At 34.9% G+C, this 60,980-nt stretch overlaps 5 protein-coding genes across 6 annotated transcripts; 1 reads left to right on the top strand and 4 right to left on the bottom strand.

Moving 5' to 3' along the window:
* Positions 1–18,912: 18,912 nt before the first annotated feature.
* LOC112056738 (WD repeat-containing protein 36) lies at positions 18,913–25,675 on the bottom strand. Its single transcript, XM_024097215.2, has 8 exons — positions 24,586–25,675; positions 23,566–23,735; positions 22,809–23,045; positions 22,491–22,673; positions 21,672–21,867; positions 21,446–21,524; positions 20,099–20,261; positions 18,913–19,675 (listed from the first exon to the last, which is right to left on the bottom strand). Exons 1-8 carry the CDS (start codon positions 25,530–25,532, stop codon positions 18,975–18,977), a joined length of 2,676 nt encoding a protein of 891 aa, XP_023952983.2. The 5' UTR covers positions 25,533–25,675; the 3' UTR covers positions 18,913–18,974.
* A 489-nt stretch (positions 25,676–26,164) lies between these two features.
* On the bottom strand, positions 26,165–39,107 carry LOC112056739 (splicing factor 3A subunit 3). Its single transcript, XM_024097216.2, has 11 exons — positions 38,832–39,107; positions 38,682–38,729; positions 38,113–38,271; positions 37,749–37,821; positions 37,176–37,267; positions 36,409–36,630; positions 34,264–34,424; positions 31,114–31,242; positions 28,197–28,389; positions 27,160–27,361; positions 26,165–26,386 (listed from the first exon to the last, which is right to left on the bottom strand). Exons 1-11 carry the CDS (start codon positions 38,925–38,927, stop codon positions 26,253–26,255), a joined length of 1,509 nt encoding a protein of 502 aa, XP_023952984.1. The 5' UTR covers positions 38,928–39,107; the 3' UTR covers positions 26,165–26,252.
* A 735-nt stretch (positions 39,108–39,842) lies between these two features.
* LOC112056742 (glucosidase 2 subunit beta) lies at positions 39,843–41,987 on the bottom strand. Its single transcript, XM_024097218.2, has one exon. The coding sequence runs from the start codon at positions 41,870–41,872 to the stop codon at positions 40,295–40,297; it is 1,578 nt and encodes a 525-aa protein (XP_023952986.2). The 5' UTR covers positions 41,873–41,987; the 3' UTR covers positions 39,843–40,294.
* Positions 41,988–42,219: 232 nt separating this feature from the next.
* On the top strand, positions 42,220–48,098 carry LOC112056743 (ATP-dependent RNA helicase DDX18). Of its 2 annotated transcripts, none has more exons than XM_052883946.1 (9): positions 42,220–42,606; positions 43,238–43,387; positions 43,737–43,901; positions 44,562–44,721; positions 44,927–45,089; positions 45,298–45,450; positions 45,897–46,064; positions 46,629–46,806; positions 47,747–48,098. In XM_052883946.1, exons 1-9 carry the CDS (start codon positions 42,357–42,359, stop codon positions 47,797–47,799), a joined length of 1,440 nt encoding a protein of 479 aa, XP_052739906.1. In that variant the 5' UTR covers positions 42,220–42,356; the 3' UTR covers positions 47,800–48,098. The 2 variants fall into 2 exon arrangements, with proteins under 2 accessions (XP_052739906.1, XP_023952987.2); XM_024097219.2 differs by having other exon boundaries at positions 44,583–44,721.
* LOC112056741 (probable ATP-dependent RNA helicase pitchoune) lies at positions 48,095–55,274 on the bottom strand. The gene is made up of 11 exons (XM_024097217.2): positions 55,110–55,274; positions 54,223–54,321; positions 53,997–54,140; positions 53,352–53,612; positions 52,434–52,583; positions 52,091–52,255; positions 51,607–51,748; positions 51,107–51,266; positions 50,724–50,876; positions 49,578–49,748; positions 48,095–48,909 (listed from the first exon to the last, which is right to left on the bottom strand). Exons 1-11 carry the CDS (start codon positions 55,216–55,218, stop codon positions 48,586–48,588), a joined length of 1,878 nt encoding a protein of 625 aa, XP_023952985.2. The 5' UTR covers positions 55,219–55,274; the 3' UTR covers positions 48,095–48,585.
* Positions 55,275–60,980: the final 5,706 nt, after the last annotated feature.

Consider the following 60,980-nt stretch of genomic DNA (forward strand, 5'->3'; position numbering starts at 1 on the left):
GGACAAATGTGGAAAATTGACTTTATTTCGTTTAGTCGCTTATTAAACAACTAACGTTATTTAAACAAATAATACCTAAATGTCGTCTACAATGTCGAGTTGTGGGTTCATGAAGCGTAAAAACTATATATACATAAATATGTAATAAAATTAATACAAAATTGTGCATGCTAAGTGGTGTAGCTAAATTTGGATCACTTTTTGCGGTGATTTTGTAGGGACGTAACCAACTCGCAAGTGCGAATTTCGAATTCACCGCTATCTTTCTCATTCTGTAGTATCGTGTTAGAGAGAGATAGAGGTGAATTCGAGACTCGCATTTGCGAGTTATAAAAATATCGTTACCGAATAGCCAAGCTGGTCTGTTTTACATTTATTTCCTGAACGAGCATTCGCCTGAACGTGCTTGGGAGTTCAGAGAATCCTCTATATCTGGAATTATACCAAAATACTAGAGCTCATAAACTCACGTCTATTTGGGTCACCAATTACAACCTATTCCGCCCCACGTTGACATATCCAGCCAAACTGAGCCATAATTAAAGCAATAGGCACTACGGGAAGCAATACAACCTGATCGAATGTGCATCGCTTTGGATCGCAGCCATCTTTACTACAAGCAATATCATTTTAATTTGTAATAAGTAGTATGTATATGTGCCTAAATATCTAATTACACGAAATATTCAACACTACTTCTAAGGCTTGCAAATCTGAAATTTCTGTAAATTTTAAATTTATAAACCACCACAAAAAATGTAAACAAACAATATAACAAAAAATCGGTTGTCTATAAAGTTGGTTTACTGACGATAGTTGAACGTAACAACGTTATAAGAAAATACTGATTAATAGTCTTCATAGACCAGAATATACTTTATTTCTTGTAAACAAAGTTGGCAACCCTAGAGCGAGGGAACGACGATCATGATCAGGCATGACGTCATCTTTTTTCGAGTATGCAGCCGGGGCCATCGAATTTTAAGACGTTGTCAAGTCAAAAATCGGCTCTCTGTAAAGTCGGTTTCCTGACGATGGTTGAACGTGACTACGTTATAAGAAAATACTGATGGAATGGTTGCATTTTTCAAAAGAAAATGTTCGTTCTTCTAAAATACTGTTTAATAATCTTCATAGACCAGAATGTACTTTATTTATTGTAAACAAAGTTGGCAACTCTAGAGCGAGGGAACGACGCATGAGATCATCTTTTTTCGAGTGTGCAGCCGGCTCCATCGAATTATAAGACGTTGTTGCGTTGAAAAATTTAAAAAAAAACAAGGAATAATGATACAAAGGGGCGGTCTTATAGCAATGTCTTCCAGGCAACCTTAACTTCTTAAATATTGGAGTGAAATATTGAGATTTTATATTTTTCATAGGAAAATCTAGAACATCTATATAAAAGTCGGCAAAGCTGTGGGTATCGTCGAGCACATAAGTATTAACCTTTACACATAAGTAAGAGGATTTTTTTTAATTTCTTCTTTTTTTATTTTTCAAAAGAAAATGTTCGTTCTTAAAGTACTGTTTAATAATCTTCATAGACCAGAATATACTTTCTTTATTGTAAACAAAGTTGGCAACCCTAAAGCGAGGGAACGACGCATGAGATCGCCTTTTTTCGAGTGTGCAGCCGGCTCCATCGAATTATAAGACGTTGTCACGTCAAAAAATAAGAAAAAAAATAACAAGAAATAAGGATACAAAAGGTCTTATAGCGATATCTTCCAGGCAACCTTAAGTTCAGGAAAATATTTAAGTAAAAATATTGAGATTTTATATTTTTCATAGGAAATTCTAGAACATCTATATAAAAGTCGGCAAAGCTGTGGATATCGTCGAGCACATAAGTATTAACCTTCACACATAAGTAAGAGGATTTTTTTTAATTTTTTCTTTTTTTGTTTGACACTCTTATACCGACTACTACAGTGGAATGTCATTTATGTTGATACTACAGTAAGTACCTAAACGTTAGTATTACTTTAAGATAATTTTACCTTTCAGCAGCAACATTTAAGCAGAGACCTTCATTGTACTCTGTAGACTATCAAAGTTAATAAGCAAATGGCGACATTTAGCTTTGAAGATGTTCTGAAATTATTCAAAGACGAATACTGTAGACAGAGAATTCTAAATAAGAGCAGTCATAAAATATTCCCTGAAACCCTTTGCTGTTACGACAAAATTAATCAAAGTACTTACTCCTAATTTTTTTTAATATTTTTTACAGATATCGCCTCATTTTGCCTCAGATAAAACATATAGACTGATACACCTCAGGGACTTTTCCAAACGAAACAAATTAGTTTTAGACAATTAGGTGGTGCGTTTTTTTTTATTATTCAATACAAGGTAGCCCTTGACTACAATCTCACCTGATGATAAGTGAAAATGCAAGATGGAAGCGGACTAACTTGTTAGGAGGAGGATGAAAATCCACACTCTTTCGGTTTCTACACGGCATCGTACCGGAACGCTAAATCGCTTGGCGGTACGTCTTTTGCCGGTAGGATGGTAACTAGCCACGGCCGAAGCCTCCCACCAGCCAGACCTGGACCAATTAAGAAAACCTCAATTGGCGCAGCCGGGGATCGAACTCAGGACCTCCGTCTTGTAAATCCACCGCGCATATCATGGGTTCGAATCCGGTCCGGGACATGCACCTCCAACTTTTCAGTTGTGTGCATTTTATAAGAAATTAAATATCACGTGTCTCAAACGGTGAAGGAAAACATCGTGAGAAAACCTGCACACCAGATAATTTCTTAATTCTCTGCGTGTGTGAAGTCTGCCAATCCGCATTGGGCCAACGTGGTGGACTATCGGCCTAACCCCTCTCATTCTGAGAGGAGACTCGAGCTTAGCAGTGAGCCGTTTATGGATTGATAATGAATGTTTTTTTCGTTGGAAACGAGATAATTGAGTTCCTGGAACTTTAAAAATCAGCTGCCTTCCAAAGCCAAACATTGGCTACCTTTAATTCAAACGTATGGTAGAATAAGTGACAAACTTTCAGCCCTTATACAATGAGGTATGTCTGGCTATTGCAGACTCTTAGTCCATACAATATATCGGCTTGAAAATGCGAACAGTGGAAATATCCTACAGGATACGGAACATGAACAGGCGGAAATGTTATCCTCTTGGGAATTTCCGGCGTGGCACATAAAAGTCAATTGTCAATTAATTTATTTTTAACTAGCGTAAACCCGCGACTTCGTTCACTTGAAAAACATTGTCCACAAATCCCGCGGGAACCTTGGATTTTTTCGGGATAATAAGTGAAAGTCAAAGTCCCGTTAAAATCGGTTCAGCCGTTTCAAACATTATCCCGGTCAAACGGAAAGACAGACAGACTGACGAAAATTTTAAAAAGCTTGTTTATATTTTGGTATCGTGTAAATAACTATAAGCACTTGAGAAAACACAGTTATCTTGAAATCACAGACAAATACTTTAATGTTATAAATATATTATATATTGTAGTGATGATGATAAAGAGGTATAAAAATCTATTGGTTTTATCTAATAGACTTCAAGTAGTGAGTATAATTCCTCTCACTAAGTAAACTGAAGACTTAATTAGCTACTCCTATCTAATTAATGTGCCGCAAATGAACAGCGAAGCACTGAATAGGCTTTTCGTAATAATACTAGTTTAGACAAGCTGAATGATTGGCTCAAATAATGATTGTCGGATTATTATTATCACTGTAGTTTACTAATTTCAAAGTTCCCGTTCGTTCGTTATCAACCCATATTCGGCTCACTGCTGAGCTCGAGTCTCCTCTCAGAATGAGGGTTAGGCCAATAGTCCACCACGCTGGCCCAATGCGGATTGACAGACTTCACACACGCAGAGAATTAAGAAATTCTCTGATGTGCAGGTTTCCTCACGATGTTTTCCTTCATCGTTTGAGACACATGATATTTAAATTCTTAAAATGCACACAACTGAAAAGTTGGAGGTGCATGCCCCGGACCGAATTCAAACCCATATCCTCCGGAATCGGAGGCAGAGGTCATATCCACTGGGCTATCACGGATATACTATATATATATATATTATAGACTACAATTATAACTATATTTCCTATATGGAAATGTTTCCGCACATATTACGCGGAAGCTACGTCGCTCGTAAATCGCAGCTTTTCCGTTAGAGGCTCGCGTGCAGCCGATTACTGGCCGTGTGAACAAAATGATATGTTAATTACAATTAATTGCATACCAATTGTAATTTTAAGACTGCCTATAACTTTGAGGCTTGAAACAGTTAGAGTATCACTTTGTCATTGATCTCGTGGGACCTACGTTATGTGGCACAGTAGAAAGAAAGAAGTAAAAAAGAAAATGTGTTTATTTCAACACTAGCGGACGCCCGCAACTTCGTCCGCGTGGAATTTAGTTTTTCACAAATCCCTCGGGAACCATGGATTAAAAGTAGTATATGCGTTAATCCAGGCTATAATATACCTTAATACCAAATTTCAGCTAATTCAGTAGTTGAGGCGTGAAAGAGTAACAAACATTCATATCATCAAAATCATCAGTTTTCGCAAATCTCGGGAAACCATGGATTTTTTCGGGATAAAAAGTAGCCTATGTTAATCCAGAGTAAAATCTATTTCCATTCCAAATTTCAGCTAAATCGCTTCAGTAGTAGGTAGCGGCGTTATAGAGTAACAAACATCCAAACATACATCCAAACATCCATACAAACTTTCGCGTTTATAATATTAGTAGGATAGTAGGATTATGCCATACATCACCATATCTCCAATACACTCAGGACAATGCCCTGCGATGTGTGGCATAATCCAGAAAATGTGCCATCGTTACTCGTCCTGCCGCTCGTCCTGCCCACCGCTCCTTATTTTATCGGTTTTGAGCGCGAGACGGACTAAAACGCGTCGCGATTAATTGCTTGAGTAGAGCAGTATGTGGGAAGACAGGACAACATCGCGGCAGCGCGAGAAGCATAATGTGGGTGTGGAATAATTGTCGCAAGCAACGTGTGAAGGGTATGTTAATTAAAAAATATTAAAGCGTGTTAAAGATTGAAGGTAACCAGGGTATGGTTGCCGGTGAAATTGCACTTAAAGCTTCATATGCTTCTGGTTGACGGCTAACGACAGTAAGGCCTAGTTCGAACTACTTTAGCATTTTAGTCGAGTACCTACTTAACTTTTTAACTACTTGCTACTGCCCAAAAATCGTTCGTACTCGACTAAAATACTAAACTAGTCCGAACTAGGCATAAGGCGGCGCTATATAAGTCGTGTTATTTATTTGACGCCTGCAAAATTGTACAGATGCGAGTATACCTAATTCCGTAGACTTTATAAAAAAAATCGTATAAATAATTTTACTATAGATATTTTTTTATAGATTTTCATGCTGTTTATTTTTTGTAAATATTTACTTTTACTTTTTATTTTTATATTGTTGTAATATGTATTGTATTTATGTTTTAAAGGCTATAGCATTACTACTACCTACTTAAACTTTCTAATACTATACGATTTCTAGTGCAAATATTAGTGATGCAAATTAAATGATTTACGCAATGACGCATAATAACAATTACCGAAATAGTACTGCAAAATAATATTCCACATTTACTAACTTTTAACGATTAATTTCTATGTACAATTATAGTCAGTGACTTAGTGGGCAAAAACTAAACTAGACATTTTTACTTACTTTTTTTTTGTGTTTTACCAAAATTTCGGTAAAATTTCGGAGCTGCAACGTATCGGGAAAACGCAAAAAGCGTATTGAAAATGCAACGTGTATATGGTTCAGTCGTTTGAACTGAGAAAATGTTACGAAAATTTTTAATAAAAAGTTTTTTTGAAAAATGTGTGGCTAAAAATTATAAAATCAGATAGCAAAATGAATTCTGTTAAATGCCAGTGAAAGGTGTAGGTATGTTCTTTAATTGGGCTTTTGTACTAAGTACTGAAAGTTCATAATGCTATCAAATTTTAGAATTTAAACTATCATATGTGAACTATCAAAGTACCTACTTTATATATCTATCTATGCATACTTAGACCAGTGGACCATTAGAGGACCACTTTATTGATAATTGTAATTGTATAACTATGTTTAAGCTTTTACCTAGAAAGTGCCTATTCGCATTCTAATTATTTAAATTTAAATACCAAAATTAAATTCTTCCGCTAGCTCTTACACCATTAAAACTACGTCATACCGCCATTTGACAGCGCTATCACGACGATGCAAACTAGTATGAATAACCTAATATTCAAAGGATTATGTTTTAATGGGAAATTCATTCAAGCACCTAATTAAACTAGGTAAATATTATACTGTAAAACTTTATATCGCTTACTATGAACACTGGATAGGTATAATACAACTTACTTACTAAAAACTGAAGGGTTCGTTTCTTTTATCATTAATAATGAAATTAATGGTAATAAAAATTCAACCGAATTGAAAAAAGACAAAAGTGTACCCACTGAATTAAAGAAGCGAAAAATAACATTTGTACTACCTTTTGGCCAGTTTGAAGGCGGTGCTCCTCCTCGTTTGGTTAAAAATTGCTTACACCTAATTATTTCTGTTACAATGTTATGAGACTCTCAAAGAAGACTCCTTTGCAAAGCCGAGACATCTCATCTTAACGATATAATTAGGAAATGCATGAGTGAATCTCATATATCCTCTGGGCTATCACGGCTCCGTGATAGCCCAGAGGATATGACCTCTGCCTCCGATTCCGGAGGGTGTGGGTTCGAATCCGGTCCGGGGCATGCACCTCCAACTTTTCAGTTGTGTGCATTTTAAGAAGTTAAATATCACGTGTCTCAATCGGTGAAGGAAAACATCGTGAGGAAACCTGCATACCAGAGAATTATGTTAATTCTCTGCGTGTGTGAAGTCTGCCAATCCGCATTGGGCCAGCGTGGTGGACTATTGGCCTAACCCCTCTCGTTCTGAGAGGAGACTCGAGCTCAGCAGTGAGCCGAATATGGTTGATGACGAATCTCATATCTTCTTCAGGTCTGGAAGTTAATCATCAAATGCAAGCTCCCCTTGAAGGAGGCGGTAATGCTTTTACTTCGTAATACAAGTACGGAAAGCAAGTGAAAGGATTGAAAAGGCCATTTTAATCACTGTATAGCTATGCCACATCAAAAGCGAGAAATCAAGCACATTTCACTCTTATTCATTGAGTTATGAGTACACGGATAGGAGAAGACATAGTGCGTACTTGCATTATGCCCAAATTTTGCCATGCCCTTATGGAAGAGGTACTTGTATATTATGTGAATAGCCCCGGAAATCAGAGTGTTGGTCGACCCCCCACTATACAGCACTGTTGATTTAATGTAAAATATATAATTCAAAGAGAATCAAATGACAAATCGGAAAAGTTTTAAGACCGCACCTAAACTCAGCAGTTTTCATGATATTGTTGTCCTGACCGAACATGGGCTTACAATTATTCATGGTTTTTTAATTAAAAAAAATATATTCGGCGTCATTTATTAAGCTCATGTCTATTATAATATATCATACCTGTTAAACAAAATTTGTAAAATATATTTCGTAGAACTCGATAGCAACCACCTACAAAATCCAATAATGAATTTACTAATTGTGAATTTGGACACACAAATAGTTTCATCAATACCAAATGTTCTGAAGAGAAGTACAATATCCGAGGATATTGAGATACCTAGTAAAATAATTTGGATATAACTTCAATAACTTCAGATTGTAAATATAACTGGTCCAGTACTTTGTTAATAGTACAAAGTGTATTTCTTCAAGTGAAAGTCTGCGTTACTTTTTGACGTCCATCATATCAAGATGAAAACGTTATTACATTCGTCCATTATACTATACCAGATTGCGTCTATTAAGTAATAGACGAAATAAGAAATATTAATGAGAAGCCTATACACATTTTGAGTATGTTGATGACAGCTCTATTTCTATTAATAGAAATGTATTAATAGAAATAGAAAAGGTGAAACAACCTATCTACCTACCTTGTTGTTACGTTATAATGTTGCTAATTAATAATTTAATACATTTAGGACGAAAGCATATGGCAGTAATAACATCTGAAGTAAACAAGAACACAAGACGCTTGCCTTGAAGGTGCCTATCCTCTTTTTATTTGAATCATCATCATCATTATCAACCCATATTCGGCTCACTGCTGAGCTCGAGTATCCTCTCAGAATGAGAGGGTTAGACCAAAAGTCCACCACGCTTTCCCAATGCGGATTGACAGACTTCACACACGCAGAGAATTAAGGAAATTCTCAGTTATGCTTAAGGTTACTTAAGGTTTCCTCACGATGATTTTCCTTCACAGTTTGAGACACGAGATATTTAATTTCCTAAAATGCACTCAACTGAAAAGTTGGAGATGCACGCCCCGGACCGGATTCGAACCTACACTCTCCGGAGGCAAAGGTAATATCCACTGGACTATCACAGCTCTCGGTTCTTTGAATTGAATAAGACCACGTTATACTTCTAAAACAGAAACTGAAGCTGGAAGGTGAAAACTGTTTCATGAAATTTTTCGTTTTTTTGGCTCGATAAACATTTCTTCATTTCATTCATTTCTTCGATGCTAGAAGGGTTTTACAGGTTTGCCGCATGTATGTATTTAGGTCTTTGTCTGAGGACTTGAAACTCGCAGATTCATAAAACGATTTGAAGGGGGTTATTTTGTAAAAGAAAGCGGACTTTTGTGGGGGTCTTACCTGCATACGATAATAATCGGATAAGCCAATCCGATATCAATAGTTTATTCCGTTGTTATAAAATGTTTTTTTTTGAGTTGAATTTTCCTTTCTAGCTAAATTATCGACTTTTAAAATCATTTATTTATAGCACCGAATGCGTTTTACAATCATCTGAAGTGTATGTTTAAGATTGATGAATTGTCAATTTGTATTTGTCCTACTTTTAAATGTGTAAATTTGCCAAAATAAATCGAATAAAGTAGCTTTTCCAACTTTCTACAAAATAATATAAGTTGACGCAATAATTTTCATTAAGTATATGTATGTATATATTCACCAATTTATCAGCTCTTTGCTCATCAATTGAACAAAAATATAAGATTATGTTTTATGATTTTGTTCATCACAAAATCTTTAGAAAACATCAAGATTCAATTCGTTGAATATGAAAAGAAAGAAAGAAAAACTTTTTCAATTGATAATAAGTTTATTATAATGCAATACAAAGAGCAATGAGCTAAAGAAAAGTGTGAAGTTGTGAAATAAATTCTTAATTTAAGACCCGAGTTAACGGAACATAATGGGAAAGTTCTATTCAGCCAACGCAACCTCATCCTACTATTTTATGTTTTTATGTTTACCCTGAAATACCCTAGGTAGTACCTGGGTAATTCTTTTTTTTTATTATTTACAAGTTAGCCCTTGACTACAATCTCACCTGATGATAAGTGATGATGCAACCTAAGATGGAATCGGGCTAACTTGTTAGGAGGAGGATGAAATCGAACGAAAGCGAAGTGTTGGTCGACCCACACAGACCGAGGACATCAAGCGGGTTGCAGGGTCTTGTTGGATGCTAGCGGCTCGAGACCGTTGAGTATACAGAAGTCCATGCAAGAGGCCAAGAATCTCCAGCAGTGATCGTCCATCGGCTGATAATGATGATGATGATGAGGTAAAAATCATTATATCTATTTTTATTCTTGAGTAGAATAGCCGTGATATAAGAATACTATATTCATCATTAATAACCCATATTCGGCTCACTGTTGAACACGAGTCTCCTCTCAGAAGGAGAGGGTTAGGCCTTAGTCCACCACGCTGGGCCAATGCGAATCGGCAGACTTTATACACGTAGAGAATTAAGAAAATTATCAGGTATACAGGTTTCCTCACGAAGTTTATGACACGTGATATTTAATTTTTAAAACGCAACATAACTGAAAAGTTGGAGGTGCATGCCCCGGACCGGAGGTAATAGGTATCTCTACATAACATTAGAATTTTAGATTTCTTTCCAATCGAGTTCAAAGTCGGAGGTACTTATTAGGTATACAATAAACATTTAAATTTTGGACCATACCATAATTAATATGATTTTCAAAATAATTTTATTGATTTCCTATAATATGTCTTGCAGCTGCCTAAATATGCATTAAATACATGAAGGAACGCTTAGGTGAGGTACATAAGAGTATATGGGGACAACAAATTCGTTGTTCAAATCTCAGCCGCTTTGACTGCCGGAAATTATTCAAAGGCGAGTGCTGCACGCTTGGGAATTGAAAACACGGGTTAATGTAACCGGGGCTCCGTCATAAATATTCCATATGAAACCCTTTTTTGTCATTACATACGTATCGTACCTTCTTAATATTCCCATTGCTAATTGTACAGACATGTTGTAAATGTATAAAATTTAAAAAAAAGCTAACCGTTGCATTGATACTTATATTATTTACCTTCTTTATGTGGTCGTGGTTTTATGTCTAGGGGTGGTGGCAAGCTTTACGATCCGTCACCATTCCTCCGTAATCTTTTAGCTCATTCGTGGAGCAAACCATGTTGAGTGGTTTTGATCTGGTCAGTCCAGCGCATTGGTGATGATGATGAATCGCGGACTGAGACGGTAAGAGGGGTTCAATGATATGGGGCCCCCGGACTACAAGGGCCCCTTACGTGAAACTAAGAATTAGTAACTACAATATTGCTTAATCCGGTGGTGCTTCCTGAAGAAAAAACATAAAAACCTGCAGAAATTACAGAAGTAAAAAAGCTTTGTAACAGAGTTGGGAAAAAAATCTAATAGATTTTTCGGGAATTGCCGCTTGTTTATTGGGCCCCCTAACTAATTTTGATACATGGCCCCTCTAAAGCACGCTACGCTACTGTGAGTTTTAAAACAACGATTAAAGGAGTGCATGCTTTAGGCGAAGGTCCCAAAAATAAGACATATCATATTATGTATATAGTATAGTGTGCCCCCTGTGCAATATATACCTATTGTTTATGTATATGTATTTTATTTATCAAAATTATTATGCCCGACAAATAAATAAATTCCGTTGGCGATTCTTAAATATAATTCTACAAAATTTCAATTTATCTGTGTATGTATGGTAGGTCGTTGACTTAAGTAGACTACAAATAAAGAAAAAAAGAAAATTTTGGAGTAACAAGATGAGTAAATCCAGACTTTAGCTATTTAATCCTGTTAATATTTTGTCTTGAGGTTTCTAGACGAAAAGTGGGTATTTAAAAGCTCTGAAAAGCTTCTAGCTTAGAATGGTACACCTATAAATAAGTTATTTAGGTACAACTGTAGTTTTTTGGTTTGGTTTGTGATGTCACATTACTACCTCAACTACCTATATCCTAAGACAAACCCTGTTCCAAAAATAGAATAACAAGGTACAGCTATTATTGTAAAGGAGAATGCCAGATCCTGACCCAGTCCTCACTCGGAATTTTGCGGAAAATGTAGATGTACTAAATATATTAAATTTTTAAATAATTGTTTTTTAATAAACCATTTTTACTGTTAAACTCCGGAATAAAAATCTGCCAAAAAAAGTAATTATATCCATTACGTTATTTCCTCATAGCTGACATTGTTTACTTATTTTTTAAAAACCTTATTTCGACTTTGGGTTCGAGCCCTTTAGAGCGTTTTTAGTGCATTCTAATTATTTTATGTTCAAAATGTCTAGAATCCAGAACTGCGAAGTCAGATCAAAATGTAAAAATAAACTGTTATAACACTGACAAACTATCAAAACTCGTAATAGACACCTCGGAGTAATTTGAAAATAATAAAATCACGTTTTTTTTAATGTATTGCATGTTCTAAGTGCTTCTGTATTTACAAAAAACCAATCACGACGCTTTATCGTTATCTACTTCATAATAAACTGCACATATACTTAACCTTGAAATCAAACTTCAACTTGGATTTATTTTCATACCCCTAGTTATAAAGGGTTAAAAGGTAATATTTGTTTAATAGTACAAAAAATCCAATAAAATGATATATAATATATTGTTGCAAATTATTTTTTTTAGTGGGTCAAACTTCTATACATTGTCTGGCATTGTCCTTTATTCGATACGTAGATACCTATCTAAGTAGGTACTATGATCTATGATATCGTATCGATTGTAGCTATACGAATGCTACGATCGATTACGTAGCATACGTATGCTACGATCGATGACGTAGCATACGCATACGTAGCAGTAGCACCTATGTATCACGTAGGCATCTGCCTAGCTAGCTTTTTTTTAGCTAGCTAGCTGGTCACCGCGTAAAAACCGCCAGAGGTATAGGTAGAATAAACTTGTACATCTTCCAAGAAAGCTCGCTTCCATAAACAACTTCGTCAGATCGCAGTCAAGGGCTAACTTGTCTATGAGTAAAAAAGTACATTTTTTATTATGCTAGGATTATTCTGAGGGTAATCAACGGAATGAAAACAACCGTTTCGTAGTATGATACACAACTAGAGATACTTGATGTTTGGTTTTAATTAATGTACCTATCTATGGCCAACAACGCTGCGCGCACTTTTGATGAAAGTGTACCTAACTAGCATGGGCGGAAGTTTGCCTGCAAACATTAATTTCTAGTTCCTAACCGTCACAATAGAAATATAATAAGTACGTTGACGTAGCTTGATGAGTTTGAATATATTTTTTAATACGTACACTCTTTCAGAGAGACTTTAGAAAAAAAAGTAGGATATTCCCTGGAACTTCTTTTTTATATACCTTATATATAAATGGATATACCCCAAGGAATACCTAAAATGTCGACAAACACGATGGGAATTCACACCCATCAAGTGTTTCGAGTTAGTATATTTTCTATAGTAGTTTATACTGTGCGCGCTGTAGTATAGTGCGGGTGACAGTTGCCTTATGACGTTCATAATACGTACTATCATCGTGAATCGCGGCAAACTTATATGAGTAAACGAACTGTCACCCGCACCATGCTACAGCGCATTAACTGTAATTACTTTAAATAATTAGGTACCTAGATGACATTTGTGGCTGGCGGAATGCCAGTTGCAATAAGCAAATTTTTATCTGCTTTTCTGTTTATCCCGGCTAACCTCTGAAACGAATGAACCGATTTTAATGGAACTATCACAGGAAGATAGAGTTTATTGAGCAACATATACTTTTTATGCCGGACAAGTCTATGGTACGCACGGAATTTGTGAAAATCTGAATTTCACGAAACGTAGTCACGGGGGTCCGCTAGTATTTTAATAAAGAAAACTCGAAAGGAAATCAATAGGTATAGTGTAGATAGATAGATTCATAAGGCAAAGGAAGCTCAATCAGATTTTCATTGCAAACCTCTCCCCTTACCTATCGAAGAAATGAATACTTATTGGAAATACGAGAAGGCCATTAATGAACGAAGTCTTCTGAAGTTGTGAGCGATTGGCCGCAGTTTAATTCACTTCAAAAATATTCAATAAACGCCTTGGAGACATTCTGTTCTTAGGATACTACATTATTACATGCAAATCCAATGTTAATCGCTATATATCAAAATCATTTCTTGAAGTAACATTCGATAAATCTAGGCTATACTAATATTATAAACCTAAAGAGTTTGTTTGTTTGATTAAACGCGCTAATCTCAGGACCTACTGGTCCGATTTGAAAAATTCTTTCAGTGTTAGATAGCCCATTTATCGAGAAAGCCTATAAGCTATATATTATCCCCGTATTCTTACGGGAACGGGAACTACACGGGTGATACCACGCGGCGTCAGCTATTTATTACCTCCTAAGAAGGATCAGGATCGTCTTCGTAGGTATGTCGGTATATTCTGAGCTTTATGCATTAAAATTCCAAGAAAGTGTATCTTGGGAAATGTCTAGCATAAAATCAGCTATCTTAATTCCCATAATAGGCTAGTGTTTAAGTATATTTGTTTACTAGCCACGGTTTCACCCGCGTATTGCCGTGGGAATACAGTGATAAAATACAGCAATTTAGGCTTCACAAATAACAGCATTATAGGCTGTCTAGTGGTAAAAGAATCTTTAAAATCGGTTCAGTAGATCTAGAGAATACATAATATAAATGCAATTTGCTAAACTAGTCAGTACGTAAGTATCTTACATATTGCCTGAGATTTTATTTTCAGTACTAGCTATGACCCGCAGTTTCATCCGTTTAAGTACCTTTTGTTATTGTTTACAAGTTAGCCCTTGACTACAATCTCAACTGATGGTAAGTGATGATGCAATCTAAGATGGAAGCGAACTAACTTGTTAGGGGGAGGATGAAAATCCACACCCCATTCGGTTTCTACACGACATTGTACCGGAACGCTAAGTCGCTTGGCGGTCCGTCTTTGCCGGTAGGGTGGTAACTAGCCACGCCAAAAACCTAAAGTAAACGCATGAAAATTTGTTCAGTCAATCCAGAGAATAACGTGTTCATACAGAGACAAAAAAGAAATGAAAAAAACCCTTTTATACTTATTTCTGAATCCCTTAATTCGGTTTTTGTTAATTTTGTTCAAACTAAGTACAGATACGACACTCGATTTCTTTAATTTGTTTTACTTGTAATACCTACTTAATGACATTAATATTAAAGTGTGCAGCTTCATAGAGTTTGAATGTTAGTAATAATCCAAATAATTGCAGCCATCATTTATTTATTTGTTCTTTTTTTAATTTTAACAATGTATATATAATACAAAACACTATTAAAAATTTATAAAAAAAAATCAACCTCCCGCTGCGGGACATTTGAGTGCCCAAGCAACCGGTGGTCAGGGCTCCAGAGTGAGGAACCTCCTCACAATACGCGCCGTCTCAAGAATGACTGCCTTCTGTATCCGACTCTTCATGCAACATTTAAGCGAAAGCTTGTTAAAGTGTTGGCCGAACGAAGCTTTTATGAAAATAAAATCAAATACTAAATTAATATAAATCCAATTTATACTCTTAATATTGTCTAAATCAGAGAACCTACCCTAGCTATCCAGTACCCACAGATTTTGCGTCCAGAATTAGTTCGGACTTAATAGAGTTGCTAATTACATTTTGAGCGATTTCAGATCTATTGTTAATTTCTCTTGCATGTTTCGCTTAGACTTAATCGCCTTTCTAATTACGGTTAATTAACAATTGGATAAAATAGGTCATTCGTCTTAATGAAACCAAACTTTTGAATACCTGCAAGTTTAACATAATAGCTACTTCAAAGTAAGTAGGTATAAGTAACTGTATTTTCACACATAAGTACCTACCTCATTATGATACCTACCTCATTACTTAGATGTCAGAATTATCAAGTCGACCGAGCCTCGATAGCCCGACAGGTAGACACCTCATTAAAAAAACTCAATCGGCCTTCCGAAGATCCAAACTTCGTACTGTAAATCCACCGTGCATACCACTGCGCCACGTAGGCTGTCAAATCTTTTACCGAAACCATCACGGTCCAAACTTCATAATTTGCTACCTTCCCAAAATGAGGCCTGTCTGGCTATCGCAGACTCTCGGTCTCGGTCTACCCATAGAGTAAGTACCTACATTGAATAAAGGGTATTTACCTATACCGATTTTATAGTACGAATACTTGTACATATGTATTCTGTGGTATGAATAGCTTAAGCTCGGGAACCATTGCAATTGTCGCGTTGTAAACATTCCTACAACGCTTAGGTACCACGGAGAGTCGTAGATATTGTTCCGAATTCCGATAGTCGTTTAAGTGTATAAAATGTTTTTAGGGAAGTAAGAAGTATATGTCGAAAAGCTTTAACCAACTCCCTTGATTGTTGGATCAAGGATCGGCTACAGAAGGCAGTAATTCTTAAAACGAAGCGACGCGCGTGTTGTTAAGAGGTTCCACACTCTGAAGTCCTGAGCGCCGTTTGCTTGGGCTCTCAAAAGCTTTGCAACGGGAATTTGTTAAATAGCGTTTTGTATTGTATTTGGTATTTTTTAAGCAAAGTTAAAACCGTTTAAAAATTGTACTTACTATACCTACAAGTACAAATAAAGTAAGTCATTTTTTCATAGAAGTTTTGTATAGGTATGGCAAGTCACTTTTAGATCTCGCACTATTTAAATATTACGAGTAGGTATATTGATTGGATGGTCACTACACTAAGTCAGGAAAGAAAATAAAACGTTAGTTAAAAAACCCTACTGTTTTTGCGTTCCAATTATTATCAGGTGGATGTGAACAAATTCGTCCTGCGAACTGCGATGCGCAAAGCAAACTGCAATGTTTGCATTCAATTACCCATCGGTAAACAGCCAGGTACGCTCTATATACGAGTACCTACACTTAATGCAGTTCCTTGTTTGCATTTTACGAACTGGTAAATTACTTCGTGTCAACAATTCCTCAACATTTACAAGAGATTAAAACTGATTGCTTCATGATTACGTGATGAACTTCTGTTGTTTTGCTTTTGTGCGTTCAATAGATGTTTTAATCAGTTCTCAGTTTCGGCAGGACATTACGTAAGTTAGTACTGAGCATCCACCTACTAAATTATTTCAAGTAGGTAAATAGATAGCGAGCGTAGGTATGAAATATCTTGGAATATCTCTATTCTCTCTATCATCCGTAGATACCTACATAATACGTAATTATAATTAGTAGGTAATTCTACGCTGCAGTTTATTTTACGATATCTACTCTTAATTTACAAGAGATTCACGATACGTAATTATAATTAGTAATTCTATGCTTCAGTTTATTTTACGATATCTACACTTAATGCACTTCGCATTTTACGAACTGGTAAACAACTGCTTGTAAACAATTCCACAACGTTTACAAGAGATTAAAACTGATTGCTTGACATGATGAACTTTTGTTGTTATGGTTTTGTGCGTTCAATAGATGTTTTAATCAATGCTCAGCAGAACGCTGAAGGTATTTATGGTAGTAATTAGTAAGCAATCACTTTATAATTTTTTCAAGTAGGTAGATAGATAGGTAGAGGTAAATAATAATAGCAATGCTGATCGACTAGCATACTCAATAAGCAAACCTGTTCAGACGCGCTAAAAGCACGCCGCCTTCCACCCGCGCAGCAAGTAGCATGCTTATAAATAGCACTACTGTTGATTCTTGAGCAAGCTCGAAATAAGCATGCTCATTATTAGCAATGTTACGATACACATGCTAAGAAGTAGCAACTTGAAATTGAGCTTGCTTGCTTGAAATGAGCACGTGTAACAGTAGCTTTAGTTTATACCTAGCATACTTACCTAAATAAATAAATGTCCAAAAAAAAATTTTAATCTGAAGACCAAAAAAACTGCACATAGTTTGGCGCATACTATAGGTACTGTACCTACTTGTAAGGGCGCTGGGCGAGATTTTAGATAGGCCAGTAGAGCGAGAACTTAAGCAGTTAGTCTTAACATTAATAATTCACATTTTAATAGTTCCCAGCTACTTAGAAACATATGTTCCGTTAATCTCAACGGACGTTCCGAGGAGCGACCGCAAGCTGCGGCCTGTTCCACTTTAAGCGGAGTTAACTATCGGGGGACAACGGTCAACGGCTCGGAACGGCATCGGTTGTAGGAAACGAGATCAAGTCTATATCAATTCTTATTCATTTTACCTATACAGGGTGCTCGGGAGTATTTCCCATAACTTCAAGTTGTTGACAAGTCAGGGGCGTAGCTACCGCCGTATCAGCAGTATCAATGATATGGGGCCCCCGGGCCACGGGGGTCCCGTATCATTGATATTTGGTGCATCCCGAAAAAAAAATCTGCGTATAGAGTTTCACTTCAGAAATTACAAAAGTCAATAGAGCAATCTTTTTTATCTCCTAGTTAAGCCTAAAAATTTTACAAAATTTAAAAATTATAAATTTAGTTATTTTCTTTGTTTATTTCAATGTTTCCTACACTTGATAAAAGTATGTCACAACAAACATTTTGGCACCAATTTTATTTTGTGGTGATAGAGTTGAATCAAAAACTAAAGCGATTTTTCGGGACTTGCCGCTCGTCTATTGGGGCCCCCCAACTAAGTTTGATACAGGGCCCCTCCAAGGCAAGCTACGCCACTGTGACAAGTCCTCTTATACGAGCCGAACTGCATAACTAATTTAAAAAAAAAAAAAAAAGGACTTATGTTTTCATACAAAGTAATTCAAATAATTCCGACAATCCATGTAACACACCTTTATCTATCCTTGCATTTTCAAATACGTTATCGTAATGGTAAGACTGTCGATATCGATCATATTGCAACTGGCACTCCACACTTCACTAGTCAGCTACTTCATGATATTTATCAATGAATAAGTTTGGCTAGGTTATAATCCATATAAGGATGCGATATTACAAAAGAAATATTTTTTACTCCGAAAATATTCATTTTAGAACACAGTCACACAGTTCCTTAGACATTTTTAATTAATGTTCCTGAAAGAATATTACCCTTGAGTTATAGGAAATACTCCCGAGCATCCTGTATATAAGGAAAGTATATACTTATAATAATAAATTCTGAACTTATATTGAGTAAATTCTTCTAGTAAGATATACTATACAAAAAAACCAAATTTTAAGTGTATTTTATCTATAATAGTTTAAAATAATTAACTTTAGGATTACTAGCGGACGCCTACAACTTCGTCCGTCTGATATTCAGTTTTTCAAATAATCCCGCCTAAAAGTAACCTACGTGTTAGTCAAGTACAGTGTATTTCTACAACCATATCAGTTCGGTAGTTGCGACGTGAAGGTGTAACAAACATACACACTTACACACACAAACTTACATCTATAAACTTGTTATATAAGGGATTTGTGAACTAATTCCTCAAACTCTTTGTTTGTTGTTGTATCTAAATTAAAAATAAAATTAACGTTGAGAAAATAATTTCCATTTATTCAAAGGCTAAGTAATAAGTAAAACATAGTTATTTACATATCTTTCAAGGCTTTAACAACACAAATGTTGTATAACAAATGACTTTGCAATTTGGACCACGCTTCCGTTGCCGACTGTTCTACAGATTCGAGAGTTTCCCTCAGTTCCGCATTTTCCGAAATCGTTTTTGTGTGCATTTTCAAAAACAAACTCAAATACGATTGCGCCAATTCGAAATCTCTGTTCGATTTTAGTAAAACATCGATCATTTTGAGGAATTGTTTCATGACATCTATAGTTCCGCCAACATCCGGCGCCATACTCGTCACTTCCGCTTCAATCGAAGATGGCGACAGTGTTTTCAACTTTTCCAAACATTCTTTATATTCTGTGTAATTTTCGCACGCGTTTAACTTCTTGGCAAATGGTGTTAAAGTTGATAAAGACTCAGACATTAGAAGCTTTTTCTCTGAGTTTAGTTTATCTTTCTCTAAATCAAACTCTAGTTCGAGACTGGGTATCGTTGGTAAGAAGAATGGTGCTGATTTTGACACTGTCAGTGATGTTTTTGGCTTGTTCCGTCTTTTAACAATGTCTAAATTGAGTAAATTCAGCCATCTTGATGTCGGTTGACCGGATAGAGTTAGCAGTTCCTCACTGATCTGTTCTGGTGATTTGTATTCAACTTCTTCGTTCAAATCGATTACACCAATGTCTTCTATGTCTGGCTTTTCTGCAGCGGTTGATGGCAGTTCTGGTAAAAATAATAATTATAATTAATGATAAGTATAAATAAGTTGAAGTAGGTCTAATTAATTATTTTTTATTACTAAGGTGTACACTTGTATAGTATTCGTTTCTTTTAATTGTATTTTTTTAATGTTTTTATAGAATAAATAGATAAAAATAAATAAATTTAGTTTCAATAGCTCCATGGTTAAGAAGATGTACTCAAATCCTTAAGATTTAGGGCTAGACTAAGAGCCAATTGATGGACTATTGTTGTCTGTATCATAGTAGTAAGACAATATTTCATTCACAATAATTGAAGTGAAGTGAGGTCACAGTCAAGCCCTAACTTTATAAATCAAAAAATATTGTTGCGGTTTTTTCAAAAGTTTGAAAAAATCTGTCAAAAAACACCAAATAATACAAATAACCAAAATGCACAACTTACTCAATCGCGGAACATCAATAGCATTTCTATCGACGGGTCGGAGGAAGACTTTGTCGTAGAGCAGCTTGTTGGCCCAGAGGAACACGCCGAGCTCCCCCACGTGTGTGCTCGCCAGAAAATCGCCCGTTGGGGACATACTGAGCGAGGTGCATGGCTGTTCTACCTACAATTCAAATTTAATAATATTTTCAAGAGTCTAAAGAAAGAGTTTCAATAATTACGCGTTCAGTATTTATGTCCATAATTCTACACACAATGCGAACGCCCGCGTGACGCAAGAAACTTAACTGAGTCCACGGCCTCCGTGGTGCAGTGGTATGTGGATTTTTATGACGGAGGTCCTGGGTTCGATCCCCGGCTGGGCCGATTGAGGTTTTCTTAATTGGTCCAGGTCTGGCTGGTAACCACCCTACCGACAAAGACGTGCCGGTTCCGGTACGATGTCGCGTAGAAACCAAAAGGGGTGTGGATTTACATCTTACTCCTAACAAGTTAGCCCGCTTTCATCTTAGACTGCATCATCACTTACCATCAGGTGAGATTGTAGTCAAGGGCTAACTTGTAAAGAATTAAAAAAAAAAGTAGCCCGTGCACAATCCGACGATCGGGATGCGCACGAGCTCCTGCCTATGCCTTTGCGAACGCAACGGATGCCTGCAAAAAATGCATGACTCTAAAAACGTTCTAATAGTCCACCACGCTGGCCCAATGCGGATTGGCAGATTCAACACACAAAGAATTGTGTGTTGAATCCTGCATACCAGAGAATTAAGATAATTCTCTGGTATGCAGGTTTCCTCACGATTTTTCCTTCACTGTTTGAGAAATGCACATAACTGAAAAGTTAGAGGTGCATGCTCCGGATCGGATTCGAACATACGCCCTCCAAATCAAAGGCAGAGGTCATATCCACTGGGGCTATCAAGTGCAAGTGAGCTAGCCCAGGCTAATCAAACCGAGGAATCCCAGCTCTGCCCAGCCGAGCTGAGAGACTTAAGGAATAAATTAATTGAAATTATAATTAGTAATAAAATGACTAGACGGTTTATATCTTACTTTTCCACTTGTTTGTTGATAAACATTCCACATCGAGTTTGGCTTTAGTATAGTTTCTAAGACGTCATAAAGTTTTCATCACACTATAATACTAATGTTGACTCTGTATCAATCACTATTAGACCCTAACAAGAACATTCTTCACTTGTATTTGCTATTCACTTTTTATGTGGCCTTTTAGGATTTTTCTCTCCCACGACACAGTAAGCTTAACAAGCTAACTAAGCTAAGCTAAGTTAGTTTAACTTTTTTAAAAAAGAAACAGAATTTACATAAAATACCGTTACTTACCGAGAATATATCCACAAGTTGTCCACTCGGTATATCCCAAGTACAAATTGTGCAGTCCATTGATGTACTTACCAGCCATCTACAACAATTCAATGTCGAAATATATCGTATCATTGAAAACAAATGTAAAATCTAATTTTTACTCATACAATTATGTCTAAAAAAAAAATCTCTCTTTATAATAATTTTAGCGTCTGTAAGTAAAAATTAAATTAGTTCAACATACCGACTTTGGCAATCAAAATCTATGTCATTGATCTTCCCCACATGGCCTTCAAACCTCCTCACAATATTCATAGTGTCAATATCTACTAGTGTAATAGTGAAGTCCTCATTTGCTAACGCCAGTAACCCACTGTCTCTATGGCATTTAGTCATATTTACAGATTCTTCTAACCTTAACACATGGTAAGGTGCTGCAGCTGAAATTTAAGTTAAGAATAATATAAATACCTACTTATTTATCACAGAATTTACACAATGTGGTGTCCCTTCAAACTTTCGTTAGAATATACTCTAGATTGTGATTTTACCCACATAAGTTCCCTTTTCTGTGGGGATAAGTGTATTAATTGTAGCAATAAACATCAGCTATCTGCCAGTGAAAGTTCTGTCAAAATGGTTTCAGTCATTTTAGAGAATAGCCAGAACACAAGAACATGAAATAATTTGTTTTTGTAATAAGTGCTGCATATTTGTTATGCATTTAACTACTAAATAGTTGTTAGTATTTTAATTTATTTGTATAAATGTATAGATAAATTAAACCTCCACTTAATAAAACATGTTTTAGGACACATTATTTTAAACATATGTTAAATGCATTTCTATAAGTATGTTTCTATATTAATTATCATCAATACTAATAGGTAAAGTTATAGTTATAAAGAGAAGTTTAGATAATTTCTGGTTTTGTTCTACTGAACCAATTTAGAAAATTCTTTTACCAATAGGAACCCACTTTATTTGTGAGGGTCATAGGTTATATTTTATACCAAATTCTTAGTTGTCCGCTAGTTTAATATAAAACATAAAGTGTACTTACCATCTTTAAAATGCCAAAACTTCAGTTTGTCGTCTGCTCCAGCTGTAATCACTCTTTGATTGCACAAATCTGTCTCCACTCCTCTTAGGGCTCCTTTATGTGCACCAGTGTTTTGTTTACCATAGTGACCTCTGTATATACCAGACTGCATGTTGAACTTGTGAACCTGACCATTACTGTAGCCTGAAATATTACATACATACATATCATCACATAATAAGGTTAACGAGACTTGGTTGCTGACTATGGGCCTTATTAGAAGGCTCAAAGTCATTCAGCCGGCGATGAAGCGAAAGAATTTTTATGAAAATCACTTACCTATAATTACAAAATTTCCACAATGTGTAACAGTCAAACAAGTTGCTATTACACCCTTCTCTACCTCTGGGGGTTTCAGTATATGCTTGCCCATACAGATGTTGTTATAGGACCATGTGCTTGCAAGGTACTTGTTCTCGTGAAGGGATGCAATACTGTCCCACTGCTTGTCTCTTTGCATACAGGAACTTAACTGTGTTATTGCTGGTAGCATGTGATTGTCAACTTGATGTTTTTCTGTAAAAATTTAATTTATTTATTTACTTACTGGTTATTTTTCATCAGACTCATTGCTGAGCTCAAGTCTCCACTCAGAATGAGAAGGGTTTGAACAATAGTCCACCACTCTCGGATTGGCAGACTTCACACACGCAGAGAATTACGAAAGTTCTCTGGTTTGCAGGTTTCCTCACAATGTTTTCCCTTTACTGTTTGAGACACTACTGCACACAACTGTGAAGTTGGAGGTGCAAGCCCCAGATTGGATTCCAGCCCACACCCTCCAGAAATGGTGGCAGAGGTCATCCATTGGGCTATCACAGCCCTGGTTCCTTTTTATGTATCTTTTTTATTTATTACCTAGCTCTCTCATGTGATCCATGGATTTGTTATGAATCAGATCAGAGAGAAACTCAAAAACAATTGAAATTTTGAACAAGTGTCAAGACTTTGTAGTACTACACAGCACTTTTTAGGATGTGTGCTTGTAAAGAATAAAATAATAATAATAATACACTGTATATTGCATAATAATTACTTTTTTTCTTAGAAGCCTTTTTGTTTTTTGTTGCCCTGCCCATGCTCTTGTTGAATGTCTCAGTGACAGTGTTCAAAATATGTAGGCTGCTGTCTTTGCCTGCTGCGAGAATGTTTTCACCAGTTGGCTCACAATACCTCACAAGATTTGGTGGTAAAGAATGACCCTCTCTAGAAAAGAAATAATTATTGTATTAGTCTTAATTAGCTTATTCATTAACATTCAGCTATGGATCAATTGATATGGATCTCATTATGGATATAAGATGAAATCAGTTATATTAGAATAGAATAGAATAGAAAATACTTTATTTGTTAACACAACACATTGAAGACTTAAAACTATTACACTTCTTGATACTATAAGTATCAAGAATATTTATATAATAACTAGCGGACCCGGTCAAGCTTCGCTTTGATTTATGTGCACTTCTTCCCTATCCCTACTCTATATTACTCTACCCCTACCCTACCCCTACCCTTACCCCTACCCTACCTCTATTCTACCCCTACCCTACTCCTACCCTTACTTAAAACTCAAATGTTTATATGGGAAATAGAAAAGGGTTGATTTTATGGTTTTCCCAGTTATTATTCTAATTTTTCTCACCTTTTAAACCTTCCCTATACCTCCACGAACATTTCAAGACCAAGATGAGATAAATACGTCCAGCCGTTCTCGAGTTTTAGCGAGACTAATGAACAGCAATTCATTTTTATTTATATAGATAGATAAGAACTATTATTTATAGAATTAAATGTGTTGTGCCAATAAAATAGACCCGACTCAGCAAAAATTTTCTAGAGAAGTAGGATCTGGCAGAATATCAGCCAGATTCTGCCAGATCCTACTGAAGAAAGAATTGGATCCTATTAGTATTTGTAATATATTTTTAATTTGTTTATATTAACTTTTACTTAGCTTTTTAACAAAACTTTAATAATCCAATACACTACAAGATATATTGTTACAACAGAAGTAATAATTAATTATGTTATTTTTTCAATATAAAACTTTTACCTTTTTTTCAGCAACCTTGCACCACCATCAGGCATATCAAATATCCACATCTTCAGAGAGTTATCTTGAGAATTGGTCACCATCAAAGGCTCAGAGCTCAAACATTGTAAGCCTGCCACACTTGAATAATGTGCTGACTGTATCTGTGACATTACTTTTTTCTCTTCCAAATCCCACATAACTAAGTTTCCCTTAACACTACCAGTGACCATTATAGGTGCACCATCCATTCTGAACGACAAAGAAGTTACTGTACCCCAGTCATGAACAAATTCCATAACAATCTGATCATAGCGAATATTATGAAGGATAATTTTCCCATTTGCTAAAGCAATAGCTACAACATCTATCGCCGGGGCCGGCTCTGTTACAACGACTCTAGAGTTCCATCCAGTGAATGTGTGTACTAATTTTGAAGTTCTAATATTCCATAGCTGCAACTGACCCTGTTTGCTACCGAGCAATATCTTATTGAGATACGTAGGTGGATGGCATATTGTCGTTATTTGGAAGTGTTTTGTTTCAAACCGAAGGTCCAGAAACTCTGATTCGTCTTTGATATCGAATATTTTCAGCACATTGTCTTCGTCGATTGTTATTATGTGTACGCCGAAAGGTAAGATCTTGTGTACAGGTGCCTGATGTCCTTTGTATACGTGTTTGAGTTCACAACCGCGTCTCCATGCGTAAATATCATTTTCACTCGCCGTGTAAACGTGAAAACTGTCACCACTCATACATGTTATGGGTCCTGGATGTTCACCACTTACACTTAATAAACGGAATTTATCGCATCCGTACGTATGAAACCACTTTCCTACACTAGTGCACAACAATGTTTCGCCTCGTCTCTTAATAAATCTAGATACGAATGGTACATGTGTACTAACATAACCTAAAACTCTTGCACCGGCGAATATTTGACTACGACTGTTCGTTTCTGCCATTTTAATATTTCTCTTTTTAATAATGAAGCACACTTATCGAATTCCTTCGAAAGAATAAACCATTCATTATAAAGGGTTGAAATAAAAATAAATTTTAGTTTTGTTATGATTATGATGACATGCTTCACTCACGAGCGTTTTGATAGAATGACATTGACATTTGACAGTTTGACAATGACAGCCATGAGTCCATGACAGCGGTTACACCATAGACAATATAAACTTTTTAAATCTTTCGTCATGGGACAAAGATTCTTTGTGACTATGACTATACATAGACCATAGATGTATAATATTTATTCAGTAATAGTGAACCATTTATTAATATTTGTTCAGTAATAACATAGATTTACGAGTCGAGTAATAATGAATTCTTCATGATATTTTTAACATTATATGCCACCATGCCACGTGACGCCCAAAATCTGCACATGCACAAATACGGGCAACGTGTAGGCGCCTTGACTAGGTTAAAAAATAAGCAAAATAATTGTATTTTCTAGAATATTTAAAAAATAAATGAAAATTATTTTATTTATCAAACGGAAAAGGATTTAACTTTTATATTGATTTTCAGTAGTTTTCACAAAATACTTCAGAAAATGTATAATTCATCCCATTTAAAATCATAATCATAATCAAATCATTTATTCCTAAACTTTATTTAATCAATAGACACTCAATATCACTTAATTTATAAAATCAATTCAATCTGAGTAATTACAGGAGGCCCTGTCTCTTCAAATCTTCATAGGTCTTCCTGTTGACAACATTTCCTTGTGAATCCTCATATTCTTCATCATTTTCTGCAACAAATCTCTCGCCCTCCTTTTGATTTTTAATTTTTTCCCACACTGAAGCAAAAGAAAATGTTTTTATTATGATATTCAATTTTATAAAATCATAAACCAATTTAAATATAAATCCAATATACATAACAAACTAGCGGACGCCCGCGACTTCGTCCGCGTGAAACTCGATACCTACTACCCAACTCTACCCATCTCTATCCCTACCCTACCTCTACCCTACCCCTATGATACCCTATATATATCCTACACCTACCCTACCTCTACTCTACCCCTACCATACTCCTACCCTACCCCTACCTTTAAATATAAATAATACCTAATATACCCAATATAATTTAAAAAGTAAAGGTTTTCACTTTCAAACTGAAACTGTGGGGTTGCCAGATATAAACAGTTAAGTAATGTTATTTAAATACCCTCATCAGTTATTTAGTCGTCGAATATGTCAAATGTAAGCTTATTTTATGCTTAATTTCACTGTATTAGGATGCCTTTGATCCAGTTCATGGTTTCCTAGATTTTGTATGCAACCTATTTGCAATGTGTCGCTGTGAACATTTTTTATCATTTATTTCTTGTCACTAATTAATAACAGATGAGGGTATATTTAGAGTTCGTTCATATACTCTTCTAACACTTATCTTCTACCTTTTTGTTTGTTTGGTTGTTAATTACGATTGTACGATTTGGTCGTTTGTAACGGTTGAACGATTTGGTTGTTTATTATGGTTGTCATAAACTACTAATGAGAGAGGTCTAGCCCTGCAATGAGCCGTTAAAACAGACTATAAAGATATACGATATGTGATACTCACACGCAAGTGCATCTTCAATTTGCGTGACATTGGCGAAGTGGGCCGTGTTGGGAATGCCCAGACACCGCATGCCGTGAGCGTGCCGCCACTCGGCGAAGTGCCGCTGGAACGCCTTGGGCCCCTTGTACGTGAAGTTGCCGCAGATTTCGCACGAGTAACTGATGTTCAGGCCGTGCAGTTTGTATAGCCAGTATGGGATGGGCTAAAAAAAAATACAACGTATTATAGTGGAGTTTCTCCTCCCTAAGAACATTTTGAGAAAGACTCCTTAACAAAGGGTTTTCAAACAAGTAAGACGATGATGATTATGAGTGAAATTGTTAAATCTTTGCACATAAAGCGCATTATTTTAGGCGTTTTGGATAAAATTAGTCTTTAAATGGCCGTTAGGCCTCTTCAAAAGACTTCATAACACCAAAGTCTCAAGTCTTAAGCCTCTTAAGGCAACTCTTGATCTTTCAAGTGAGGCGTTACCAAATGTTTAAAAAGAGGTTAGCTCTTTAGATGTAATTAAAAAAGCATGTTTTAAAAAGTATCAATAACAATATTTCAAATAATACTCCTGTACTCACTATTTCCGATGTTCAATGATCAAATCTCTATATTATATTTTTAGGCACTTTTTCGGCAATGTATTGTCTATTGTAATTGTATTTTCTTTTAACTAGTATATTATTGTTTTGTAATGACTGTTTTTGCCATAATAAAATAAAAAATAAAAATAAAAGTTAATTATGGTCCATACACCATACTTAACCTCTCTTTTAACATTTAATATATAACACCTTCATACTCCTCATAGCTCCTAGCATTTCTTGTCATCGTCGGAGTTGATGTCAGACGCGACGGAGGCATCTTTCTTGTCGCTGTCGTCAATTCTTCACATTCTTTATTGTACTCGTCTCGGAGCAAGGCGCGTTTGGAACCCTCTTAGTTTTCGACTAATTCTTATCTAATAATATTACTCGACGTTTCGAAAGTGCTTGTATAAAAGGTCTAATTGAAATGAATAAACTTTGACTTTTACTTTTACTAACCTTGCCGTCCCAGCCCAAAGGCAAGTTCTTCGGGTTGTAAGGTACTTCGTCGTCATCGGAGTCGACGTCGGCAGCGACGGAGGCGTCGCTCTCTTCGTCACTTTCGTCGCGGCGTTCACCGGCCGCTCTCGCTGCGCGTCGTGTTACGTTCTCTATGGTCGCCGCACGTGTGCTGCTTACTATGTTTGCGAATCTGTTCCGAAATATCAAAATCAAATATACTCCGTGCCACGAAACAATTCCCGTAGACGCGGCGCTCTTGGAAGTAGAACACAATCAATCAATCAATCAATTTTTATTTCGCCAGAATATGGTACATTTACATAGGTCTTTTATATTATATTTAAACACATATCCTGCCATAGTTGGCGTGCAAAAGTTAACAGATCTTACAAATTAATTTACAAATTACAAATTTACAAAAAATAAAAATAAAACAAAGTTCGAATTAATTAATGTTAATATAAATGTCAATATAAATGTCACTTTTATGGTTATGGCTACATTTTATCCCGGAAAATCCCGCGGTATTTGTAAAAAACGGAATTTCACGCGAACGATGTTTCGGGCACATAGTTCGAAAAGCTGATGGACGTTGGGGTCCCAAGGTGCTTGGTCGAACCAACACCAGGATTGACATCAAGCGAGTCGCAGGGAATCGCTGGATGCAGACGGCTCAGTATCGTAATGTTTGGAAATCCCTACAAAAGGCCTATGTCTTGTAGAGGACGTCCATCAGCTGATATGATGATGATGATGATAGTGTCGTGGGCGTCCGCTAGTTCATCATAATATATTCATATTACAGGCAAACCGCATAACTGGATACAAGGGTACGGGCACTTCATAAATATATAAATGCTCTACCCACCATGAGGACTCAATACGACTCTGGGCCTGTAGCGACATGGCACGTCAATTCTCTTTCTACTAACTTAGTCACGTGAGCTGTCAATAGCAAATGTCATTCCCATACATTTTTAACCGACTTCAAAAAAAGGAGGTTATCAATTCGACGGGTATGTTTTTTTATGTTTGTTACCGCATAACTTCCGCATAAAAATTCTTTTTTTTTGTTTGAAAGAGTATACTTCCAAATTGGTCCCATTTAATTTTCATAAAAATCAATAATGTTGTGTTAAAATGAAAACAACGAAATGGCCGTACTAACTAAAGTCAATTAAATCATAAACTTTTAGGATTCAAAGACAGTTCTTTCCCGTGGTTCTTTTAGAAACGGCTTTAATTAATACGTCACTGGCTAGGCACCGCCGTCAAAGTTGATCACTAAAAGGTAGCTTAAACGATGTTATTTTTCGCTTTTTAGTTTATCTTTGTGATATTGAAGTCGGTTCAATTTTTTTTGTCAAAAAGATTTTATTAGTTTTCGAAGCGTTTGCGATTGTAGAAAAAGAATCGATGTGCCACATGGCTACAGGCCCAGTATTGGAGAAGGAATATTCCACTTTCGGTCCGATTCGAGGTACTCGTATGTCGATAGAGGGGAGTTCGATCGTTTAGTTTTTATACAAATAATTTATCTATATATATAAAAATGAATTGCTGTTCGTTAGTCCCGCTTAAACTCGAGAACGGCTTAACGGATTTATCTTATCTTGGTCTCGAAATGTTCGTGGAGGTATAGGGAAGGTTTAAAAGGTGAGAAAAAATCAAATAATTTCCGGGAAAACCCTAAAAACTGCCCTTTTCTATTTCCCATACAAACGTTTAAGAGTCAAGCGGTAGGGGTAGGGTAGGGGTAGAGGTATAGAAGGGTAGAATAGGGATAGAGAATAAGTGCACTTATGTCAAAACGAAGCTTGACCGGGTCCGCTAGTACATAATAAATATAATTATCATAAACAAACAATGGAATATGTAGTACAATTCTTGATAACAGAGTGATACTGATATTATCGGGAAAATGTATTTATCGATCTATGTATTTATAGACTTAATTACTAGTTACGATTTATAGTATGCAAGTTTATCAAGGATTGGTATACTGTAGGGGACATTATAGCTATTACAACACAGTATGCATAAATAGAGCCGTGATAGCCCAGTGGATATGACCTCTGCCTTCGATTCCGGAGGGTGTAGGTTCGAATCCGGTCCGGCATGTACCTCCAACTTTTCAGTTGTGTGCATTTTAAGAAATTAAACATCACGTGATGTAAATTCTCTGGTATGCAGGTGTGTGAAGTCTGCCAATATTCTTAGGGCCAGCGTGGTGGACTATTGGCCTAACCCCTCTCCTTGCGAGAGGAGACTCGAGCTCAGCAGTGAGCCGAATATGGGCTGGTAATGATGTTGATGATGATACATAAATAGTAAGTACTGCTTTTCTCAGTGTTTGTTATACATCCCCAAGTTAACGATTGATTGGAATGTAACCTAACATTCATGCCACCAGACATTTGATTACAAATATTGGATTCACTGGAACCGAACCTAGAATCTAAGACAAAAATATAGTAACACCTTATCATGTTTTTCTCTTGAGATTTCGTGAGATAAGATTCTCTCTTATCTCCCGAAATCTAGTTCGTTTCAATCGCATCGAAATCAGAAAATCTTTTAAAACACCTCAGATATTTGTCATCGAAAGGCCACTTGATATGGATGGCCAATCGGATATGTCATTTCTACTCATTTTTTAATTTTAATTAGCGATTTTAAAATGAGAATCGATATGTAACATGGCTAGAGCAGCAGCTAGAGCTTGGCAAATTCGTTCGTAACGCTCCCGACGGTCCGTGCAGGCTGGGAGGGGACTTCATACCCCGCAGTCCTTCTCTCTGCCCCGCGCGTACGACTTCAAACCTGAGCAGTCCTTTCCCCCCGTCGCTCGCATCTTATAGGAGTGTCATCAACAAACTTGCCAAGCTATATGGATATTCATTTGTAAATGTACCTGTAAACTTGAGCTTCAATAGCTGCAATATCTTTATGTCTCTGCTGGGTTGTTGCCTTGGCCTTGGTTGCCCCCTTCTTGGCCACTAGAGACTTATCGAGCGCCGTCTGACCTTTCGTGCTGAACAATCTGCAATAAAAAATCGGCTAAGAGTGAGTCGGACTAGCACGCAAAGAATTCTGTACAATCTATAAAAATGCAAAAAAAAATACATTTGTTGTTGCTGCAAAACTTTAGTTCATTTAATGTCAAACCCGATGGATTCACTTTAGGTCGAGATTTTATCCCTTTTCTCTTAACAACTTCATTTTTCCTTTTTATTAATAGGTATTTGTTGATTTAGCAGTAAAAGAAATACATAATCTGTGAAAAAATCAACTGTCTAACTATCACATGAAATATAGCTTGGATAGACAGACAGACGACCGGAGTCATAATAATAGGATCCCGTTTTACCCTTTGGATACCGAACCCTAAAAAGTATCACCTTTACCAAAACAGATAAACTATACCTACTTAATTAAAATAATAACGCTTATCAATGCACTTTGTAGGTTAACCTGTTTTGTTATCTCGTATGAACATTTAAAACATTGTTGTCAAAATTGGTTTAATACTATTCTAGCAATATTCGAATCGTTTTGTTACAATATTTGCTCAGAATGTTAATGAGACAGTGTTTATTTAATACAAACAGACGTGTTATAAAGAGACTAGCTGACGCCGCGTGGTTTCACCCGCGTGGTTCCCGTTCCCGTAAGTAAGTATATGGGGATAATATATAGCCTATACTATAGCCTTCCTCGATAAACGGGCTATCTAACACTGAAAGAATTTTTCAAATCGGACCATTAGTTCCTGAGATTAGCGCGTTCAATCAAGCAAACTCTTCAGCTTTATAATATTAGTATAAAAGCAATAGATATTCATAAAATGAGTCTCGCATTTATTTGACTGAAAAACCGAATTTCGGTTAAATCTTAGATTTACCAAACCATTAAGCTTATTTTGTTGCGTCTGCTCCTCTTAATCAATCTTTTGGGTTTCATAACGTGACCATGATACATGTTTTTTTATGTACTTACATAATCTAACCTTACGTTACGTAACGTTTGACCTCATTCGCACGAGAGTTTTTTTAACGGACGTTAAAAAAACGATCAAATGCATTCCCAACTATATGTTCACAAGGTAGCGTTTTAAAAACACGACGCTTTTGGAGCAGTTTTGCATTTAAAATTTTGTGCGTTTTAAATAGACTTTCATTTAACTTTTCACGTCCGTTAAAAAACTCTCATGCGAATGAGGGCTCACACTGTCAAGATTTGGTGAATGTTAACCATTTCTATAATTAGGGAATACCTTTAGCTACTGTCATTGGAAAACCAAGGATGAAATTGTCTTCTATTTTTTTTTAAACCTTATTGTTTACCAAAACATATTGCTTTAACAAGTTTCACTAGTAAATCCTAAGATAAACCAAGTAGTAGCTTTTACAGTAGCATGTATGAGTATATTCTTAGAACAAATACTATATGAGTGTTTATTAGACAAATCAATTAAAATGAGTCATAACCCCTCTTGGAACACAAAATGCGGACTTTCATCAGGAATGTATAGGTTTTGTGTTGCAAGAAACGTAGTATTTGTTAGTCAATGAAGTTAATCTAATCAATAGAAATTATAGATATCAACCACAGAATAGAGAATGATACAGAATGAGTCTATACAATCAGCGCGGTGTATAGGCCAGTGAAAAAAAACAAACGTCACGCGTCTCCTTGACATCCGCATACAAACTTTTTTTTCATAATTTGTATTTCGAGATTTAACACTAACAACAATTACGTAAATTGATATCATATTAGACTAATAATAATCAATAATTGCCCAAAAAATACTTCATCATAATTTTTTAGTTCTTGTAAACAGTTTTCAAAACATTTAAAAACCATTTTACGCCATTTTTCTGAATAATATTGAAAATTACTGATGCGACGCTTCGTGTCGTACTGACTTGAGAATGTATTCGTATTTGGAATGGCTGCATCCCTGCCACGTTCCGAACGCTCTATCTGCCTTTTATTCTTTAACCTGTGTTATCAACTTACTACGTTTGTTATCATAATAGTAATTTATATGAAGTTATTTACAAACACTTAACTATGACACGTATGTATTATAAATTTTTTTTATTATTTTAACCTTGTGGTTTTTAAATTAATTAGTACGAACTACTAAATTATTAATTTCAACTTTAATGGTTTTCCAAAATATTTAGACTTTTTATCAAAATCCTAATATTTTTTGTACAAAATGACTGTCGATGTTAAGCAAAAATTTACATTGACTTGAAAACCCCAACATAGCATGCTTATCTTGCAAAGCACATTTGTTACTATCGAACTATTAATGACATTTCAGGCGTTAAAATTAATTCAAACATTAATTAACACGACAACTAATGTTTTTAACATACAGTAATGCTTTGGTATTTCAACAGAGAAGGTTGGGTTCTAGGATCTACTATTATTGGCTGGGGTCCATTTTTTTTTTCTAAATTGGAAAAGATGCCAAGCAATATTACTTTCTGGTATGAGGTGTAGAATACGGACTAATTCTTCTTTCAAGTATCTCACTCAACATAAAATGTGATCAAAGTCAAAGGCTAATTTGTCGCTAAATAAACCAATGCTGATGGACGGTGGAGTCCCAAGTGCTAGAATAGCGACCCCGCACTAGAAAGTTCGACCCCCCACCAGGTGGACTGACGACATCTGGCGAGTCGCAGGAATTGGCTGGATGCAGGTGGCTCAGGATCGCGATGTTTGGAAATCCCTACAAAAGGGCTATGTCCGGCAGTGGACGTCCATAGGCTGATATGATGATTTATTTTTATTATATTTATTTTTATACTTTATAAGTTAGCCCTTGACTACAATCTCACCTGATGGTAAGTGACGATGCAATCAAAGATCGAAGCGGGCTAGCAGAAGGATGAAAATCTACACCCGTTTCGGTTTCTACACGACATCATACTGGAACTCTAAATTGCTTGGCGGTACGTCTTTGTCGGTATATGATGATGATAATGATAATGATGACTAATTCTTGGCCACGCACGCCAGACATGTGTCGGTCCATACATACCTTTGTGCTCTTTCCTCCAAAGTCCCGCCACATTTCAGCCCGAGGGCCATTAAAGCCGACTTCAATCTATCCAAGCCGAGTGAAGCGAGTTCCTCCCATGACGAGAAAGCTGACAGGTCCAAATGGGCACCAACATTGGTCAAGGCACCGCCGGTTTCTTTCTAAAATAGACATTAACTATATATATATAAAAATTGAATCTATGTATCTCTTGGTCACGACTCACGCCATCACGCGTGAACGGCTGGACCGATTTCAATATTTTTTTGAGACGTTTGTTATTGTCAGGAGAGGGTTCTTATGACAGAAAAAATCTGTTTAGTAGATCCAGAGATTATCCCCTACAACATCACCAATTTTACTTTATTAGTATGGAAGTACAGATAAATAAACCAAAATTAATAGATTCAGCAATAATAAAATGGTAACAGACAGACAACGGAGATAATATATAGCCTATAGCCTTCCTCAATAAATGGGCTATTTAACATTGAAAGAATTTTTCAAATTGGACCTGTTGTTTCTGAGCATTAGCGCGTTCAATCAAGCAAACAAACAAACAAACTTCTTCATTCTCATAATATTAGTATAGATTAATATACAAGTAGGTACCGTTAAAACGCACCTTTTAGTCACAATTCTCATAGAATGGGAGCCTGCGATAGCCAGACATGCCTCATATTATAAAGGCTGAAACTACCATAATGGTAAACTGTAATACCATATGTAACATGTAAGTACAGTATCCAGTTATGGTGTTTGTGACTGTGGTGGCTTTGGCAGCATGTTTTATCCCCGATTCTCAATTTTCCAAGTATACAGCGCATTTTTCTTTTTATTATCCTCGAAATAAGCTTTGGGAGCATGTTTTAAGGGTCACGACTCTCAATTTTCCATGTATACAGCGCACTTTTTTTTAATTATGAGAAATAATGTCTTCAGTCGCCAATCAGTTTCGCGGCAACCTTTCGAAACACCGTTAAAGATTTTTTTAAGGTTCTCTAGCGAATGGTTGCCACGAAGTCAAGTGTCTGGCGCTGGGGACGTGATTTTTCATGTTATGCCGAGAAAAATATTAAAAAAAAAATGCTTTACACTTGAACGATTGAGAGTTTGGCTAACCCTTGAAACCTCCATAATTGGCTACAGAATCTACTTACCTACAGGTTTCTTAAAATTATATATGTCTAGGTACCACAGGCTCTCAGTCCATTAGGCCTTGAGGTCGAGATTACTCATATGCAATTGTGAAATTGCGCCGGTCATACATTCCAAACATTTTCTATTCACATGCTAACAAGCACTTATGCATACAACAGATTATATACTTTAATGCTTTCAAATATAGTTGTTTATGCATTGACATTAAAAGTGCAGAAGGGATTTTCCATTTCCTTGAAAACGAGTTTAGCCATTGAACAGACATATTAAGGGGCTTTTCTCATATTATTATGTAATTGGAATACAATAGAGTAATTGTATTCCACAACAAACATATTTTACCTATCTATGATAGTATTATACAGAGGTAAAGTTTGTGGTTAGTATTATAGGGGGGTATATAGGGGGTATATATCTTTGGATCTACTGAACCAATTTTGAAAATTCTTTTACCACTAGAAAGCCACGTTATTTGTGAGTGTCATAGGTTATTCTTAGGGTAAGGGTAGGATAGGGATAGGGTAGGGGTAGGATAGAATAGGGTAGGGGAAAATTCAACACCTCCCATATATTTTTACCAGCAACCTTAGTAGTAGTTACAAGGTTGCTGGTAAAAATAAGAGTAGACACAAGTTGTATACCAATTTAGAAACCTCAATAAGTGTACAAGTTTTAAAAATGATAGTACACTTCAGTTTCATAATTTATTTTTTACAAGACATATTTTAAAATTGTGTCTTAATGAAAGAAAAACAATTAGTGCACTCAAAGCTTCTGCCATAAAACAAATAAAACATTAATAATAAAAATAATATCCAAAATACATTGGTAATTTAATGCAAAAATCAGATCTTTAAAATATTAATTACAGCAGCTACAGCATTGAAAAAACTGATTCCAGATAGAAAAAATTTAAAAATCAGAAAAAAAATATAACTTAAGTGGTGTATTATTTGACAATATACTTATTATCATGATACATACCGGCCATCCAGGAAACATCCCCGGTTCCCAAATCTTAAGGAACTCTTGATGAGCAGCCGCCATCTCCTGGGCCTGGTCCTGGAGTGGCTTCACTCTGCTCACAAAGTCCTTGAGGTACGTCAACAGCGCCCTTATGTAATTCCTGTATTCACTGTTCTTTCGCTCCCGTGGTATGTCAAACAGGTGGTCAAATATACTTAGATATGTAATGTAATCCACTTTCTGAAATTTATCAAAAGTAATAATCATATTTTATTTGTTTAGTGATAATTGTTCTTACTTATCAAATAAATTGTTTTTTTTTTACATTAGATAATTAATAGTTAAAAAATAATGGTAATAAGTAAAGTCGCAAACTTAAGAGCATGCTAGTATATAATCCCCGAGCAGGATTAATAATAATCATATTTAAAAGTTAATAATGACTAGCGGAGGCCCGCGACTTCGTCCGCGTGGAATTCAGTTTTCACAAATCCCACGGAAACCATGGATCTTTCGATGAAAAGTAGCCTATGTATAATTCTAGAGTGAAATGTATTTTCATTCCAAATTTCAGCCAAATTGTTTCAGTAGCCACAGCGTAAAGGAGGAATAAACATACACACACACACACACAAACTTTCGCCTTTATAATATTAGTGTGATAGTGTGATGTGTAAAAAGTTACAGTTTATACTTCTGCCAAGATCGACTTGAGATTTTTTTTAATAATGAATAAATGAAAATGACAAAGTTAACAAAATAATCTAATAAAATAATGGCTGTACCTCAATCCCTTTCAAGTTAATATATTTTTCATAACATTCATGCAAGTCCAAATATTTCCCATAGCCTTCCTCATCAGTAAACTCAACTGGTGCTGGAACAAAAATAAATAATGATTGTCATACAGGCAACTGTCACCATACCCATCCTATCTTAAAAATACTTCATCTTCTTACATTCAAAATGAGAAATTGTCAAAAATTACAAAAATGTATCAGTCTATTACTAAAGCATATTATTTGAAGTTAAGTATTCTGTGTCTCTTGTACAATATCTGAATTTCACATTCACAGTTTTAAGCATAAATCCATAATTATTATTGATTATATATTTGTTGCGTAGATGATTAATTTTATTCTTCACAGAAGTATGAAAGTCCATTCTATCCCTTTTAAAATAATCAATAGGATTTTAATTTATTATGAAACATGGCTAAAACTCACGTGATACAATGTCGGAATATGCCCAACTAGTTAAGAATTTTAGTCATGTTTTTTAATAAATTAATATGAATAACACTCACAATAGTTTAAATTCCAAAAGGATTTTAATATATTTTAACAATTTTTACTTACTTGTATAATCTTCTGAGGGGTTCTCTCTCAGTTTTGCGAGCTCCTCAAATTCCACAGACATAGGAACACATATCTGCAATAACAATCTTTTTAAGGTATGCTTAATGGAAATACTCTATATAGTTGCAAAGTAACAACACATAGAACTGACTATGTTTTGTTCAGTCTTCCATTGTCATTTGTCACTGTTTATATTTCATTAAAACTATTTTGTAGACGACACAATTCTAAATTTAATTTTGTTAGTGCTTACAAGCACTTTGGAAAGTTCAAGTTTGGTTTAGTGAGTTTATTATTAATTCAGAAAGGATGAACGGAAAATTCAACTTTTAAAGATATTCAGAGATATAAAATTTTACAAAACCTCATTAGGATGCTTTCTATGGAATTCTTTGATTTGTTTTAGTCTTGCATAGAACTCCTGAAACTCATTAGGACCTGACAATGCTGCAATTTCCTCTTTTCGTAAGCCATCTTTGTCTTCATACAACTCCTTGAGCCTTATTGAGGCTTCTATATACCTCTGTAAATACAAATCAAAATCAAAAAATCAAACTACAATACAATGTTTAGAGTAGTCAGCGTCACTGATGGCTGTGAGTAAGATTCGTTATATCAAGTGCCGAGTTTCATACTATTTAATATTAGAAATGTCCAAGTCGTCCGTGACTTTGTCCATGTGAATTTTTTTTTTCTGATTTAAATGGGTCTTTCACTTATACCTATTTAAATTAGGTTGGCAGTTCCAGACAGACAAAAAATTTAAAAAATCTTGATTGATTTTTAATTCTAAGTAAATAACTTTACATACTTAGGAAAACTTAGTTATTATTTTATTTATATGTACTGATCTAGTAATTATTTGATAGGTAGGTATCTGCTAATAACAGAATATTATATTTCTAACAATTTTTGTATTGTATACGAACTTACATCATGTAAATTTTTGAGTCGGTGGTCTGCATTGATAGTTTCTCTATGCTGCAAATGAAATTTTTAGGTTAGCTTTTCAAAAATGTTACTTTACTTACATACTAACTATTTCACAAATTAATTTATAGGTACAGTCGTTTTACAACTTACCCCAGTCTTTTTGTGTAAAATCTCTTTAACCATAGCGTCCATTGCCCGTTCTCTTTCTTCATGATAACTTCGTTGCTGTTCTAAGATCGTTTCCATTTTCAATATTGTTTTCTCTTCGGATGTGCTCTTAGGTGCGTTCGAACAAAGATGTTTGATAGTTATATTGATTTTTGTATTTTGTTCAATAACAAAATAATACTATAATTGAGAAAATAATGAAAATACAATATTTTCGCGTCGCTAGATCGTAAACAACAAGCGAGATTTGACATTGACAATTGAAAAAAAATTGACGTTGACGTTACAAACTAAGCACAGCCTACAAATGTTTTTAAAATTCAACCAAACCAAATTCAAGTTTCAACTGTCTTCTTCTTTCTTTCTCTTGATTCTTCAAAATTAAAATCATGATTATTTACTAAGATTATTTACACAAAATCTTGCGGACTTCTTTTAGAGAAAGGGGAATAATTCTCTGATACATGATTTTGCGAAACTGACCGTTTACGCAGCGTAAGCTCTAAATAAGAAAGAATATCCCTTGATATTCATTCACAATTCAAACATTCTTCAGTGGTGCTCTGCTCCTATTGGTCATAGCGTGTTATTAAATAGCCTTACTCGAAAACGGGCTAACACTAAGATTTTTTTAAATTGGACCAGTAGTTCCTGAGATTAGCGCGTTCAACCAAACAAACATACTTTTCAGCTTTATAATATTAGTATAGATAAGTTGCTCTCTTGATTTGTCTGTTTGAAAGTCCGAATCTCAATAATCGTATTTTACGTCGATTTTTTTTCTAGTTTAACATGAGCTAGAATATTGCTAGTTTGAATATTAACTACAATATTTTCATAAAGGTACCTATAATATAATGTTTCAATACATGCAAGATGGTAACTTACCTAGTAACCTTGTAATTTAATGGCAAAATTTAAGCTCATGGCTCCATGTATCATAACTTTGTAAAGCCATTTATAAAAATAATTGTAAAATAATCACACCACACATCAAAAACAATATTTTATTAATCATTTACAATGTTTTGTTCACATCATGATTTTTCATCTCACTACTTGTTATATATAAGAAAATAATACAACTTACAACAGGAATGTGTATAAAACAAATGTTAGCCAGGTCAGTCTTCACTTGAAAATAATAGTTTTAATGTAATAAATAATATCTTAAATGTAACATGCGATAAATGCTACAAAATATGCAACAAAAACCTAAAAAAAATAGTACTGCATTTTTATAAAATGCTGTCACAATTCTCAGATGTAGAAAGCAGTAAGCACTATACATTGGATACCTAGTACATATTTCAATTAGATTTCATAATATGACCTGACAAATCTACATTACCATTTAAACTTAGTGACAAAAGTTGATCAAAATAAGTGCCCTACTTATCTAAATTTCAACACACTTCACATACAAAAAGAGATATCTAAATGATCTACAGCTCATCATGCGATGTTTCCTGTTGTGCTAAATTAGAATCATCACATGCAGCTGGAGTAGTGAACTCTATTTTATATTCACAGCGGAATGGTTCTGTGACTGACGTCAACTTTGATTCTAAACCACAATTCAAATTTACTGTAGACATTCTATGTGGTCCATTCCAGCAGGCCAATCCATTTGTATATTTCATAACAGAGTACTTTTTACCCTCCTCGCCGGCCCATTCTCCCCATTCACCAAGTCCAACTTCCATGCCACCATTCTTCGATTTCTGTGTTACTTTCTGGAAGAGGCACAGTTTATAAATATATTCTTTGTCTTCATATTCTAAACATTGACCATCTAGGGTAGCATACTCCTGCTGTGGCCCATAATCTTTCTCAAGATTTTGCTGGAATGTTCTCATATTAGACTCTATCTCTCTTACAGTACGTTCAGCATCTGTCAATTGGCGTCGTGCCTCTGTTGCTTCATCTATCAGTTTTTGAGTTTCTTCATCATATTTTCCAGATTGGTCTGGTTCAATATCATGGTCATCTGTATGATCATGAGGGATTTCATCAATATTGTCATCATCATCACCACCTACATCCTCTGTGTCCCTAGCAGCCTCTTCTTCTTCATCAACTTCAGGTTCTTCAGCCTCTTCTTCATTTACAGCAGGTTGGAACAGACCTTGATTTGTCATAAACAAAGGTTTCAGCATTGGCCATGTAGTTGAGATAAAGTATTCCAGATTTACACTATCTTTGTCACCAAAGAAATGTAAAATGTCCTCTTGATCAACTTCACCATCTTTATTTCTATCAAAAATCAATGCTTTTTGAATTTCATCAATTGTAAGTGTACCATCACTGTTAACATCATACTTATCGAAATGCTCTCTTGCTTCTTTTTCTCGTTGTTGACGCTCTATTTCTGCATTCCTTTGCCTCTCTTTCTCTTCTGCATCTCTGTACACTTGAAGAGCTTCATTTTCTTTGGCTTCCAATTCATTTTTCAAAGCTTCTTTCTCTGATTTTATTAATTCAGCTTCAGCTTTGTCTTTTTCTAATTGTGATAGCTGCACAGCCATTTCGCTTCGCTTTTTGTTACCTTTCTCTATTAGTTCTAATCTTAAGTGATTACCAGCCTTGTGCAGGTCTGCCAACTGCTGTGCCTTGGCCCTGGCTTCTCGGCCCAATTCTTCACAAACGTTAGAACACGTACCTGGCGTAGCGTACTCGTCTGTGCCATCACAGCAGTCGCAGATTCCATCGTTAACCCGTGAGCTGGGAATGTTTTGCGGACGATGGCCCGCGTTTGTACAATAAAAAACCCCGTTCAAACAAGCGGAAGTTCCTGGTTCATCACTGCCATCGAAGCAGTCACAGTAGTCGTCGTTAACATAACTAAAAGGAATAGTACTTGTTCCGTCGAAACATGTAAAATCTTTAGTCGGCGAATACAGCGACGCTTTAGATAAAGAAACTCCGCGCGGCCGCGGCACGTCTGTTTGACCCGAAATTATGAACGTAAATAAGACAATTGTTAATGACTGTAGTTGCCTAATCCAAGCAGAATAAATCATGGTTAACTACAACACCTCCCCTAGCACAACTAATCAGTAAATACGAAATAAAACTTGATAAATAGAACGTGTAGAAAAATTACTGACAGCCGCTGACGATGACCAAATGACATTCAATAAGATGACGTTGTTTTACTTGACATCTCCTCTATACTTCATAGAGAACCATAGATGAACATTTAGTTATGATATTCGTCTGTGATAACCGGTTTTTTTTACCAAGTTTCTTTCGTCTTCTCGGTTTTTTTATATGCCTGTGACTCTGTGGTTGTGCTAGGATCCTTCATTTGTCGTCTGTGCTAGGATCAAAGAACCTGAGACATTCTGACATTGTATTTTTTTTATTTTTAGTTAAAAAAAAAAAACAAAATTTGAGGTTATATTTTTATTGCGGTAGATTTCATTTAATTTTTATTTTTATTTAGGTATAATCTTATTAATTGTTATTTATAAGTCTGTGTATTTGCGAATTGCGAATAAAGTCATGGAAAGTGATGAAATTATTTCCCAGTTTAGTTTTTCTATGTTGGAAAGTAAAATTGATAGTCGTATCTTAGATTCACTGAAAACTATGGGTTTTTTGAAGCCTACAAAAATTCAAGCCAAAACATTGCCTCATATGCTTCTTGGAGACGATGTCATAGGTGCTGCAAAAACGGGAAGTGGCAAAACTTTGGCATTTTTAATACCAGTTGTAGAAAAATTAATCAGTTTGGGATTTACCAATAAACATGGTAAGTTAAGAAAAGGAAAGTCTTTTGTGTGTCTAGATTAAAAGAACGTCAACAACAGAAATGCATTATCAAATTATTTAGAGTGATACAGAGAGAGACCTGTTTTTCAAAAGCTTTAGTGTATGTGTTAGTAAGAATCACTCAATACTCACAGTTTCATAAAAATTAAGGGAAAAAAATAGGAATCACATATATCTCTCATTTTATTTACATTAATTTTTAAACAAAATATAATGTGTAAAATGATTACTGTTCATTTCATGTTGAATGGTGCGAATGACAGTTTCACTCTTAAATGTTTGCCGCGATTTACATATAATAGTACATGTTATGAATGTCATACAGGCGACTGTCACCATACCCATGCTATTTGAAAAACACTTCAAAAAATGTCTCGGTGGACTCTATAAATAATATTGGTAAGGTTGCCTTTGCCTTACTAAAGCATGACGACTAACTTGACATGACTTGATTAGGACCAACTGATAGACACACTTGATCAGTTTCTCCCCATTACGACAATTACAATAAAAAATTGTTACTTGAGGGTTGGATAAATGCACAAACTGCAAAGATGAAGAAAAAAGAGAAACCTTAACTGCAACTTGATTGTTTTCCTTTGTTGTTGCAGGAGTTGGCTGTTTAATAATTTCTCCAACTAGAGAATTGGCTCTACAAATTTATGTAGTGTTAAAAAAATTGATAGCAAATATAAATTTAACACACTGTTTGGTTGTTGGTGGTGAGAAAAAATTAAAAGAAATTGCATCTTTGAATAAAGGTAAACGTTTTTAGTAACTTTATTTTATTTTAGTTTTTTTTACCTTCAGCTAACAACTTGACTTAAAAATGTGCAACAAAAGTCCAAGTAGAACTTAAACTTGGGACTTTTTGGGTTTCCAACAGTATTCATTATTATGGTACATAGTTTAAAAAACCATAGACAACTTAGGAGGGCATTTTAACTTTTATTTAAGAGTCTTACAATTGTCACAGACTTCAGGTCTCCCGCATTACATGGGAGTGTCTACAACTAACTTGCCAGACTATAACTGCTGACCAAGTGGCCAGTAAGAGAGCGAGCCTATTAGTAATGATAATTAATATTATTCCAATTTCTTTTTTTGTAGGAGTTAATATAATTGTCGGAACACCTGGTCGCATATTAGACCATGTAGAAAATACTTCTGGTTTCAGCTGTAATAATCTCAAGTGCCTTGTTTTGGATGAAGCTGATAAATTATTGGAAGCTGGGTTTGAGAAACACATAGCTGGTATAATAAGGAAACTACCAAGTAAGTTGTCTGTCATATAATTGTTCATTTGAACAACTAAAGAACCCCAAATTTATCGAGTTTACTTCTTAAGAATTGATTTTTATATATAGCCCCCGGTATTATTAAAATATGGGCAGTAAAATTCGATGAATGAATGACAGCATTACGTTTTTGTGCACAACCTATTCTGCACACCTTTCACCGTTCGCTGCTGCTCTTTGCTTGCACACCTTTTACTTTTCAGGCGTAGTATTGAGACATACATAGTGTATGCTGCGGGGCAACATACACCTATTTAGACAGTTGATCTGAAAGAGTAAACTCCATTAGTGTGTCGGAGCTGACACACACCTTTTTTGTCCTTTGAACCACTTGCCATGTTTTCTGTTTTTCAGTAGCCAATGGGAGTCCACTGTTGAACATAGGAATATTTTAAGAACTTCCAAATAACTTGGTTGTGAGCCTCCTAAATCCAGTAGCTCCCTGTAACCATCCTACTGTTTTCAGTAAATTAAACCACCCCATTAAAGTGTTTTTCAGATAGCATGGGTACGGCGACAGTTCGTTTCACTCTTGAAAGGTTGCAACGATTAAAGATAATAGTATGAATTATGAACGTCATATTATCTGAAAAAACAGTTTAACAACATCAGTTGACCAACATTGATCTTTTTTCAGTAGCTGTGTTTGTTTTTTCAGAAAAGAGACAGACAGCATTGTTTAGTGCAACAATAGATGAAAAGGTTGAGAATCTTGCAAGGTTAGCATTGAAGGATAATCCTAAATTGATATCTGTAAAAAATCAAAAACAGTCAACTGCCTCAGGCCTAGAGCAAGGGTAATTTTCTTGGACATTATTTACATTATAAACAATATCATTTTATTTATAAAAAATGTGTTTAGTAGATATGAAGTAGCTATATAAACTAAGCCTCTGATTAATTTGCTATGCACTGTAAAATTTAACTTCACTTCTTTTATGTCTATTTGCAATAAAAAACTATATTATTACTAAGTATTAATAGCTATTCTCTTATTTTCAGATATTGCATTTGTCCAGTGGAAAAGAGATTATGTTGGCTCTATAAAATGCTTAAAAAAACCAAAAAGCTAAAAGTGATGGTGTTCTTTTCGTCCTGCAAATCTGTTGATTTCCATTACAGTTTCTTTAAAGTTCACTGTAAGGCTCCAGTGATTAGTATCCATGTGAGTTTTATATAATCAGAGGCACAATTATCCGCCCACTTTAATATGACGCGAGTATATTAAAGTGAGTGGATAATTGTTCCTCTGAGTATATCTAAACAAATAAATAAATTTGAAGTGTCTGTAAAATTAAATTAACTATTGTGTAGTGTTACTGCATATTAATGATTTGTATTAGGATAAACAAATTGTGATTTACTTGTTTTAGGGTAAACAAAGCCAATCCAGGAGAAAGGATGCATACCAAACTTTCGTTCAAGCAGACAAGGGGGTTCTGTTTTGCACTGACGTGGCAGCTAGGGGGTTAGACATACCAGCTGTGAATTGGATAGTACAATACGACCCCCCTACAGATATGAAGGTAAAAAATCTAAAGGAATCAAGTTATCGATAAGATCTGTCTTTCCCATACATTTTTTTTTGTTTTCGAAGCGTTAGCGTTTGTAGTAAGAGAATCGATGTGCCGCACATGGCTGCAGGCCCAGGTACAACTCACTGAGCTATGTCGGTGACGTTGGTTATTCTACAGATCTCTTCATCTTTGATACCCCACTGTGTCTATGAGCCTTGAGACCAAAGTCAAGGACTGTGACCAAATCTCATATCCGTAGGTCATTAACTCTATAATATTATGGTTATTGATTTGTTATATATATAACTAGACGCGCCCCGCGGTCTTACCCGCTAAAAAAGTACACGTAGACGTTATTTAATTTTAACTGCAAACTTTAAAATAGTAGGTTAGGTAGGTTTAACTTTCGCTTTTCTATTATGTGGGTGTATTGCTAAACGAATTATTTGTTTTAGGAGTACATTCATAGAGTGGGTCGTACAGCAAGAGGTTTGAACAACTCTGGCAACGCTGTAATATTGTTGCGAGAGGAGGAAGAGAAGTTTGTTCAGTATTTGAAGAGAGAGAAAGTTTATTTAGACAAATACAATTTTGGTGATCCTCCTGACGATGTACAGAAAATGGTGAGATTTGAATTAGGAAAGAAAAGTTCATTTAAGATATATAATAATTATTTTACTTAAATAATGACAATAATGTTTTGTGCTTACGATTCTAACATGATTATTTCATCGAAATTACGTAAATAGCGGTTTTTAGTTAAATTAAAGTTACTAATTGCTACTATCCCTACTTTCGTTATCAACCCATATACGGTTCACTGCTGAGCTCGAGTCTCCTCTCAGAATGAGAGGGGTTAGGCCAATAGTCCACCACGCTGGCCCAATGCGGATTGGCAGACTTCACACACGCAGAGAATTAAGAAATTCTCTGGTATGCAGGTTTCCTCACGATGTTTTCCTTCACCAATTGAGACACGTGATATTTAATTTCTTAAAATGCACACAACTGAAAAGTTGGAGGTGCATGCCCCGGACCGGATTCGAACCCACACCCTCCGGAATCGGAGGAAGAGATCATATCCACTGGGCTATCCCTACTTTACTAATGTCTATTTCGTAAAATTACAATGATTATGTAATTTCAATGAAACACAAAGATAAACAAAAATAATAAATCTTTTGCAGCTAGAAGACCTCATACAAAAGGACGGAACTATGAAGATTCTCGCACGCAAGGCGTATTTGTCACATCTGCGATGTTACAACAAGCATTCACATAATGAAGTGTTTAACATAAAACACTTGGATTTAAAACTCGCTGCTAAAGCTTTTGGATTTTTGGAGCCGCCTCATGTTGATTTTCGTATCCTTTGAAAATAATATGACTACCAAGTTAATTCCTTTTAACCTGACATAAAGGAGATGATCCAAAATTGTATGGAGTCCAGGATCAGTCATTGTACCCTGGCAGAAATAAAAGAAAATATTTTTCAACCATTTTAAATGATAAAAATCTACGAATTTACTTTAATTCTTTCGAAATAATATTCATTCTCTCCCAAGAAATGCTACACTAAAATGGGTATTAATGGCGGATTGATGACGTTTTCAATGCAGTAGGCGATTTGACGTTTGCTGTCAATTGTCATGTCATAGTTGTTTTGTTGGGCGCCATCTTGGTATATTTCAAAAACTTGGGTTTAATTTAATTCATTTCTTTTAGTTAGATTTATTCACTTATTTAGATTTTAGTAAAATCCTTGTATTTTTTAAATTTCAATGATACGGGGTACAAGAAGTGGACCTGAAATGGACCATCTCCTGATGGCATTTGTCTTTGGAATAGTAGCTTCTATACATATTGACCAATTATGATGAGGTATTTCTTTTCGTTTGAAGTTGACGTGAATGAGATACCTAGTTGTTTTATATGACCTAGATCCCAGCGTTACGAGGCCGCATTAACCCGAATCATAATCTGTCCATTACTATCTACGATGAACTGTGAACATAGATAGACACATCAAACCTACCTATCAATCCTTTTTTACAGCTCGTGCAGATTAAATTGACATCTGGCTCGAATACTGTGTTTAGTAGCCAGGTGTCAAGTTAATGCGTCCGAGTTGCACGTCAGGGATTGAAAGCAGTAAAACTTGAATTGTTTTAATTTATCTACCTTCCATTCATCAGCATCATTAACAACCATTGTTGTAGTGACAGTCCAGACCACTCTTGATATCCTAACTCTACAGCTTTATTACTTATTTTATAATTCTGTTTCCTTAACATTCTTAATTCAGTAAAAACTAAAAAACGTAGGAAACCTAACATCGATGGAACAACTGTAAGATAGTATACAGCCAATCGACGTTGAACTGCCTCTATGGTCCTGTGGTTAACCTTTAAGGTTTCAGATCAGGAGGTCCTGGGTTCAAGTCCTGTTCAAGCAAGCAGCAGACTTTGAACATAAGTCAGTGGTATTACACCTATGTTCCTATGAGAGCACGTTAAGCCATCGGTCCCGATCTTTATCACAAAACATCTCATGGTTTTAGTGTAAAATAGCAAAATTATTATTTTGTTATTCATTAAGCATTCAATATTTTATATCTGGATGAAAATGTTGATGAATAAAAACAACAGTTTATTATATTTAAGTGTTTTATTTATACATATAAAATGAAACAATATTTTCTTTACATTATTCATACGTACACAAGATTTTGTAAGTATAATGTTATACAATCAATTCAGTGATTTACATTAGTTTTCTGTTTTCATTTATTGTTTACAAATTCACACAGTATTACAAATTTATTCACACAGCATATAACGTTTACACGATTTTTCTCGCGGACAAAGTCAATAATAATATTCAAAAATTATACTTTCATAATATGGTTGCAATTAAACACTTCAAGATAGATTAGGAAACAGAATGAAAATGATGTAGAAAGTATGAAATAATGTATATGAATAAAATGGTCTGACATACCTTCTAAAGCTAGTCCAAAGCTAGCTAGTCCAAACTTTTCATCTTCCAAAATAAGGTATTGCATGCTTCTAGTCCATTCACAGTAAGACCAATAAACCAAATGATGTATTTTTAACATTATCACATTACAAAATTTACATAATCTTAACTCACTGATCGTTTATTATTACCCTTCTGCCTGTAAACCTTAGTTTTTTCTGCTTTCTTATGATGTGGAGCGTTCAGAGTCTTGAAATATCCAAAACCACCGCCACCTTTCCTCTTCTGAGGAGGTCCTTTATTGGCAACCTTCAGTTCAATAGCCGGAGGGACGGTAAAACCGAACGATTTGGAGACCTTAGCCAAGTCTATCGTGTCGATATCGAATATAGTTTTGAGATGGTGCGAATCGTAAGCCCTTATGTAACTCTTGAAGGCCTCTTTTGCGGATTGATTGAGGAAGTAGTTCCTCGATATTAATTTCTCCAGCTAAAAACATAATGAGTGTTTTAGAGTGTAATGTCATAAATTTAAATTATTATTATGAAACATAACTTAACCCAAGTAATATAATACTATTCAGTTAAGAATTGTCTTTGTGGCTACAGATCACAAGGTACTGGTTTCATTTCCTATTTCATTTTGACAGCCTCTGTGGCGCAGTGGTATGCGCCACGGAGTTACAAGACGGAGGTCCTGGATTCGATCCCCGGCTGAGCCGATTGAGGTTTTCTTAATTGGTTCAGGTCTGGCTGGTGGGAGGCTTTCGGCCGTGGCTAGTTACCACCCTACCAATAAAGACGTACCGTCAAGCGATTTAGCGTTCCGATACAATGTCGTGTAGAAACCTAAAGGGGTACTATACTCCTAACAAGTTAGCCCGCTTCCATCTTAGATTGCATCAACACTACCCATTAGGTGAGATTATAGAAAAGGGCTAACTTGTAAAGAATGAAAAAAGAAAAAAAAAATGATTGAGCTGAGCTGTGACATACTGAACTTTTCTTTCTCCTTACAAATACTGATTAAAGATTTTCAACCCAGAGTTGTGTACGTATGTTACTCGCGGATAATGTATCTTTCCATTGGTAAAAGAATTAAAAAATAAACAATCTGTATAATATTAGTTTAGTTAGATCGTGGAATCAAATATTTACCTGCAATTGGATATCTGAAACTTTATTCCAAGAGAACTCGAACTCATTCAAGGTGACTTTGGATTGTTTGAGATATCGGAGGAATCCAATTTCCTCAGGACGGAGGAACAGTAGAGCGTGACCACTAGTGCCGAGACCTCTAGCGGTTCTTCCCACGCGGTGTATGTATTCCTACAAAATATAATATTTTATTGACCTTAGAGGGTGAGTGTGAATCGAAATGTTGAATTGTGAAGGTCTGGGAAAACATTACTGGACCAAATTCAGGACATTGTCAATAAAAGCCTCGTCGAGTGCACATTAACATAATGGGAGTAAACAAAAAAAAAAGATATCACATATGCAATGATTGTAGCAAGTGGAAGAATGTAGTCTCTGCTCACTGCTACGGAAATCCACAGTTTAGGAAAAGATTCTGATTGCTTTCCGAGTAAATTTTTATTTTTCGTTTCCACTCCCCAACCTCGGGAGCCATGATTTTTGCTGGAATTAAAAACTGCCTTAATTTTAATCTCTATAACCAAATTAGTTTTATAATTTATAAGTCCTTTTATGACGCACAATCATGACGAAAATTTCACTTAAAAACTGGCTTTGACAGTTTTAGAATCATTGGTAAAGAAAATTATACCTAAAGGCCTTTAAATATATTCCAATATTCAATGAAATCCCAAATTTAGAGCAAATTCAACCTTAAGGATTGAGTTTAAGGTTGAATTTGCAAATGCGACTACTTGAATTGAGTGCCAAGAAGTTGTGTTTGGCTCTCATTGAGTGGGGATGGTTTTTGGTCGACTGTACGTCCACTTTTTAATAGGAGATCGATGTTTAACTAATATTTTAGTCAAACGCTCTGTTTGTAAAGGATTTGTTAGCGTGACGTCATGAAACAATTGTATACATAAATAAAAAAATACAGCAAAATATGGCATGTCAGAAATATCAACTAATGACAATCAAACGTAAGAAATGATCCTCTTAGTCGATAGATAAATTACTGCCACACATTTTTCAAATGGAGCTGCAAATGAGTCACAATTGTTATCAAGTTACACAATTACCTTATCCTCTAAAAGATAAGAGTTAGCAAATAACTCAGCAGGAGAGATTCTCATGCTGAGCACTGGTTATTAAAATAATCCGTACCTTTGGATCATCTGGTGGATCGTACTGTACGATCCAATCCACAGCTGGTATATCTAGACCTCTGGCAGCCACATCCGTACATAGAAGTATACCGGTCTCAGCATTACAGAATTGGAAGAATGTTGTCGTACGTTTAGATTGTTGTTGTTTACCCTGCAAATTATGTATGAAACTTTATAAAAATAATAGCGGAAGCGATTCTCGATCCTGTGGGAATGCAGGTATAAAATAAGCAGTTACTCGCTAATAATGCAGCTGTTAAATATGTTATGTTATATATAGATCAATCCAGATGTTTCAGAGCCCTTTTCGCTACAAACTAACAAGTTCATGGACAGTGAACCTGTTAAAAAATATTTGCTCTGAAATGGTACAATACTTACATGTATAGACATAACCGGTAGATCAATATAGTTGAAAAGTTCAGTATGATATTTGACCGACATACAGGTGGAGAGGAAAACCATCACCTTCTTTTTTCTATTCTTCTTTAGGAATGTGAACAGAACCATCATTCGCTTATCTGATGGGCATACAATGTATCTGAAAAAGAAAAACATTTACATCCATTATCACTATCGCCTATTATCCAGATAATAGTGTAACAAATGAATTTGCTTTTCTTAGAAGAAGGAAGCTTTTTGTAGCCCAACCCACAACTCAAAACCATATAGGTCTAATTACTGCAACTGTACCTCACTGAAATTACTTAAAAACTGTAATTTATGGAAACCATTGAATATACAACATCTTATTGTTTATACTTTTAGCAAACCTACACTGGAAATGGATTTATGTTTATTTTAAAGTTAGACCACTCCAAAGGGGGCAAAATATGCTTCTACTAAAATTAAGTCAATCCTAGTAAAAATTGTGCACTCACCCTTGTTCCAATGAGTCCACTGTAGCCTGTTCTCTATGATCATCAACTCCAACGTACACAGGTTCGTGCTTGACCGCCAAAGCTGTCAATGCTTCTGTTTTTTTTGTCTGTGTTGCACTGAAGAGCATAGTTTGCCTGCGTTCTAAAAAGAAACAGATTATCATTTAGTTTTGCCTTCATAGTTAATTAATCTGGACAAAGACTGCTGGATATAGATAGTATATTTCATTATGAAACTATAGTTTGGCAACTTCATTCCTAACAATCCAGACGGTGCGCGCGGGCCGAGGGCGTGTAGCGATGAATGAAGAACCCACGACTGATGCACCTCAATTCCCCGCACGCACGCTATCACATCCGCGCAGGCTTTCCCCTGTTGTCCGCATATCATGGGAGTGTAATCAACGAACTTGCCATTACCTATACTCTTATAGAATAGACGTGTTATATTTTATTCTTAAATGGGTATTATATAAATACCTACTTGGTAAAAGTTTAATAATCTGTTTGACTTCTTCCTCGAAACCAATTTCCAGTATTCTGTCTGCTTCGTCAATAACAAGACATTGTAGATTTTTGTACAAGAAATCTGGTGTATTTTGCAAGTGATCCAGTAATCTACCAGGTGTCGCTACTAGAATATTAATTCCTGTAAATATATAAAAAAGTTATCAGTAAAGCTGCGGCAAACCTAAACTAAAGATTCTGTGTGTCGTTAACAGCTTTCTTGTGATTGGTTGCAAGCATAACTGTCAAAGTGAAGCTTGATTAGGTCCACTAGTTTACTCATAATGATAGAACATATAAAAAACTATATTGTGACAAACCTTTTGAAAGTTTCTGTGCTTCAGTACTCCTGTTAGCACCGCCCATAACCAGCCCATATGTATGGTGATGATACTTCATGAGTTCCATTAGAACACCAAAGGTTTGCATTGACAACTCCCTAGTTGGTGATAAAATTATAACACCAGTGCCTAAAAAGTTAAATTTTCATGACCATTAAACTGTAGTTGATAAAATGTTTGTATTTCAACGCTAAAATAGAATCAGATATCCATTCTCTGTTCATGAAATAACTCTGGACACACCATAATTTACTGTATCAGTAGTGAAACAAAACCCGGTGTGCCTCAACAGTTTACACTGGAGGCTCGGCCTGCTTTTGTTTCACTACTGATTCATTATGGGGTCCAATTTTCACATTCGCCTTTTTGTCATCATGTTAAAAGGGTAAGAAATGATTTTCTATCTACAAGTTATTTTAGTTGATTATAATGAAAGCAGTTCATTTTAATGTGCCCTATATTATTGCAAAGAAAACAATAAAAACATTTGGCATTTGAATAGCCAAAAATAATCATAAAATAAATATTTTATGAAATTTTGCTATCCTATGCTGCTACCATAGGTAAATATGGTAGCCAATCAAGGAATTTGTACTGTGGTGTATTTCGGAGGTAACAAGGTGTGAATTTTAGCCGACTTCAAAAAAAGGAGGAGGTTATCAATTCGTTGGAATCTTTTTTTTTACTCCATAAACTTTAAAGTATGCAGCATAATTTTTTATACATTTTACGCAACACAGATTTTACTTAATTTATTCTGCATTCAATTCAATTCCATTTCTATTTAAGTTTGTATGTTTTTTTACTATTTACCAACAAAAAAAATAATCTATGGTCTGTGATAAATATTTAAAACAGTAAATATTCTCAGGGACTCTTATAAAAAGTAAAACTTACCATTTCTAGGTTTGAACTTCAATTTGTATATAAGATCAATAGCAGGTATGAGGAATGCTAAGGTCTTCCCTGATCCTGTTCTGGCAGCTCCCACAAGATCCCTTCCCTCCAACAAAGGGGGGATAGACTTGGCCTGTATCTCTGTCATTGTAGTAAAACCCATATCCTTGACACCCATGAGCGTTGCCTCGCACACTTTGCCTTCTAAAGAGGAGAACTTTTGATCTGACAAGATTCCCAGGCATAAACTTGATCCAGGTACTGCAAAATAATTTATAATAATACATACAATGAATTTTTAATTACTACTGTAAATATGAAAGTTTGGATGGGAGGGGTGGATGTTTATTATAAATTTTATAAGGTTGGTTATTGGTTTGAAAATAAAATATATTTTACCCTCAAAGCTAATTTTAGCAAAATATATAAAGAAATATTTCAATTCAAATTGTCAGACAATTTTCAGGGGAATATTTGTTATCAGATGCACTAAAATCTGGAAGACAGTTTGGAAGGAAAATGCAAATCAAATCTACCATATCACATAGTTTCTTGAATGAAGTGTGGGTTATATTGAAAATAGTCTATCCATAGCAGAACAATGTCAGTAAGATCAGCTACTTTTATAAAAAAAGAAATTCATACACTGGTTCTCATCTTTCGATGTTGCCTTGTCTACACTGTTGTCATTTGTCTGTTCTTGATCCATTTCAACATCAGAGGCTGGTTCATCTTTGATTTCTTCTGGCTCTATTTTCTCTGGTTTCGGGAGACTCTTCTTTTTCTTTTCTACAAAAAACACACAACAATAAATAACAAACTATATAATATAATAATGTATTATTGTATAAATTAATTTGGTTGGCCTTACTTTTTGGCACTGTAACATTATTCTGTGTTTCTTCAAGAGGCCTCTTCTGTAATTCCTTCTGAGTGACTTCACTCACTTCTGAATCTCCAGTAGATTGTTCTAAACAAAAGTCACATGTATAATAAAAACTTTAAAAGTTAATATTTCACATTAAAGTTCATAAGGGTTTTTGATAATATGAGAACACCAGAAGTCTATTATCTCTATTAAGGCAACCTAATCTAACCCTAATCCATAGTTTTAATTTTAAAAAATACCTATCAAGCACTGAATTATCTGTATATAGCTTAAGCTTAATAATATAGAAAGTCTTCTTTACTACAGCTATGACTAAAATTTCAAGATTTAATAAGGATTTCTGAAGATATACACTACAGTTAATATAAATATCAAGACAGTGGTAGGATTTAGTAGCCCAGGGGTGACTGGAAACTTGCCATTCAGGCTGAAAATTTGTCACCCCACTATTTATTATTATTTAAAACAATTTTATTCAACAGCCATGATTTACTTACATTGTACAACTTATTGAAAATCAAGATAAGCTAACGCTGTTATGAAAGGAACACAAATCTATTCTATCTCAAATTATTTGTCTACTACTTACACATTTGTATCTTAAACATCTCATATTTTGTTATGCCTAGTGTTGTGTTAGTAGTAATACCTTTTTTATTTTATAGAAACATTTAAGCATTAATAGGTAAAATTGCAACTATTCATTAGCCTCTGTAATACTTGCTAATGTGCAACTGATACCTATTTAAGGTTATGTGTATGTTGTAAAAATTAAGCAATACCGTGTGCATTACAGATAATTTTGGTGCGATATCAATTTGTCGATAATATACTTAGTAAATAACTAAAAGAAATAATATTGAGGTTACCTTGTTTGTCGATTTTGTTAACGCCGTTTGCCTTCAGTGAGATAAGTTTCAATTTCTTCTTCTCACGTTTTTTTATTTTTCTCATCAATATTTTATCCGGAGTTGGCATTTTTTGTTTTTATATATTTATACTTAGATTCTAAGAAATAAATCACATGTAGTTATTTCAAGTATGAATTATGAATTTATGAAAAATGAAAACAGCCTCAGACTCACGTCAAAAATTATAAAACACATGGCTACTTGGCTAGGCTCTATTAATTTGGCATTGGCAGTTGGTCATAGATAATACCACAAATGCAGTGCTACCAACTCTCAAAAATATTTATTCCTAAAGTGTCAAAAACCCGTTTAGAGTACCTACCTTAGAGTCGTCATACCTGTTGAGTTGTTCCCCTAAAAAATATAAATTCATAATGATTTAGAAATAATATGCTGTAATATGTTTCAGAAGTCTTTATTTAATACATAAAATATTACGTCTTTATCTAAAGATTCAGATCATACATATTGACAATTTTTTATTGGATAAAAATTGCAGCCAGTCGCCATTGAGTGGTTGTAGAATTACGGATTAAAAGTCACCCAGTCAAAAAAGAAAAATTAATATTATCAATTTAATTAATTTTTGTTCACACGCAGTAGGCTGTATGCTAACACTAAAAATAAAAAAATGAAAATTTTAATAAAAAAAAATTCAACCGACTTCTAACTCAAAAAATAACTTTAACTAAAAAGCAAAAAATAACATCCTACTTATGTGCTACCTTCTGATCAGTTTAAAGGCGGTGCCAAGCCAGTGATGTTTTAATTAAACACGTTTAAACTACAAAATTTCTGTGGTTCTTTCAGAAACAGCTTTATTTAAAACACGATTCCAAGTCCAAACTTATCGGGCCCGGTAAGGGTAAGATTTTTTTTTTTTTTTTTTTTAATTTATTTTACGGCCTTGGATACAAGTCCTTATAGGCCCTGCTTTAAATATTACAATTTTTCTTAAAAATAATACACAGCACTTAAAATTATCGTCATAGTCGTCGTCTAAATATAAATTTACTACTGTATTTTACAATTTTTCTATTGTGTTACTAATGAAATCTAAAACAGGCTTATAAAATAAATGGTTCCTCAACAATTCCTTAATGTGGCGGGGATCACACTTAATTTCGTTTTCTTCCTTTACTAACTCTATCGAACTTGCTAATATTATTCTCTGTATACCAAAAGCTGAACACTTGAAAATTATGTGATTGATATCTGCGTCGTCTTTTTTACAGTACATGCATTTGTTGTCTTTATAAATTTTTAATTTGAATAAATGGCTTGGCACTAAACAGTGACCAAACCTTAGTCGGTTTATTATTGATATGAATTTTCTTGAATCCCAACTCATTTTGTAATACCATGGCTGCACCGGTATTTCCTTTTGTATCTCTGCGTACCAACATCCTTTACTTTTACTAGTTTCTTTCCAAAGTTCATGCCAAAGCAACTTCTGTCTCTTCTTTACTTCATGATAAAAGTCTGTAAATGGAGTTTTGATATTGTCTGAACAATCTTCATTAAACAATCCTTGTCTTGCTACAGAATCAACCAGTTCATTGCCCGCTATACCTCTGTGGGAGGGTACCCAGACAAATTCTACGTTCATTCCAGTTTTTCTTATGTCTAGTAATACATTTTTAATTTGAAAAATAATGTATGAAGACTTATAACTAAAATTGAAATTGTTAATAGCTAAAAGAACACTTTTTGAATCTGTTACTATAATACAATTATTTACACTATGTAAAATTTCCTCTTTTATATAAGAAATTGCTTTTAAAATTGCAAAAGATTCCGCAGTAAAAATACTACATCGAGAATTTAACTTAAACGCTTTACTACATTTTTTTTGTGGATCATAGAAAGCAGCACTTACAAAGTGCTGATTTTTAGATCCATCTGTATATAACTTATAATAATATTTACAATTTTTATCAATAAACATAAGGAAGTCTATGTTTGACGTAATATTCAACAAATGAATTTTATTTGTCATAATCAAGCTCTCAAAGGAGCAAGAGTACATGGGCCAGGCGTTACTAACATTTATGTTAGTGGCAATATTATGCATATATGTCATAATAATAGATATGGTAGGTTGTTTACCTGCCAAAAGTGAATTTGCGGTCGCTTGTAAAGATTCAGTTGTAGATTTAGTTACAGTTAGTAGACTATTTGGAAGCAAAAGTTTGTTCACTATTGAAGAGCTCGATGATAGAGCTTTCAAACAAAATCTTTCAGCTAAATATATACGTCTTACAATTAAAGGAGGAATACAAGTCTCTACTTCCATTGAATTAACAGGTGTAGAGCGCATAGCCCCACTTATTATGCGCAAGCCAATGTTTTGAATAACATCAAGTTTTTTTAATAATGTGGAATTGGCTTGCATATATGCAAGAAAACTATAATCAAAGTGACTTCTGACCATGCTTTTATATAATAGAGATAGGACTTTAGGATCAGAGCCCCAAAACGTTCCAGTCAAACATCTCAATAAATTAATGCCTTTTAACGCATTTTTGCTAATATAATTAATATGTCTGTCAAATTTTAATTTATTATCGATAATTACACCCAAAAATTTCTTTTGATTTACAAATGGAATATCTGTACCATTATATTTGATGTTATTCCCCACTGGGCTGCCAAAAATCATACATGAACTTTTGGAAGTATTGATATTTAATTTTAACAAATTTTTATAATAAAACTGCAACTGGAACAGTGCAGAATTAATAGTATTTTTAGCTATTTCTATATTTCTATTTACACTATACATTAACAAGTCATCCGCAAATTGTAAAATTTTAACATCTCCTAATAAAAAATTTTCAATTTGTGAGGTGTATAAATTATACAAAATTGGTGACAATGCTGAACCTTGCATAAGACCTTTACTAGTTTGGTTTATCCCATGGAGTATATTATTGTACTTAACATAAAACTGTCTATTATTAAAAAAATTTGAAAGCCATTTTAACATTTTTCCAGGGATACCAATTTCATAAAGACAATTGATGAGCTGGTTTAAGTCCACATTATCATAAGCCCCCTCTATATCCAAAAATATACATACTGCTGTGGATCTAGACAATTGACAATTCTTCATATCATACATAAATGAAGTTATACTCTCTGCTGCGCTTTTACCTCTACGGAAACCATATTGAAAACCTGGTAATAAATTATTAGTTTCTACAAAATAGTCCAATCTTAGTTTAAGCATTACTTCAAACAATTTCCCTGTGCAAGAAGTCAGTGATATAGGTCTGTAAGAATTGCAATCGTCTTCAGGTTTATCTTGTTTCAAAATTGGTATTATACATTGAATCTTCCAACTCTCTGGAATACATTGAGAAAGCCATAACTTGTTAAAAATATTAAGTAAAGCTATTTGACCTGATTTATGTAACTTTTTAAACATTATATAAGGAATGTCATCTAATCCTGGTGCAGATTCCTTTCTTGATTGAAGTGCTATATTGAATTCTGCATAGGTGAATGGATTTAGTAGCCACATGGAATTCTCATTGTCATTGTTGTATTCAAAAACAGAGTTGATTAAGTTTGTGTTATTATTATTCTGTTTAAGTTTTGAGATGAAATTTGGAATCCATACATCATTTTTAAGTTTTGGTTGGGTATTTATTCGTTTAAATCTTTTCATATAATTCCATATATAAGTTATAGGAGTGTATCTATTAAATGATGAACAAAGTTTATTCCAACTATCTTTCTTTGCTTTTTTAATGATTATTTTTTTAAGTGCATCTATTTTTTTATAATTTATATAATTTACCATTAACCCTACTCGCCTATATAATTGTAAAGCCTCTTTGGAATTTTTAACTGCTTCAGCACAATTTTCATCCCACCAAGGAGCGGGAGCTTTAATAGTTCTTGGACCCTCAAATTTAACCAGCGGAATACATTCTTTTTTTAAAATGTTCAAAATTTCACAAAATTTGTCATATGACTGTAAAGGATCTAGTTCATTAAATGTGATATACTCAAAATACTCCTTGGATTTCTTAAAATATTTATCCCAATCTACTTTATTATATAAAAATTTCTCTACTTTATCATTGACAGAATATTTAGATGGAATTAAGTTAATTTTTGTGAATGTGGGATAGTGGTAACTACCCAAAGTGTCTACACCTACTGTCCATTCACATAACGGAGCGAGCACTGGGCTCACTCCAGTTATGTCAATAGCAGAACTATTTGCATATGGTCTCTGAAGTGTAGTAGACCTACCAGAATTTAATATGCACAGATCCTGTTCATCAAAAATATCAAATAGGCTTCTACCCCTTGAATTTGTACTATGGCAACCAAAAGAAATATGATGTGCATTAAAGTCTCCTGCTACTAAACAGGGCTTTGGTATATCACTGATGATACTTTTAAGTCTATTGATTTTACATTTATTTTTATTTTTAGGTGGACAATAAACACAAAGTATTGATAAGTCACCAACATTGGTTTCTAAAGAAATTGCTATGGATTGAACATCTTCATAAAATTTTGTTTTCAAAAGTTTATATTTAAATGTATTTCTTAATAAAATACCTACGCCACCATGTTCATTCTTTGCATTTTTTCCAACAAAGTTATAGCCTGGGATTTTTACAAGATTACTAGAGTCTTTAAGCCAGGTTTCATTTAATAATAAAATATCAATATTTTCCTGTGTTAAAAATGTTTTTACTAAGGGTTTTTTATTATTAATACTCTGAATGTTATGTTGAACAATAATGAGCTTTGAAGCCATTAAACTTTATTCAAATGTTTCAAAAATGCTTCTTTAATTTTACTTGTGCTTTTAATGTCATTTGAGTTTCCTATAGTAACTAATGTATTAATTATTGCTGATAATATTTTTTTATTATTAATGATATTTGAATAAGAAATATCTAAATTTTCTTGTGTGTCTTGTTTAGATTGGTGGAATTTTTGCTGTATTTGTTGAGGCTTCGGGAGAGTAGGAAAATTAACACTATTAATTTCAATTACCTTAGCATAAGATTGTTTATTTTTTTCTAATCTCGCTGCCTTTATAGGGCAAGTTTTGGATATGGCTAAGTGAGCTCCACCACAATTACTGCACTTCAATGTATCAGCCGTGCATGCTTTGTAGTGGTGTTCACCAGCACAGCGTGAACAGACCTGTATATTTTTGCATATTTTCCCATAGTGATTAAATCTCATACACTTGAAACATTGCATTAGCGGAGGAATATATGTATAGACCTTATAACGCCAATTGTCTAAATATATATATTGTGGTAAAGTTGTTCCTGCAAAAATTACACTAATAGTTGACAAAGGAACAACATCGTCTACAACCTTTTTCATGAATCGTCTTACACCAATAATCTCACACTCTGAAGAAAGTTTATTAAATAGTTCATGGTTACTGGACTCTTTAGGAATAAACCTGACAACCCCCACCCTCTCCACAGAAGATGCCGGGATGAAGGCACGAAGATTGTAAACTGTTAGGCATTCATGTTTGAGAAAATCATTGGCTGCTGTCGCTTGTTTGAATACTAACATTATTTTGTTAGCATTAATGCGCCTGCTCTCATAGATACCTTTTACTTGTTTAAAGTATTTGGACACAACTAATGGGTTTTTGTTCCCCAATTTAATTTCCGCCTCACTGCTTTCCACAAACACTGGGAATTCCGCGTTAGTGCTATTATCCGTGTAGGCTCTGCTATAACCTGCCTTTATATAGGGTTTGTATTTTACACTATCGTCCTCAGCAGACTTTTGAACTTTACGTTTTTTTCTGTCCAGCCTTTCGTGGGCATC

This window comes from Bicyclus anynana, chromosome 10, assembly GCF_947172395.1.
Source record: "Bicyclus anynana chromosome 10, ilBicAnyn1.1, whole genome shotgun sequence".
In the NCBI taxonomy this organism is placed as follows: Eukaryota; Metazoa; Arthropoda; class Insecta; order Lepidoptera; family Nymphalidae; genus Bicyclus; species Bicyclus anynana.

Excerpts from the sequence above, each read along its gene's own strand:
- LOC112056738 (XM_024097215.2), bottom strand. The coding sequence starts at position 25,532 with ATGGCAGAAACGAACAGTCGTAGTCAAATATTCGCCGGTGCAAGAGTT. Across the intron at positions 21,868-22,490 it reads GTTTTGGCATTTTAAAGATG|CTGCAGCACCTTACCATGTG; the intron begins GTAAGTACACTT and ends CTTAAATTTCAG. Across the intron at positions 20,262-21,445 it reads AACTTGTGGATATATTCTCG|GTAGAACAGCCATGCACCTC; the intron begins GTAAGTAACGGT and ends TTTGAATTGTAG.
- LOC112056739 (XM_024097216.2), bottom strand. The coding sequence starts at position 38,927 with ATGGAAACGATCTTAGAACAGCAACGAAGTTATCATGAAGAAAGAGAA. Across the intron at positions 37,822-38,112 it reads ATAGAAAGCATCCTAATGAG|ATATGTGTTCCTATGTCTGT; the intron begins GTTTTGTAAAAT and ends TTGTTATTGCAG. Across the intron at positions 27,362-28,196 it reads CTTTGGGCTGGGACGGCAAG|CCCATCCCATACTGGCTATA; the intron begins GTTAGTAAAAGT and ends ATTTTTTTTTAG.
- LOC112056742 (XM_024097218.2), bottom strand. The coding sequence starts at position 41,872 with ATGATTTATTCTGCTTGGATTAGGCAACTACAGTCATTAACAATTGTC.
- LOC112056743 (XM_052883946.1), top strand. The coding sequence starts at position 42,357 with ATGGAAAGTGATGAAATTATTTCCCAGTTTAGTTTTTCTATGTTGGAA. Across the intron at positions 43,902-44,561 it reads TATAATAAGGAAACTACCAA|TAGCTGTGTTTGTTTTTTCA; the intron begins GTAAGTTGTCTG and ends ATCTTTTTTCAG. Across the intron at positions 44,722-44,926 it reads GCCTCAGGCCTAGAGCAAGG|ATATTGCATTTGTCCAGTGG; the intron begins GTAATTTTCTTG and ends TCTTATTTTCAG.
- LOC112056741 (XM_024097217.2), bottom strand. The coding sequence starts at position 55,218 with ATGCCAACTCCGGATAAAATATTGATGAGAAAAATAAAAAAACGTGAG. Across the intron at positions 52,584-53,351 it reads GAAGTTCAAACCTAGAAATG|GCACTGGTGTTATAATTTTA; the intron begins GTAAGTTTTACT and ends TTAACTTTTTAG. Across the intron at positions 51,749-52,090 it reads GATTATTAAACTTTTACCAA|AACGCAGGCAAACTATGCTC; the intron begins GTAGGTATTTAT and ends GTTTCTTTTTAG.